Source organism: Pecten maximus, chromosome 16 (genome assembly GCF_902652985.1).
Source record: "Pecten maximus chromosome 16, xPecMax1.1, whole genome shotgun sequence".
Classification (NCBI taxonomy): Eukaryota; Metazoa; Mollusca; class Bivalvia; order Pectinida; family Pectinidae; genus Pecten; species Pecten maximus.
The window spans coordinates 6,908,643-6,980,731 of record NC_047030.1 but is presented as its reverse complement, the minus strand read 5'-3'; the positions used below and the strand labels follow the sequence as shown (position 1 = coordinate 6,980,731).

Here is a 72,089-nt window from a genome sequence, read left to right as displayed (position 1 = left end):
ATATAAAGGTTCGCTCTGATTGGTCAAAAATGAAAACCTATATTTTCACTGCGAAACTCATATTTTCACTGCGAAATCTTATATTTTCTCAAATCAACATGCTTACTTGATTAAGCGTTTTATGAAAGGTGTTTTTTGTAATAGACCTGCATTGCCCAAATATTCTACTACTTGGGATGTTTCCATTGTGCTTAGATATTTGAAACAGTTAGGTAATGATTTAACATTATTACAATTGTCTTGTAAAGTGGTCACACTACTGGCATTAGTAACAGGGCAACGTGGACAGTCTATTCACAATTTACATATTACAGACTTGAATTTCATGGCCGACAGATTAGACATTAAGTTTTCTTCTAGTTTGAAAACTACTAAGCCAGGATATCACCAGAGTGATATTCAGGTGAAGCGCTTTACAGAGCCAGGTTTGTGTATAGTTTACCAGCTAGATTATGCCTCATCAACCGGTATCTCGAGATACTATCTCAAGATGGATTAAAACTACATTAAAAGAGGCTGGGATAGACATTAATAGATTCTCAGCACACAGTACACGAGGAGCCATATGTAGTGCAGCTGCTAAAGCTGGGATTCCAATTAACACTATTCTTAAAACAGCCGGATGGAAGGCTGATTGCACTTTTCGCAGGTTTTATGATAAACCAGTGGAGACAAATGTCTCTTTTGCAGATATCATAGATTTGTGACATTAATTTTCTAAGTTTTACACATATAGGCATATATATATAACATTTTGGAACATAAGGACAAGTATCACATGATTTTTGTCATGAGCTCACATGAACTTTGTCACGAGCCTGTCAATTTCAGAGTTTGTCATATTTCTCTTGGAATATCATTATGATTATGCCTTATTGTTTGAATGATCAGTTTACAATAATTTTAAAGGCAGTCATTAATTAAGAGTATTATGTTTGATGTATATTAGTAAGACTATTGCACGTATTATATAGACGTGTGAGTATATAGCTGCTTGATATGTATGTCATTTGTTCTTGTTTGGATTGTTTTGATCATGAATTATAGTGTATATAAGTTTATGGTTGTTCACGTTGTTTGTGATTATATTATCTACATTGAATTGGTGTGTATATATGTTAAACAAATTCACCAACTCTAAAATCTCAAGAAATCCCTAAGCATGTTGATTTGAGAAAATTGAATATTAAACGAATTTATGAAGTTTGATAATAATTTTCTCAAATCAACATTATGCTTAGGGATTAATTGCCCTCCCTAGTTTCATATCCCACCCTGATATATTATTACACACTTGATGAATTTGCTCTAAAAACTGAACCACGTGACCTCTACGTCATCTCAATTAATCCCTAAGCATAATGTTGATTTGAGAAAATTATTATCAAACTTCATAAATTCGTTTAATATTCAATTTTCACTGCAAAATCTTATATTTTCACTGCTCATCGCTGCAGCGAAAATATAAGTTTTATTTGTTTGATAATTTTCTATATTTCACTGGCAAAATGCAATTAAATGTATTACTGTTTGTTTTAGTCAGATTTGTTTTCACTTCCTAGAAAACTGACCTAATTATTGAAACCCTGACCAGTGATATACCAGAAAAGAAACTATACATAGGTATTTGGCAATGACTAATTAAAATAGTGTTAATTGTTGTAGGTATCACTACTTGTCGTCATGGCCGGATGACCAACATATCTATCGACAGCTTTAAATATCTTTTTGTGGTGAACCACTGTTGTGTGTTATGTTACCTGTCGTTCCGGACTGTCCGTCTTCTACTTTGTTTATTAGTCTCGACGTCAGGTAGACGTTTGTAAGTAATATACACCTAGGAGGTTTAGAAGCGTTCTAAACATCCTGATTTTATAATAGGTGGCGCTAGTTTCCCTTTCGCGAGAGTATAAAAAGCGGCGGTCGAAACTAGATATTGTTCACTTCTTCGTCTAACACGAACGAGATAAGGCCGGACAAAAAGGTATTAGTTAAGATATAGACGTGCCTGAACAAGGCTTCCCTATATCAAAGTACTTATTGTGTATGTAATAACTTACGGTAGAGTACGGAGGCAGATGTGCCTGAGTAAGGCTTCCCTTCTCCGTGGGGACTCTAGTACGATCTAGTTAGTCTATGTGATCGGTACATCACATACGTTGTAAGTGTATTAATATCAATAGCCTTGGGTCTGCTCGTGGTTTATAAGAAAGTGTCTGAGAGCCCCGAGTGTTGTACTGTACGTACATGCCTAACGTTAAATATATGCTAGGGAGTGCTCAGTAAGAAGTGAGTACTCAGTGAGTGCTCGGTAGAAGTGAGTGCTCGTTAGCAGTGAGTGCTCGGTAGCAGTGAGTACTCAGTGAAGTGAGCGCTCGGTAAAAGTGAGCACTCAGCCAAAGTGAGTGCTCACTCGGTCAATGAGTGTTGAAACTCTCTTACCCTCATATATATAGTAATCATAGTTGTATAATGTGATATTGCCCTGAATAAACCCCAGATAGGGAAGACTCATTTTGGTCAGGGAACACTCATTATTTCATGTAGAATATCATTCTGTTCTGTTAATATAAATAGCTCTCTGTTTAGGTATATTTGTATTTATACTGTAGGATTACTCAGAGGAACTGAACAATCATTGTGTTATATTTCAACTGTATAGCTAGTTGGTACTTGATGTATATTACATAAACACAGCCAGGTCAGCTGTATATTTCTGTATATTTTTGCACTGAGGACTCGAGTAAAACTAATTATATGTTAGACAATATGGATCATCAGTAGTGACTGATACGGACCCTGTAAACGTCACATAATTTGGTGGCAGCGGTGGTGATCCTGTTGTCTATATTTTTGGTGTGCTCGAATACTCAGGTTTAAATAAAATTTGATATCAGAATTAAACTGTTATTTTTGTATTGATGAAAATGGCCAATGGAACTCCTCGCATTGATTTGATGGACTCTGAAAAGCGGTTTGGTGAGCGAAGTGACCAAAGTTATCATTCAACACCAAAACAGCCTATGTCAAAAGGGAGCAGTCATTATAGAGACTCTGGATGTATGTCTATGCATGCAGCTGATAAAACTCGTGCAGAAAAGAGGGACTTGTCTGTGCTCTATAGCAGTATGATGGACAATCACAAAGATCTTTCATCTCCAGATGAGATAGATAAGGAGATTGAACAAATGCAGGAGCAGTTACGCCGGCTTGATATTGAAAATCAGAGCCTGCGAGAGACTTCGAGTAGACATGGACTGAAGGATTCATCGACATATAAAGGGAATCATTGTGTCCGAAGTAAAACAGAGAGCAGTCCTAAAGTAAGGTTCTCTGACAGCACATATTCGCCTCATTTTAATGAAAGGAATAAGGAGGACAATATTACATGTCGTGACAGCAATCAGAGGAGGTCAGCTCGATTAAAGGAGAAGGAACATATATCAAGTTATGACTCTGCTCGGGTGAAGAGAATGAATCCAAGGACAATGTTGGATATGGATGATAGTGATTACGAGGATCAATCTCCAGTAAGAAAACACAAAACAAAATTTGTGTCTGTTAAAGCTTCTACTTATGATGGCACAACACCTTGGAGGGATTACCTGTCTCATTTTGAGGCATGCGCTCGAATCAATAGATGGACAGAGCAGGAGATGGGTCTGTACCTAGCTGTGAGTTTGAGGGGACAAGCTCAAGGTATACTTGGGGATTTGCCTGCCAGGAAACAGGAGCATTATTTCTCACTGATAACAGCTCTTGAACAACGGTTTGCCCCACCCAATCAAACGGAGCTTTATCGAGTACAATTGCTGGAGAGGAGGCAGAGAGCCAATGAGACACTTCCAGAACTTGGTCAAGCTATTCGAAGATTAGTCAACTTGACTTATCCCACTTTTGAAGTTGGAGTGAGAGAAACATTGGCCAAACAACAGTTTCTAGAATCCCTAGCTGACTCAGATATGCGAATTCGTATAAAACAAGCCAGACCTGATAATCTGACGGATGCGATTCATCTTGCAGTGGAGCTGGAAGCTTACAAGAAAGCAGAAAAACATGGAAATGAAGGTCGCTCATATCTCAGAACAGCAAGTACTGAGAGTACTGAATCGACACATTCAGCAAAATCTGAGAAATCTGCGATGGAATCTATGTTGAGTAGTATCCAGGAAAAGTTGGAGAAGATGCAAACTGATATTAGTCAGCTCCAAGCTGTAAGGAAAAAGCAGAACCGACCTGTCCAGCAAGGACAGGATGCAAAGAATAGCACTGATCGACGTTGTTACAAGTGTCAAGAAATAGGACATTTTCGCAGAGACTGCCCTCAGCTTAAGAAAGAGTCAAAGACAGCATCAACAGGAGTAGCTAATCCGGTAAGGACAAGGACGAGGAAGCGAAGTAGTAAACCATCCGCTGGGATTGGAGTTTCCTCGGCTGCTCAAGAGGCTGGACTATACATCAATGCTGAGGTACAGCATACAAAAGTGAAACTTTTGGTTGATACTGGAGCCACAGTGACCATTTTGTCACAGGAGTCATATGAGAAAATTCCAGAGGAGAGAAGACCCAAATTGAAAGAGGTTAAAAAGGATATCATGGCTGCTAATGGCAGTGAGTTGAAAGTCCTTGGTCAGGGAGGATTTATGATCAAGCCAGAAGGTTGCCGGGACGTGTACTTTGAGGCTGTGGTAGCCAAAATAAGCACAGAAGGAATTCTTGGTCTTGACTTCTTGAAATCAAGAAATGGCTTGATTGATTTAAAGCGAGGATCTTTAGTGTTGGACGACGTGCCAGTGGACACCAAGTATGAGGGTACACTGGGATGCTTTCGAGTTGTTGCCTCCGAAAAGATAACCATTCCTGGTAAGAGCGAGATGGTGATTGCTGGGGAAATACGTTCTCCATCAGGTGAACATATGAATAGCGAGTCACTTCTTATTGAAGGAGCTGACTCCTTCCTGAAAAATGACAAGGCTCTCCTTGCCCGATCATTGGTTTGTTATGAGACTACAGTTCCTGTGAGACTCCTGAATCTTCAGGAAGATCCGCAAACGGTCTACCCAGGTACATGTACAAATATTGCTCGTGCTAGTCCTGTAACAAGTGTCATTGAGACAACATCCTCGTCTAGTTGTGCACCCTCTGGAGAGCTCAGAGAGGATTTACACCAACTACTACAGAGGTCAAAAGAACACCTGACTCCGGAACAGAGCAATAAAGTCAAATCTTTGTTATTGGCATACAAGAATCTGTTCGCAGCCACTGACAGTGATCTTGGACGAACAACAGTGGTGAAACACAAAATAGAAACTGGTGATGCTCGACCCATCAAACAGCCACTAAGGAGAGTGCCAGCACATTTGAGCCCTGAGGTGGATAGACAAGTCAATGATATGCTGGACCGTGGAGTAATTCAGAAGTCTACCAGCCCCTGGTCATCTGGTATTGTTTTAGTACAAAAGAAAGACGGTAGTCTCCGATTCTGTGTTGACTATAGGCGTCTCAATGCTGTGAGCATTCATAATGCCTATCCATTGCCACGCATTGATGAGGCATTGGACCATCTTTCGGGGTGTACTTGGTTTTCTACACTCGACCTGAATGCAGGGTACTGGCAAGTTGAACTAGAGAGGGAGGATCGTCCTAAAACTGCCTTTTCAACTAGGACTGGATTATATGAATTCCAGGTGATGCCTTTTGGTTTGACTTCTGCTCCAGCCACATTTGAGCGGCTTATGGAGACGGTGTTAGCCGGACTTCGGTGGCAAATTTGTCTCATTTATTTAGATGATGTGATCGTGGTTGGAAAGGATTTTGAGGACATGTTACAAAATCTGCAAACTGTGTTTGAAAGACTCCTTACTGCAGGATTGAAACTTAAAACCAAGAAATGCCAACTGTTTGGAAAAGAGGTGATCTATCTCGGACATGTGATATCAGAGGAAGGAATAGCTACTGATAATGAAAAAGTGAAAGTTGTTGAACAGTGGCCTGTGCCGAAGAACATTAAAGAGGTGAGATCATTTCTTGGATTCTGTGGATATTACAGGAGGTTTGTAAGAAACTTTTCACAGATTGATAGCTGTCTGCACCGAGTGACTGAGAAAGACAGAATTTTTGAGTGGACCAATGCCTGCCAGGAGGCATTCACCACACTAAAGCATCAGCTAATCAATGCCCCTATACGGGCCCATCCAGATTTCACCCAACCGTTTATTCTGGACACTGATGCAAGTGACAAAGCTATTGGTGCAGTTCTTTCTCAAAACATTGATGGGAATGAGAGACCTATCGCATATGCAGGCCGGATGCTGACGAAATCTGAAGGGAGTCACTGTGTAACAAGGAAAGAGTTGTTAGCGGTTGTGCACTTTGTGAAACATTTCAAACACTACCTGTATGGTAGGAGGTTTACGGTGAGAACGGATCACAGTTCTCTACGCTGGCTACTTAACTTTAAGGCGCCAGAAGGTCAAATGGCCAGATGGTTGCAGGTTTTGAGTTCCTATAACATGGACATCAAACACAGACCAGGAAGTCAGCATCGCAATGCGGATGCCTTAAGTCGGATACCATGCCTACAATGTGGGTTCGATCCCATGTGGGAGAAACGTACTGAGACGGAGACTGAAAAAACTGTCATGGCATGCAGCCCCAAAACGAAGGAGGACTTGGAAGACCAAGAGTCAAAATTTGAGTCGTCAATACTTCAACAAAAGCAGGAAGATGATGCTGATATTGCAGTAGTGTTTAAATGGGTGAGGGAAGGAGAGAAACCTCCATACAAGGAAATTGGTGACCGGAGCATAATCGTGAAAACATTATGGGCCCAATTTGAATCCCTGGTGATACATGGTGACATGTTGTATCGGAAAAACCCCAATTCAGCAACAAGTCTACAAGCAATTGTTCCTGCAGCAGAAAGACGAACAGTGTTGACCCACAGTCATGACAATCGGAGTTCTGGACACTTGGGTATAAAGAAGACTTTGGCTAAAATTCGACAAAGTTTCTATTGGCCAGGAATTCAAAACGATGTGAAACAATATGTGATCGGATGTCCTCAGTGTAGCAAACGAAAGAGTTCAAGTAAAACCAAGCGAGCCCCTATGCAGATGGTTGAGTCGGGTTTTCCCATGGAGAGGATAGCCATAGATATTCTCTGTGAACTCCCAAGTACACAGCAGGGTAACCGACACATATTGGTAGTTTCGGACTACTATACCAAGTGGACAGAGAGTTTTGCCATGCCAAACATGGAAGCACAGACTGTGGCCAAGATTCTCGTAGAGGAGGTGATAGCTAGGTTTGGTGTACCGTACAGCCTCCATTCCGATCAGGGATCCCAATTTGAAAGCTCTCTCTTTCAAGAGATGTGCTTATTACTACAAATCAACAAAACACATACCACTCCCTATCATCCCAAATCAGATGGAATGGTAGAACGGTTCAACAAGACGCTTGTGACCATGCTGAGTGCCTTTGTAAATAACCATCAGACTGATTGGGACGAACACTTGCCGTATGTAATGATGGCGTACCGCTCTACAGAACACGAGACCACTGGGAATTCGCCTAATGCTATGATGCTAGGAAGGGAAACGAGTACTCCCCTGGACATTCAGTATGAAATGCTAAGGAATATCAAGACCATTCCTCAAAACCAATGGGCTTGGCAGTTAAAGGAGAAGATGGAAAATGCACACGAACTAGTTAGGAAACACTCAAAAGGTGCGATGCTCCGACAAAAGCGTTACCATGACCAGAAGTTGTCTTGGACCAAGTTTGAGCCAGGTGATTCTGTCTATGTCTTCTTCCCAAATATTCCGGCTGGGACCACCCACAAGTTAGCAAGTCGATGGCGGGGACCTTTTAAGATACTCACTAGATTGACAGAGGTGACCTATAGGGTTCCGTGTGGTTATAAGGGAAAGACTCAAGTGATCCATGCTGACCGCATGAGACCGAGACACCCCCAAATATTGCGTGGTGAAAGTAGAGCGGAAGCATTCGGACAAAAAGATGTGCAAGTTCAGGTGGATGAAACGTGTTTTGAGCAAAGTCAGAATGAGAGTGTAGAGAAAACTGAGAAAGACTTGGTGCTTGAGGAATTAGGTGAGAAATTCAGTAGTGAGAATGGGTGTGAACCTAATGGAGCAAACCCAAGACGTACGCGACGTAAACCTCAGTGACATTCTGATTATACTTCATGCTACTAGAATGGTCACTACTGTTTAGTAAACTACCTCTCTTTGTCATTGCAGACATCCCCATAATGGTTAAGACTAAGACAACTCCCGTCAAACAGTGCCCTATGTGTTCCTTCCGTGCCAACAACATGGATGACATGAGGAAGCATATCCTGGAGTGTGGCCTAGAGACAATGGAAAGGAAGACTCTCACGTGCCCTGATTGCAGCTACAAAACTTTCCGTGCTGCTAATATGAATCGGCACCGTAAACGTCATACTGACAACGAGTTTGGAGGAAGACCGGCCTTCAACGTCATCCCAAGCTCCCGCTGTACAAACTGATGTAGAGAGCTGGAAGGCGCAAGATCCTGGTGACCTCCTGGGGGAGATATCGGAATCTTCTGAGGGTAATGGCTTGTCTTCTGAAGATGAGGGAGACAGTCTTCTGGTCGGCCGTACTATCAGAAGACCAACGCGACCAGAACCAGTTCGAGCCCCAAAGAGGAAGTCAGAAACTGCAACTTCAGTCAAACCCCATCCGAAGGATCCTATCAACATGGTTCCAATGCCAGTGGTAAGCACTGCCCCTAGTGCAAAGAAAACATGCACCTACGTTAATGTTGCCACTCAGACAGAGCAAGAGCCGCCTGCTAGCCGAAGGACTGTAACGAAGACTTCCCGGTATTCAGAGGGAGGACGGGACATCCAGATAGTCGAGTTTTTCGAGTTCTTTGAGCAGGAGAACCTCAATCGCTTTTCCTAAATCGATTTTCATGTAACTTCTTGATTAAACCCTTGAGTGTTAGTTATTGTTTTAGCTTTACTTGTGTTAGAACGTGGGACACGTGTTGCTCGGAGGCGTGGGTAGTGTGGTGAACCACTGTTGTGTGTTATGTTACCTGTCGTTCCGGACTGTCCGTCTTCTACTTTGTTTATTAGTCTCGACGTCAGGTAGACGTTTGTAAGTAATATACACCTAGGAGGTTTAGAAGCGTTCTAAAGATCCTGATTTTATAATAGGTGGCGCTAGTTTCCCTTTCGCGAGAGTATAAAAGGCGGCGGTCGAAACTAGATATTGTTCACTTCTTCGTCTGACACGAACGAGATAAGGCCGGACAAAAAGGTATTAGTTAAGATATAGACGTGCCTGAACAAGGCTTCCCTATATCAAAGTACTTATTGTGTATGTAATAACTTACGGTAGAGTACGGAGGCAGATGTGCCTGAGTAAGGCTTCCCTTCTCCGTGGGGACTCTAGTTAGTCTATGTGATCGGTACATCACATACGTTGTAAGTGTATTAATATCAATAGCCTTGGGTCTGCTCGTGGTTTATAATAAAGTGTCTGAGAGCCCCGAGTGTTGTACTGTACGTACATGCCTAACGTTGAATATATGCTAGGGAGTGCTCAGTAAGAAGTGAGTACTCAGTGAGTGCTCGGTATAAGTGAGTGCTCGGTAGCAGTGAGTACTCAGTGAAGTGAGCGCTCGGTAAAAGTGAGCACTCAGTCAAAGTGAGTGCTCACTCGGTCAATGAGTGTTGAAACTCTCTTACCCTCATATATATAGTAATCATAGTTGTATAATGTGATATTGCCCTGAATAAACCCCAGATAGGGAAGACTCATTTTGGTCAGGGAGCACTCATTATTTCATGTTGAATATCATTCTGTTCTGTTAATATAAATAGCTCTCTGTTTAGGTATATTTGTATTTATACTGTAGGATTACTCAGAGGAACTGAGCAATCATTGTGTTATATTTCAACTGTATAGCTAGTTGGTACTTGATGTATATTACATAAACACAGCCAGGTCAGCTGTATATTTCTGTATATTTTTGCACTGAGGACTCGAGTAAAACTAATTATATGTTAGACAATATGGATCATCAGTAGTGACTGATACGGACCCTGTAAACGTCACATTTTTACATCTGCTGGCGTTTTTAATTATTTCCGTCCGGTATGTTTCTGAATGTGCAATGAATTTCCCCTTTAAGATCTTACTTCCGGTTCGGTCATGATCACACTGTGGATACTTAACTTTGTACCGCGTACTCCTCAATTAACTTAAACAGTTTAACATTTACTTGTCTTTTAAACCTCTATCAATTATTACGATGTGTCCGCTGATCACTTGTAGATTAGGATTTTCATTGTGTTATGCCCTATTACAGAAATGTCATTTAAGGGTGACATTGTGTTATGCCCTATTCCAGAAATGTCATTTAAGAATGACATTGTGTTATGCCCTATTACAGAAATGTCATTTAAGGGTGACATTGTGTTATGCCCTATTACAGAAATGTCATTTAAGGATGACATTGTGTTATGCCCTATTACAGAAATGTCATTTAAGGGTGACATTGTGTTATGCCCTATTCCAGAAATGTCATTTAAGGATGACATTGTGTTATGCCCTATTACAGAAATGTCATTTAATGGTGGTATTGTGTTATGCCCTATTCCAGAAATGTCATTTAAGGATGGTTTTGTGTTATGCCCTATTACAGAAATGTCATTTAATGGTGGTATTGTGTTATGCCCTATTCCAGAAATGTCATTTAAGGATGGTATTGTGTTATGCCCTATTCCAGAAATGTCATTTAAGGGTGACATTGTGTTATGCCCTATTCCAGAAATGTCATTTAAGGATGACATTGTGTTATGCCCTATTACAGAAATGTCATTTAATGGTGGTATTGTGTTATGCCCTATTCCAGAAATGTCATATAAGAGTGGTATTGTGTTATGCCCTTTTCCAAAAATGTCATTTAAGGATGACATTGTGTTATGCCCTATTACAGAAATGTCATTTAATGGTGGTATTTTGTTATGCCCTATTGCAGAAATGTCATTTAAGGGTGGTATTGTGTTATGCCCTATTGCAGAATTAAATGTCATTTAAGGATGACATTGTGTTATGCCCTATTGCAGAAATGTCATTTAAGGATGGTATTGTGTTATGCCCTATTGCAGAAATGTCATTTAAGGATGGTATTGTGTTATGCCCTATTGCAGAAATGTCATTTAAGGATGACATTGTGTTATGCCCTATTGCAGAAATGTCATTTAAGGGTGGTATTGTGTTATGCCCTATTGCAGAAATGTCATTTAAGGGTGGTATTGTGTTATGCCCTATTGCCATAATGTGTTATGCCATATCAGAGTAATTTCATATAAAAAATATAAATTTCCATTCGTTTTCACTTCCCATCATATCATTAAGGACTGCGTTTTGAAGTCAGAATTTAACTTGATTTTTTTTTTATCTAGGACATATTTTTTGTTGCTGGGCTCTAGAACATGACGAATTGTTAAAACATTTCCCTAAATTGTTTACAGGTTACACCTTCTACAGTACATCCGCTTTCTCTACAACATATAACAAATGTTTGCGGATGATTGCAGCGTTGTTCTTTACATTATATATACACATATATTTATCTCTTATACAAAGTACAATATGCAGTTTACACAACTCAATTTAGTTTTGATAGTCGTTTAATATTACAAAAATAGACAAATACAAAATCGTGTTAATGCTTAAATCCAATCAAAGTATTCCTCGAACTAAAGGTCTGTTGATATATTAGACTTAGACTAGACCCAGCTGTCATTTAAATAAACAAATAAAGGAATACAATCATACCTACCTGTACACTAAATGTACTCTGGCTAACAAACCAAATATCAAACAGTAGACATTACATGACGTGGAGAGATACTCTAAGCATGGTATCGATCTAGATAATGAACACATATATAGACTTACAGACATCATTTAGTGTATATTTACATTAAACACTTTGTCGATATACATGTTAATATCGATCTAGATAATGAACACATACTGTAGACTTACAGTAAACATTTCTATCTATAAAACATACACTTAGTCCTATGTATGTTATTTATCCTTAAATATCAACGTAAGACTTCAATCAACATATGTTTCAGTGGCGGAGTGATGGTTGACCTGATACCCTGACATCATCATAGTGATGGTTGACCTGATACCCCGACTTGAGCATAGTGACAAATCGTTTATTAGATGATATGAATACCTGGATGACAATGTATATGATGTACATATACTGTATGGAGGCGAATTGTGAAAAAATCATATAATATATGGAAATATAACCTTCGACAGCAAGTCGATGCTGACTAATACCCCCGCTCCACCTCCCTATTATTTGTAAAGTACAGTTTTATAGTATTTTGATTTTTTTTTTACAAATTCCGAATTCAATTTGGATGAATATAGAATTGGCCAAATGACTGAGGGTGTATAGCTCTTTATCGGTAAATCTGTTTATAATGACCTATTACCATAGCAACCATAGTTCCAAGAAAAAAGAAATGTTGCAGATATAGACATATACACATAACCCTTTATATTTGTGTGAAGTTTCATAGGAATCAGATCACCAGTTTAGGAGTTGTCCCGTTGATAATAATTTAACTGGCTACCATGGCAACCGAAATTTAAATCTAAACAGCTGCATGCATATTCCTAACACTCATGTGCAGTTTCTTGAAAACTGGCCAACGAGTTTAGAAGGAGTAGACCGGACAAGAAAAAATTACCATGGCAACCAAAATTTTGCGCATGCCCCTTAACATTCCTGTGAAGTTTTGTGAATATCGGTCAACCGGTTTAGGAGGAGAAGTCCGGACAAGAAAAGCGTACTGATGGTGACCATGCAGTAACAATGCGACATCAATTGTGGAATTTAAAACAGCTGCATGCACATTTACACGTGGTCCTCTATATTTGTTTGAAGTTTCATTGGAATATGCCGACCAGTTTAAGATGAGTGGTTCAGACGAAATAATCATCAGAAAACCTGTTCACATGCAGTGACCAGTTATCATCACAACCACAATTTTGAGAGAAAAAAGCGTGCACATCTACACATGGTAGTTTATATTTGTTTCAGTGGAATCGCCTCACCAGTTTAGGAGTTGTCCGGATTATGGGACGACAGACAGACAGGCCGATTCCAGTATACCCCCTAACTTCGTCGTGGGGGGATACTAACCTTTCATATCTATGTAAAAGGTCGATTAAACATAGATTTCGCCTTATTTTTACATGTGAGCTGATAATATTGGTATAGTTTTATATACTGTACATGTGATAGCTATGAAATATTACACTTAATCCCATTTTGATAACGTTAAACGCCTATTATACATAGTACACATTGCCCTATATCATTATGTACAACATGTAAATATAAAAAATATATATATATATATATGTATATATTTATAAAACATAGATAATGTATTACCAAATATTCCTGACCAGTATATACATAACATGAACACAAATGTACAAATCAATGTATATCTTACTCAAAATGACGTTTACTGTTTACATCTATCAGCTCTGAAGGATTGAGTTATTTTTATTTTTTTTAACAGTTACAAAATATCAGGTAATGATGACAAGAATATAGTATATTTAAATAAACAACTGATATACAGTATATTTAGATAGAGAACTGGTATACAGTATATTTAAATAGACAGCTGATATACAGTATATTTATATAGACAACTGGTATACAGTATATTTATATAGACAACTGGTATACAGTATATTTATATAGAGAAATGGTATACAGTATATTTATATAGAGAAATGGTATACAGTATATTTATATAGAGAAATGGTATACAGTATATTTATATAGAGAAATGGTATACAGTATATTTATGTAGAGAAATGGTATACAGTATATTTATATAGAGAACTGGTATACCGTATATTTATATAGAGAAATGGTATACAGTATATTAAGATAGAGAACTGATATACCGTATATTTAGATAGAGAAATGGTATACAGTATATTCGGGTTGATAAGTCTTAATGTAAATGACTGCTGACTCTCATCTCCATCAGACAGATGTGTCGTATGTTTTATCTGTTTGCCTGACAGACTGTAGTCACCGAAACAAAGCACAAAAACTCAACATACGAAAGTCTATTGAGATACATGATGTGACGATACAATAAACACGTCAACTACCAAATCTGGTACTCATTTCAGAAATAATTTACCAAAACCTTGATACCAAATACCGTTATATATTTTGAACTTCAATTATACCCTACAGACATACTTTACGGTATTCAGCTCTGGTGCTTACTTCATAAGCATTTAATCAGTTACTTTGAGATCTAAATAATTATATAAACCGCTATATATTTGGAAGAATACCATACAAACGTTAAGAACTACTATAGTATATAAAATCTTATGATACTATGTTTTCCAGAACAATAATACCCTATAGAATCTTATGCCTAGTTCAAAGAACCATAATGTGCTATAAATTATTATGCTTATTTTCCAGAACCACCAGACATTTTAAAACCTGGTGCTTATTTCCCAGAACCATTTTACACTCTAAAACAGCGTGCTTATTTCAGAGCTGTTTTATATACTACTAAATTGTGTTTGCTTTACATAACCCTTATACACTATGCACTATTATGCAAAACTTTCATACATGATACAATTTTTATGCTTATTTTATGCAAACTTCAAACACTTCATAATCTTATGCTTATTTGCCAGAAGCATTATATAATATAAAACAGTATGCTTATTTCACAGAGCCTTCATACACCATAGAATATTTAGCTTATTTCAGAGAACCATTATACACAATAAAATATTTCGCTTATTTCACAGAACCAGTCATTATACACAATGTACATCATAAAATGTTTCGTAAATGTTTTGTAAAATATTGTTTTTATTTCCCAGAATTATGTTACATATATTGTTGTTTACTATCACCCAGAATTAAATATTCATACATATAAACTCTTGCGCTTATTTTCCAAAACCGTTTTTACGTTTTTTAGAAACATATAGCCTGTGATTTCGAGACCTTAATAACTCAACCATTCACAAATGGATATGAAATACTAATTTCACTTCACTTGTTTTCTTTACAGTCTGAACGTCATCGTAAAAGCATGGCACTTTCACGTCCCCTGTACCTGTACGGTCATGTAAATTAGACAGGTACTTCAATATTCCCTGTACCTGTACTTATACATGTATGATCAAATTAAACATAATCTGGTTTTACAATAGTGACAACAAAACTGCCATTTAGGACAAACTTTTGAAAATTACAATTACTTCATCTTTAGGTTACTAAATCTAGTTTATTCGGAAATGTATTTAACCTGAGTTGACTCTTCGTCATGTTCGGTCGGTAAAGCTGGCCCGGATGTTAAATAGGACATGCTATTTTGAGGTGGACTAGAATAGGTGGTAGTCTTTTTGATTAACTGTGAAGTTGGAGATGACATGGTGGTGTCGCCAAATCGGGTCCAGTAGCCACTTTCTGAAACAAAAGATTCAAAATAGCATAAACAGAATGGTGAATACACATATATGACCTACATATAATGATGTGCTGAGTTATAATGTAATCACAGATTAAACATTCCCTTAACCTTACTTAACAAGATCGAGATTTATTTAAACATTTGCCAGGTTTAGTATCAGGGTTACATTTAAAGACCGTCTGGGCACTACGTCACTTCGTATCGTTACTATGGTTTACTCTTCGAGGGAAACACATTACTTGGAATTCAACCTAGGATCAAAAGACGCTTATGATTTAGTAACAGATGGTCTTATTAGCCTTGTACGTTTTCTAGAGCCTCCATGAAAATCTATATTTGTGGTAATATTTCCCCTAGTTTTATAGACTTTGAGATAGAATTACGGTTCCAGTATCGGTATTCTTTGTTAACTTGTGCCCAATCCCTTTGTACGTTTTGACAATAAAATATGTTTGATTCAAAATATCGTAATACATATTAGACAACTGATGGCAGTATTGCTGATTGTTCCCACGTCAGTTATACCGTGATAGTATTAACACTCTCCTAACACATACCTGTAGGTTCCTCTCCGATTGTAATTTTGTTCCCCGGTTTTTCAACCTGGTCTTCCTGTACGTTTCGTTGGTTTCCATTGTTTTCTGGACTGTTGGTTGTTGTTTCTGATTCACGTACAGCATTTGTGTTATTGTTCTTTATATTTAACAGCAGTGACTGTTCCTGGATTATTAAAACATCTAAAAGAAAAACGACAGAAAGTGAGAAGGTGCATGCCTAATTAAGTAAGTAAATTTAAGACTTTCCATGAATTTGATGTAAACTTTATTCCGTTTCTTTTGATAGAGTATATGACAACATTTTTGTAACAACAAGCAGAAACAGCATATGGAAACAAGCTTGAAAGCTTATACTAGTCCACTTCCTTTAGTATAAGCTGTATTTAATTTCCTAAAATTGAAGTTATAATATACAATGTATTTAATATTACAATGAAATAGGTTTTAAACTAATGTCAATTTGTTTCCAAAGCAAAAATTATAATGGATACTAAAATATAAATAAATACAATAAATAACTAAATAAAATGAATACATAAAAATCAAACGAGTTGCATTTTTAGTTATTGAAATACCTAATTATGTTGAAAATTTAAAATAGAACAAAGGAGGAAAATAGGAAGAGAAAAGTGTTACCGATATACTGCCAAATACATATATCACTACAATGTCACGAGTACATAGCGAATTAATTACAGTGGAAATGTTTAATGTTTTTACTTCTGAAAATTGCTGCAAGCCAAAGAATATGGAACGAGATGAGAACACACCAAATAACTCGATTCTCCCATGTTAATTATGTTCGAATATGTTAATGTTTTAAGATGAATATAGAAAATTAACACAAAATACCGGCTGTTTACATTTTATTGTTTAGCAGTGCTTAAACATATTTTAATGTCAAGTACTATATCAAGTACTAGTATGCAAGTACTAAAAATAGAACTGGACAACTTTTATTTCCAGGATGATCAAGGATATAAAATTGATCCTTACAATGATAAAATGGGAAAACACCGTCTTAGTTATTTTTAGAATTATAAAGGTCGTAGGGATTTGATATAGGAACATGTTACTACAAAATATTGGTGGAACAGGTTACTACAAAATATTGGTGGAACAGGTTACTACAAAATATTGGTGGAACAGGTTACTACAAAATATTGGTTGAACAAGTTACTACAAAATATTGGCGGAACAGGTAACTACAAAATATTGGTGGAACAGGTTACCACAAAATATAGGTGGAACAGGTTACTACAAAATATTGGTGGAACAAGTTACTACAAAATATAGGTGGAACAGGTTACTACAAAATATAGGTGGAACAGGTTACTACAAAATATTGGTGGAACAGGTTACTACAAAATATAGGTGGAACAGGTTACTACAAAATATAGGTGGAACAGGTTACTACATGTACAAAATATTGGTGGAACAAGTTACTACAAAATATTGGTGGAACAAGTTACTACAAAATATTGGTGGAACAAGTTACTACAAAATATTGGTGGAACAGGTTACTACAAAATATTGGCGGAACAGGTTACTACAAAATATTGGCGGAACAGGTTACTACAAAATATTGGCGGAACAGGTTACTACAAAATATTGGTGGAACAGGTAACTACAAAATATTGGTGGAACTGGTTACTACAAAATATTGGTGGAACAGGTTACTACAAAATATTGGTGGAACAGGTTACTACAAAATATTGGCGGAACAGGTTACTACAAAATATTGGCGGAACAGGTTACTACAAAATATTGGCGGAACAGGTAACTACAAAATATTGGTAGAACAGGTTACTACAAAATATTGGTGGAACAGGTAACTACAAAATATTGGTGGAACAGGTTACTACAACATATTGGTGGAACAAGTTACTACAAAATATTGGCGGAACAGGTTACTACAAAATATTGGTGGAACAAGTTACTACAAAATATAGGTGGAACTGGTTACTACAAAATATTGGTGGAACAAGTTACTACAAAATATAGGTGGAACAGGTTACTACAAAATATTGGTGGAACTGGTTACTACAAAATATTGGTGGAACAGGTTACTACAAAATATTGGCGGAACAGGTTACTACAAAATATTGGTGGAACAGGTTACTACAAAATATTGGCGGAACAGGTTACTACAAAATATTGGTGGAACAGGTTACTACAAAATATTGGCGGAACAAGTTACTACAAAATATTGGTGGAACAGGTTACTACAAAATATTGGTGGAACAAGTAACTACAAAATATTGGTGGAACAGGTTACTACAAAATATAGGTGGAACAGGTTACTACATGTACAAAATATTGGTGGAACAAGTTACTACAAAATATTGGCGGAACAGGTTACTACATGTACAAAATATTGGTGGAACAAGTTACTACAAAATATTGGCGGAACAGGTTTACTACAAAATATTGGCGGAACAGGTTACTACAAAATATTGGTGGAACAGGTTACTACAAAATATTGGTGGAACTGGTTACTACAAAATATTGGTGGAACAAGTTACTACAAAATATTGGTGGAACTGGTTACTACAAAATATTGGCGGAACAGGTTACTACAAAATATTGGTGGAACAAGTTACTACAAAATATTGGTGGAACAAGTTACTACAAAATATTGGCGGAACAGGTTACTACAAAATATTGGTGGAACAAGTTACTACAAAATATTGGTGGAACAAGTTACTACAAAATATAGGTGGAACAAGTTACTACAAAATATTGGTGGAACAGGTTACTACAAAATATTGGTGGAACAAGTTACTACAAAATATTGGTGGAACAGGTTACTACAAAATATTGGTTGAACAAGTTAATACAAAATATTGGTGGAACAAGTTACTACAAAATATTGGTGGAACAAGTTACTACAAACTATTGGTGGAACAGGTTACTACAAAATATTGGTGGAACAAGTTACTACAAAATATTGGCGGAACAGGTTACTACAAAATATTGGTGGAACAAGTTACTACAAACTATTGGTGGAACAGGTTACTACAAAATATTGGTGGAACAAGTTACTACAAAATATTGGCGGAACAGGTTACTACAAAATATTGGTGGAACAAGTTACTACAAAATATTGGTGGAACAAGTTACTACAAACTATTGGTGGAACAGGTTACTACAAAATATTGGTGGAACAAGTTACTACAAAATATTGGCGGAACAGGTTACTACAAAATATTGGTGGAACAAGTTACTACAAAATATTGGCGGAACAGGTTACTACAAAATATTGGTGGAACAAGTTACTACAAAATATTGGCGGAACAGGTTACTACAAAATATTGGCGGAACAGGTTACTACAAAATATTGGTGGAACAGGTTACTACAAAATATTGGTGGAACAGGTTACTACAAAATATTGGTGGAACAAGTTACTACAAAATATTGGTGGAACAGGTTACTACAAAATATTGGTGGAACAAGTTACTACAAAATATTGGTGGAACAGGTTACTACAAAATATTGGTGGAACAAGTTACTACAAAATATTGGTGGAACTGGTTACTACAAAATATTGGCGGAACAGGTTACTACAAAATATTGGTGGAACAAGTTACTACAAAATATTGGTGGAACAAGTTACTACAAAATATTGGCGGAACAGGTTACTACAAAATATTGGTGGAACAAGTTACTACAAAATATTGGTGGAACAAGTTACTACAAAATATTGGTGGAACAAGTTACTACAAAATATTGGTGGAACAAGTTACTACAAAATATTGGCGGAACAGGTTACTACAAAATATTGGTGGAACAAGTTACTACAAAATATTGGTGGAACAAGTTACTACAAATTATTGGTCCCTGTGGGAGTTGGTGTAAATTACAACACACACTCATAGGACCATGTTACTCCACCAATGTTAGAGGTTTTACACGGCGTGGTACTCCAACAATGTTAGAGGTTTTACACGGCGTGGTACTCCACCAATGTTAGAGGTTTTACACGGCGTGGTACTCCAACAATGTTAGAGGTTTTACACGGCGTGGTACTCCAACAATGTTAGAGGTTTTACACGGCGTGGTACTCCAACAATGTTGGAGGTTTTACACGGCGTGGTACTCCAACAATGTTAGAGGTTTTACACGGCGTGGTACTCCACCAATGTTAGAGGTTTTACACGGCGTGGTACTCCACCAATGTTAGAGGTTTTACACGGCGTGGTACTCCACCAATGTTAGAGGTTTTACACGGCGTGGTACTCCACCAATGTTAGAGGTTTTACACGGCGTGGTACTCTACCAATGTTAGAGGTTTTACACGGCGTGGTACTCCAACAATGTTAGAGGTTTTACACGGCGTGGTACTCCAACAATGTTAGAGGTTTTACACGGCGTGGTACTCCTACCAATGTTAGAGGTTTTACACGGCGTGGTACTCCTACCAATGTTAGAGGTTTTACACGGCGTGGTACTCCACCAATGTTAGAGGTTTTACACGGCGTGGTACTCCAACAATGTTAGAGGTTTTACACGGCGTGGTACTCCAACAATGTTAGAGGTTTTACACCGGCGTGGTACTCCAACAATGTTAGAGGTTTTACACGGCGTGGTACTCTACCAATGTTAGAGGTTTTACACGGCGTGGTACTCCAACAATGTTAGAGGTTTTACACGGCGTGGTACTCCACCAATGTTAGAGGTTTTACACGGCGTGGTACTCCAACAATGTTAGAGGTTTTACACGGCGTGGTACTCCACCAATGTTAGAGGTTTTACACGGCGTGGTACTCCAACAATGTTAGAGGTTTTACACGGCGTGGTACTCCAACAATGTTAGAGGTTTTACACGGCGTGGTACTCCACCAATGTTAGAGGTTTTACACGGCGTGGTACTCCAACAATGTTAGAGGTTTTACACGGCGTGGTACTCCAACAATGTTAGAGGTTTTACACGGCGTGGTACTCTACCAATGTTAGAGGTTTTACACGGCGTGGTACTCCAACAATGTTGGAGGTTTTACACGGCGTGGTACTCCAACAATGTTAGAGGTTTTACACGGCGTGGTACTCCAACAATGTTAGAGGTTTTACACGGCGTGGTACTCCAACAATGTTAGAGGTTTTACACGGCGTGGTACTCTACCAATGTTAGAGGTTTTACACGGCGTGGTACTCCAACAATGTTAGAGGTTTTACACGGCGTGGTACTCCAACAATGTTAGAGGTTTTACACGGCGTGGTACTCCAACAATGTTGGAGGTTTTACACGGCGTGGTACTCCAACAATGTTAGAGGTTTTACACGGCGTGGTACTCCAACAATGTTAGAGGTTTTACACGGCGTGGTACTCTACCAATGTTAGAGGTTTTACACGGCGTGGTACTCCACCAATGTTAGAGGTTTTACACGGCGTGGTACTCCACCAATGTTAGAGGTTTTACACGGCGTGGTACTCCAACAATGTTAGAGGTTTTACACGGCGTGGTACTCCAACAATGTTGGAGGTTTTACACGGCGTGGTACTCTACCAATGTTAGAGGTTTTACACGGCGTGGTACTCCAACAATGTTAGAGGTTTTACACGGCGTGGTACTCCAACAATGTTAGAGGTTTTACACGGCGTGGTACTCCAACAATGTTAGAGGTTTTACACGGCGTGGTACTCCAACAATGTTAGAGGTTTTACACGGCGTGGTACTCCACCAATGTTAGAGGTTTTACACGGCGTGGTACTCCACAATGTTAGAGGTTTTACACGGCGTGGTACTCCAACAATGTTAGAGGTTTTACACGGCGTGGTACTCCAACAATGTTAGAGGTTTTACACGGCGTGGTACTCCAACAATGTTAGAGGTTTTACACGGCGTGGTACTCCAACAATGTTAGAGGTTTTACACGGCGTGGTACTCCAACAATGTTAGAGGTTTTACACGGCGTGGTACTCCACCAATGTTAGAGGTTTTACACGGCGTGGTACTCCACCAATGTTAGAGGTTTTACACGGCGTGGTACTCCAACAATGTTAGAGGTTTTACACGGCGTGGTACTCCAACAATGTTAGAGGTTTTACACGGCGAGATACTTTTGACAGGCGCAGTGTAACAGTCGGCAAAATTATATCCGATAGAAAAAGAGCCGACCAGCGGCCTCTTATGTGATAGAAGTAAGTACCATGTCAGCATTGAGTCATGCATGTGTCTAATATTGACGATCTAATAGAACACACCTCCACCTTTTTCACATATTGATAGCTAAGCACCTGACTGTTATCACCTTGAGCGTTTTGCTTTGTTACAGTAATTTCAGTAGCACAATTATTGTTATTTAAAAAGTACAAAACTTATCAGTTATTATCCTTATGAGATATGAACCTATTAGTTTAAATAATCTTACCGGGTTTCTTCTCTTCAGGGCAGCTGTTGAAATGAGATGTCTTAGGGCGTCGGCAATATCTATATATCACAAACAGTACCAGGGGCTCAACTAAAAACACTAGACACATCAGGAATCCCAAAACGGAAAAACCAATGCTGAAATGATAATGAAATTAAATTAGACAGAAGCACCACTAAACACAAAAATATTAATTCATTCATTTTGTTATTCATTCATTCTTTCATTCATTCATTCATTCATTCATTCATTCATTCTTTCATTCATTCATTCATTCTTTCATTCATTCATTTTTTCATTCATTCATTCATTCATTCATTCGTGCGTTCGTTTGCAGTGAAAAATGTTCCATGAGGCCCGCTTTACTGAAACGATGTATTACAGATTCAGTGAAAATCCGGCCAATGATAAGTTTGTAGTCATTAAATCAAACTTAACAAAAAGTATTTGGGACACAAATAAATGATAACATGCAAAATGTATTATTATACAGCAGCAATACATTCACCGAGAACAAAAGTAAGGAAGAGAATGTAATATATCATGATTAACAAGGCAATACACAGGTAAAGTGGATGTTAATTACGTCTTGTCGATACAGATGTTATCTCCGAGCCCAATAGGCTGTTTCTTCATGACAGCATCATCCTGGTTATCATCATCTGTTAAAGATAGATATTTTATAAATAAATACTGGTTAAATATATAAATTCTTGTGAAATACGTAGATATTTGTTAAATATATATTTGTTGAATATTAGGAGGACACATTGTACAAGAGACACAAAGGTGACGTTTCAGCGGTAAACACATCCAGTTTGTATTACTTTAAAACAACAAGTGTTTCATATAAGTTTGAGATTATGGACTGGAACTTTCATATTCAGTCTAAGCATTCCTTTCTTGCATTATTGGACCTGAGTTTTCTTCAGTTGAGCGACTGTGGCGATGTTTTATAGCCGACAGTCAGAGACGTTTAAATAAGTTGTTTTATATCATAATTTCTACTGCATTTGTTCCGTTCTTATATTTTCTTCGTTGGAAAACATCAAAGAATACCGACATACAGTAATATCGCAAACATAACCTGAACTAAAAATCGAAAAAAACTGGGGAAAACGAAAATATACACTTGTATGGAGACTCGTGAACAACTACAAGGAGAATAACACGTTGTGCTCTGTTGAGCTTCATCGACAACAGCATGCAAATATAGGTTAACCCGGGATAAGTTACAATCCAAAATGAGAGAGTTTCGACAACATATCAATAAACATCCAACATGTCTGACTTGATATTACATAAGGTAATATATTAAATGAGATCAGGGTGTATTTGTAAAATTTCAATGGACTCTATTAACCTGAATGTCTCGGAACCTTTTGTTGTTCATTTCTCCGTTAGTAGCCGACAAGTGTCACGTAAATCGCGATAATGGCACCTAACCTATCGAATTTGAGGGAAGCAGGAATGTTACTATCTAGAAATGGAAAGTTAACAATTGGGAAATCAGACTTATACAGCTTAGTTGTGAGTAAAGTTCGAGGTAAGAGGTTGATATTGAAGTGTCCTTGATTTCAAGTTCTTAAGATAATGATAACCCCCCCCCCTTTTTCTGGTTGGTCTATGACAGACACCAGGCAAACGACATCGTGATTTAAGATAAAGGGGAATTAATTTAATTCCTGTTTTGCAATAAAAAGGAAAAATAATAAAAATGTTTTAATTTTTCACTAGTAAGGTAATGGTTCCGTAATCTAATAATCACCATAATCGATCGCAGCCAGAAAGGTTTAATCATTTCATTCTTGGGAAAATAGTTTGTTTTCTTTAATTTATTGGTAATACATGTATTATTGCCCTCTAAATGTAATTCTTACTTGATAGGTAAAGTTTCTCAACTAGAGTAGGATTTTCTCTGTAACCACTAAACATTTACTGACATTTGCAGCATAAATGAGCACGGAAAGGTATAGTATTTTTACAACAAAGCAAATGTTGGTGCAAAGATCACTCGTATCAGTTTCCATGACAATCGGTTCATCATTTCCTGATCGCCCATATCCCCTTATAAAGTCTCACCTGAAATGTGACTTCCGGCATCACCCGATATAGGACCTTTGGTTGGCTGTGGAGTCTCCAGTGTTGTGTTCTGGTTAGGCGTACTCTCACTGTCGTTGTAATTATGATTAAAACACAAATACATTATTAACATCCTGATATATACTGTGTAATCAAATGTAATATATAGATAATGATAACCAAACTGTATATGACTACATATCTACGTTATAGTGGAATACAAACAAAATGTCATATAAATTGGTAACCAATGTTATATATACATTATAATGGTAACCAACGTGATATATATAATGGTAACCAACGTGATCTATATAATGGTAACTAACGTGATTATATATAATGGTAACCAACGTGATTATATATAATGGTAACCAACGTGATATATATAATGGTAACTAACGTGATATATATAATGGTAACCAATGTGATATATATAATGGTAACCAACGTGATATATATATAATGGTAAAATCATACAACAAAGGAAGCGCGATGACAAATCATAAAACAAAGAGTTATGTTGACAAATGATCAAACAAAGGAATCGTGATGACAAATGATAAATGATATTCTAATTATGGTTCCTATGACTACTATAACACGTCCCTACTGTTTGAACTAACTCAGATCATGTACTTTTTGTACGTTTGATTTCTTTTTATGTTACATACCTTGTCGTGACTATCCCTGGACGGTAAAAGTAAAAGGACCGGAAAGAAAAAAAAAAAATATTATACATGCCATGTATAAAGTCTCTGTATGTACGACCATTCGTCTTATATGATAAACACATTAATAACATTGAATATATTTAAAGACAAATGAGTTATATCGACGCTTAGTGATATAATCCTCTTAAAACAAGCGTTTGGCATGCCTTCCTAGTTTTAAAGGCACATACATGTATGTATGGTCTGATTTGTGTTATCTTACCGGTCGATATCAAGTCAACACTAATGATACTAAGCTAAAACAAAGATGATTAACATTATAAACTGCAGATTAAAACCTATAAACTGAGTTTTTCCCAATGGTTCTTAATCAGCCCTACAACGTAAAAATGGTTGTTATATAATAAATGACAGTTTTCGTGGTGATAGAATGTTCATTAATTTACGTTTCTCAAGGCAGGTACCGAATATCCATGCCCTAAAATACAGTGATATCTTTAATAATTCCACGATTCACAATACATCTTCACTGTAGATAATTGATATTTAAATTCATGAAATAGAAAAAGACTAAAACCAAAAACAATAAACAAAAAAACCTAAGCTTTACAATAGATATTGCTGTTAATTTCAAGGTTTTTTGGGTTTTTTTTTTTTGCATTTTGTGGTTTCGAAGATTGAATAAAAACGTGCAAAATAGTGAAAATAAAATTGATGGACCAAATTTTGCTGTTTTATAATTTCCATAAAAAACATGACTTTTTGCTTAAATATTAATGTAAACCCGCGAAAATTAACTAACAGTATTTTGCAATATTTGAAATTGGTGAAAAGCAAAGTTAAATGTAGATATACCAAATGTACAGGTTTGCCGTGTATTACCTAGTATAGGTGATTTGGACAACAGGTTTAACGTGCATTACCTAATATAGGTGGTTTGGACAACAGGTTTAACGTGCATTACCTAATATAGGTGATTCGGACAACTGTTCTGGAAGAGCCACGCCCGGAGTATCTGTACTCTTACTGCTGGTAAAAAAAAATATTGAGAGTATTAATTCTACCAATATCGAAATACAGTAAGATTACTAACATATGTTGGTGTCCTACAATGAGCCTGTCTCTAGCATTGTGTTGATTTGTAAAATCTCAGAATTACTCTAGTTGATATTTTCTTTTTCGAGCATGCTTCATTTTGCTTAATTAAGTATTATCTGATATGCAATTATTGAAAATGTTGGCTATTTTGAATTAACAGTAACTCAGTAAGCTCTATGTTTGTTGTTTTTTGTTTTTTTTGTTTTTTTGTAGCGGTAAACTTATTTTAGCGCTATTCTTATTTTCGTGGTTATCTTAATTTAGTGGTTATCTTATTTTCGTGGTTATCTTATTTTAGTGGTTATCTTATTTTAGTGGTAATCTTATTTTAGTGGTAATCTTATTTTACTCGTAATCCTTCTAGCGGTAATCTTCTTTCAGTGGTAAAATTACTTTAATGATAGCCTTATTTTAGTGGTAATCTTATTTAGTGGTAATCTTATTTTAGTGGTAATCTTATTTTACTCGTAATCCTTCTAGCGGTAATCTTCTTTCAGTGGTAAAATTACTTTAATGATAGCCTTATTTTAGTGGTAATCTTATTTTACTCGTAATCCTTTTAGCGGTAATCTTATTACAGTGGTAATATTACTTTAAGGATAGCCTTATTTTAATGGTAATCTTATTTTAGCGAGATCTTATTTCAGCGCTTTTCCCGCTCATTCCGCTAAATTATAACTGTGCTTATTGCAGATTCTTTGTAGTGTTTTCTACAGCAAATATTAGTGGTAGCTATTTCATCATTGCGATAATATATCTGGATGTTGTTAATTACACGCTAAAATTTGAGTACAATACAATAAATGTATATATAATATACCATGTAGGTTAAATCAATTAGGACAGTGGACATACATACGTGTACTTATACTGACAGGGGTAACAGCCTGGATCCTTCTTCTCTTTATCTGGAGGACAAGGTTCACATGCTAAAATAAAAACAAATCCACGTCTATACTGGTACAAACACAACAACTACACCTCTATACTGGTACAAACACAACAACTACACCTCTATACTGGTACAGACACAACAACTATACCCCTATACTGGTACAGACACAACAACTACACCTCTATACTGGTACAAACACAACAACTACACCCCTATACTGGTACAGACACAACAACTACACCCCTATACTGGTACAAATAACAACTACACCTCTATACTGGTACAGACACAACAACTACACCTCTATACTGGTACAGACACACAACAACTACACCTCTATACTGGTACAGACACAACAACTACACCTCTATACTGGTACAAACACAACAACTACACCCCTATACTGGTACAAATACAACAACTATACCTCTATACTGGTACAAATACAACAACTACACCTCTATACTGGTACAAATACAACAACTACACCTCTATACTGGTACAGACACAACAACTACACCTCTATACTGGTACAGACACAACAACTACACCTCTATACTGGTACGAACACAACAACTACACCTCTATACTGGTACAAACACAACAACTACACCTCTATACTGGTACGAACAACAACTACACCCCTATACTGGTACAAATACAACAACTACACCTCTATACTGGTACAAATACAACAACTATACCCCTATACTGGTACAAACACAACAACTACACCCCTATACTGGTACAGACACAACAACTACACTTCTATACTGGTACAAATACAACAACTACACCTCTATACTGGTACAAATACAACAACTATACCCCTATACTGGTACAAACACAACAACTACACCTCTATACTGGTACAAACACAACAATTACACCTCTATACTGGTACAGACACAACAACTACACCTCTATACTGGTACAAACACAACTACACCCCTATACTGGTACAAACACAACAACTACACCCCTATACTGGTACAAACACAACAACTACACCCCTATACTGGTACAGACACAACAACTACACCTCTATACTGGTACAAATACAACAACTACACCCCTATACTGGTACAAACACAACAACTACACCCCTATACTGGTACAGACACAACAACTACACCTCTATACTGGTACAGACACAACAACTACACCTCTATACTGGTACAAACACAACAACTACACCTCTATACTGGTACAGACACAACAACTACACCCCTATACTGGTACAGACACAACAACTACACCCCTATACTGGTACAGACACAACAACTACACCTCTATACTGGTACAGACACAACAACTACACCCCTATACTGGTACAGACACAACAACTACACCCCTATACTGGTACAGACACAACAACTACACCCCTATACTGGTACAGACACAACAACTACACCTCTGTACTGGTACAAACACAACAACTACACCTCTATACTGGTACAAACACAACAACTACACCCCTATACTGGTACGAACAACAACTACACCTCTATACTGGTACAGACACAACAACTACACCCCTATACTGGTACAGACACAACAACTACACCTCTATACTGGTACAAACACAACAACTACACCTCTATACTGGTACAAACACAACAACTACACCTCTATACTGGTACAGACACAACAACTACACCCCTATACTGGTACAAATACAACAACTACACCTCTATACTGGTACAAACACAACAACTACACCTCTATACTGGTACACACACAACAACTACACCTCTATACTGGTACAAACACAACTACACCTCTATACTGGTACAGACACAACAACTATACCTCTATACTGGTACAAACACAACTACACCTCCATACTGGTACAGACACAACAACTATACCTCTATACTGGTACAAACACAACAACTACACCTCCATACTGGTACAGACACAACAACTACACCTCTATACTGGTACACACACAACAACTATACCTCTATACTGGTACAGACACAACAACTACACCCCTATACTGGTACAAACACAACAACTACACCTCTATACTGGTACAAACACAACTACACCTCTATACTGGTACAAACACAACAACTACACCCCTATACTGGTACAAACACAACAACTACACCTCTATACTGGTACAGACACAACAACTACACCTCTATACTGGTACAAACACAACAACTACACCTCTATACTGGTACAAACACAACAACTACACCCCTATACTGGTACAAATACAACAACTACACCTCTATACTGGTACAAACACAACAACTATACCTCTATACTGGTACAAACACAACTACACCTCTATACTGGTACAGACACAACAACTACACCTCTATACTGGTACAAACACAACTACACCTCTATACTGGTACAAACACAACAACTACACCCCTATACTGGTACAAACACAACAACTACACCTCTATACTGGTACAGACACAACAACTACACCCCTATACTGGTACAGACACAACAACTACACCTCTATACTGGTACAAACACAACAACTATACCTCTATACTGGTACACACACAACAACTACACCTCTATACTGGTACAGACACAACAACTATACCTCTATACTGGTACAGACACAACAACTACACCTCTATACTGGTACAAACACAACAACTACACCTCTATACTGGTACAAACAACAACTACACCTCTATACTGGTACAAACAACAACTACACCTCTATACTGGTACAAACACAACAACTACACCTCTATACTGGTACAGACACAACAACTACACCTCTATACTGGTACAAACACAACAACTATACCTCTATACTGGTACACACACAACAACTACACCTCTATACTGGTACAGACACAACAACTATACCTCTATACTGGTACAGACACAACAACTACACCTCTATACTGGTACAAACACAACAACTACACCTCTATACTGGTACAAACAACAACTACACCTCTATACTGGTACAAACACAACAACTACACCTCTATACTGGTACAAATACAACAACTACACCTCTATACTGGTACAAATACAACAACTACACCTCTATACTGGTACAAATACAACAACTACACCTCTATGTAGTAAACTTATTAGTTGTGTGAGACCTGTGACACAGCAGTCTACAATAGGATATAAAGATGGCTGAAGTACGCGAACTTTTCACTGAAATATCTTACTGTGAAATGTGTTATTTCAAAGATTTCCATTATTGAAGTTTTAAAATCAAATGACACCAGTCATACCCCCAGTCTCAATGTTCATCTGCTCGTCTACGCCACACGGTTCATACTTCTTACAGACACAAGCCGTCTTCCCAGCATAGCAGTTGGCTACGTCACACTCACATGGCTTGTCACAACCATCAACCCTCCAACGACTGTTGATCAGACCTGTGACATAAAACACAGGGTCTCAATTCACATCATTTAAAAACAAGAAATATCTTTAACATGATATGTCTTTAAAAAAGATAAATGGCATAGTTTTAATGCTGGTGGTTATAATGTAAAACTGCTGGTGAAATGAATTAACGATCTAATGCGTTTTAGCACGGTTAACAAAATTATATCAGTTTGAATGTCATTTGAAAAGATTCATTCACTTATACAGCTTGCATTCAATCTTAACTGTGTTCCTTTTTTAACTGCATATCTGCATTTTGCATTTACCGCTACATTGATCATGACCAATCACATACTTCATCTTGACCAGTAACGCCACCTGTCGCGTCATATCCGGGGCAAAAAGAAAATTACACAGCTATGCCGAAAAATGCGTTTATCAGGTCTATTTATTCTTATTTTTATTTACTTATTCAGAGAAGACGTCAGGAAGAAGGCTTGATCCCGCTAGCAGGGGATGTGATGTTGAATGAGGACTTCCAATTAACAATACTGTAAAATACAAGTGTTCGACTTTCAAGAGATGACGTTGGACACTCACCTATTCCACACACAGAGTCATCGCCAGGGACGCCGAAACAACGATGAAATATTACATCATCTTTTGAGGACACGTTAAGGGGCTGAACCTTGTAATCTTCACAGGGTTCACATTCGTATGACTCCCCGTCCCTGTCACATTCCTTAATCTGTTCACCTGAAAAAGAAACAACATTGTGTGTGAGTGTGTATCAATCGATTTTCAATAGAAATGAAATCACAGGAAATAGTGGATAAACCAGGTGCCGACAACAGAAAATAGCACCATAAAACAATATAAAACTTAACATCGATAAAACAATACAAAAATATAAAACTTAACAACGATAAAACAATATAAAAATATAAAACTTAACATCGATAAAACAATATAAAAATATAAAACTTAACATCGATAAAACAATACAAAAATATAAAACTTAACATCGATAAAACAATATAAAAATATAAAACTTAACATCGATAAAACAAGGACAATATTATCGTATTTGCGTGGGGACCTATACAACCCTATGTAACTCTTTGTTACCCCTAGGCAACCCTATGTAACCCAGTGTAACCTTTTGTTAACCTATGTAACCTTTTGTTAACCTATGTAACCATTTGTTAACCTATGTAACCTTTTGTTAACCTATGTAACCCTTTGTTAACCTATGTAACTATTTGTTTCCCTAGGCAACCCTATGTAACCCTTTGGTACCCTAGGTAACCATTTGTTACCCTAGGTAACCATTTGTTACCCTATGTAACCCTTTGGTACCCTAGGTAACCTTTTGTTAACCTATGTAACCTTTTGTTAACCTATGTAACCATTTGTTACCCTATGTTACCCTTTGTTACCCTATGTAACCTCATGTAACCCTTTTAACCCTAGGTAGCCCTATGTACCCTTTGTTACCCTATGTAACCCTATGTACCCCTTTGTTACCCTATGTAACCCTATGTACCCCTTTGTTACCCTATGTAACCCTATGTTACCCTTTGTTACCCTATGTTACCCTATGTAACCCTTTGTTACCCTATGTAACCCTATGTACCCCTTTGTTACCCTATGTTACCCTTTGTTACCCTATGTAACCCTATGTAACCCTTTGTTACCCTATGTAACCCTATGTAACCCTATGTAACCCTATATAACCCTAGGTAACCCTATGTAACCCTTTGTTACCCTATGTAGCCCTATGTAATCCTTTGTTACCCTATGTAACCTCATGTAACCCTTTTAACCCTACGTAACCCTATGTAATCCTTTGTTACCCTATGTAACCTTATGTAACCCTTTTAACCCTAGGTAACCCTATGTAACCCTTTGTTACCCTATGTAGCCCTATGTAATCCTTTGTAAAGAAAAACAAAGAAGAATGACAGGAAGAAAGACAGATCTAGAGATCTTAGAGTAAAATGAATAATGCTATATAAGGACATACGTCAAACTAAGGTTAATAAACTGAAGCTTACAGTACATGTATAGTACAAAGTTACATTGTGAGGTCATAGTGGTACATACAGTACATGTATATGTACAATGTAAGGTTATAGTGGTATATACAGTACATGTATATGTACAATGTAAGGTTATAGTGGTATATACAGTACATGTACATGTATATGTACAATGTAAGGTTATAGTGATATATACAGTACATGTATATGTGCAATGTAAGGTTATAGTGGTATATACAGTACATGTATATGTACAATGTAAGGTTATAGTGGTATATACAGTACATGTATATGTACAATGTTAGGTTATAGTGGTGTATACAGTACATGTATATGTATAATGTAAGGTTATAGTGGTGTATACAGTACATGTATATGTACAATGTAAGGTTATAGTGGTATATACAGTACATGTATATGTACAATGTAAGGTTATAGTGGTATATACAGTACATGTATATGTACAATGTAAGGTTATAGTGATATATTCAGTACATGTATATGTACAATGTAAGGTTATAGTGGTATATACAGTACATGTACAATGTTACAATGTTAGGTTATAGTGGTATATACAGTACATGTATATGTACAATGTAAGGTTATAGTGGTACATACAGTACATGTATATGTACAATGTAAGGTTATAGTGGTATATACAGTACATGTACAATGTTACAATGTTAGGTTATAGTGGTATATACAGTACATGTATATGTACAATGTAAGGTTATAGTGGTATATACAGTACATGTATATGTACAATGTTACATGGTAAGGTTATGTACAAAGTTACATTGTGAAGTCATAGTGGTACATACAGTACATGTATATGTACAATGTAAGGTTATAGTGGTATATACAATACATGTATATGTACAATGTAAGGTTAAATTGGTATATACAGTACATGTATATGTACAATGTAAGGTTATAGTGGTATATACAGTACATGTATATGTACAATGTAAGGTTATAGTGGTACATACAGTACATGTATATGTACAATGTAAGGTTATAGTGGTGTATACAGTACATGTATATGTACAATGTAAGGTTATAGTGGTATATACAGTACGTGTATATGTACAATGTAAGGTTATAGTGGTATATACAGTACATGTATATGTACAATGTTACAATGTAAGGTTATAGTCGTACATACAGTACATGTATATGTACAATGTAAGGTTATAGTGGTATATACAGTACATAAATATGTACAATGTAAGGTTATAGTGGTATATACAGTACATGTATATGTAAATTGTAAGGTTATAGTGGTATATACAGTACATGTATAATGTTACAATGTAAGGTTATAGTGGTACATACAGTACATGTATATGTACAATGTAAGGTTATAGTGGTATATACAGTACATGTATATGTACAATGTAAGGTTATAGTGGTATATACAGTACATGTATAATGTTACAATGTAAGGTTATAGTGGTACATACAGTACATGTATATGTACAATGTAAGGTTATAGTGGTATATACAGTACATGTATATGTACAATGTAAGGTTATAGTGGTATATACAGTACATGTACAATGTTACAATGTTAGGTTATAGTGGTATATACAGTACATGTATATGTACAATGTAAGGTTATAGTGGTATATACAGTACATGTATATGTACAATGTTACATGGTAAGGTTATAGTGGTACATACAGTACATGTATATGTACAATGTAAGGTTATAGTGGTATATACAGTACATATATATGTACAATGTAAGGTTATAGTGGCATATACAGTACATGTATATGTACATTGTAAGGTTATAGTGGTATATACAGTACATGTATATGTACAATGTAAGGTTATAGTGGTGTATACAGTACATATATATGTACAATGTAAGGTTATAGTGGCATATACAGTACATGTATATGTACATTGTAAGGTTATAGTGGTATATACAGTACACGTATATGTACAATGTTACAATGTAAGGTTATAGTGGTATATACAGTACATGTACAATGTTACAATGTTAGGTTATAGTGGTATATACAGTACATGTATATGTACAATGTAAGGTTATAGTGGTATATACAGTACATGTATATGTACATTGTAAGGTTATAGTGGTATATACAGTACATGTATATGTACAATGTTACATGGTAAGGTTATAGTGGTACATACAGTACATGTATATGTACAATGTAAGGTTATAGTGGTATATACAGTACATATATATGTACAATGTAAGGTTATAGTGGCATATACAGTACATGTATATGTACATTGTAAGGTTATAGTGGTATATACAGTACATGTATATGTACAATGTAAGGTTATAGTGGTATATACAGTACATATATATGTACAATGTAAGGTTATAGTGGTATATACAGTACATGTATATGTACATTGTAAGGTTATAGTGGTATATACAGTACATGTATATGTACAATGTAAGGTTATAGTGGTGTATACAGTACATGTATATGTACAATGTAAGGTTATAGTGGTATATACAGTACATGTATATGTACAATGTAAGGTTAAAGTGGTATATACAGTACATGCATATGTACAATGTAAGGTTATAGTGGTATATACAGTACATGTATATGTACAATGTAAGGTTATAGTGGTACATACAGTACATGTATATGTACAATGTAAGGTTATAGTGGTGTATACAGTACATGTATATGTACAATGTAAGGTTATAGTGGTATATACAGTACATGTATATGTACAATGTAAGGTTATAGTGGTATATACAGTACATGTATATGTACAATGTAAGGTTATAGTGGTATATACAGTACATGTATATGTACAATGTAAGGTTATAGTGGTATATACAGTACATGTATATGTACAATGTAAGGTTATAGTGGTATATACAGTACATGTATATGTACAATGTAAGGTTATAGTGGTATATACAGTACATGTATATGTACAATGTAAGGTTATAGTGGTATATACAGTACATGTATATGTACAATGTAAGGTTATAGTGGTACATACAGTACATGTATATGTACAATGTAAGGTTATAGTGGTACATACAGTACATGTATATGTACAATGTAAGGTTATAGTGGTATATACAGTACATGTATATGTACAATGTAAGGTTATAGTGGTATATACAGTACATGTATATGTACAATGTAAGGTTATAGTGGTATATACAGTACATGTATATGTACAATGTAAGGTTATAGTGGTATATACAGTACATGTATATGTGCAATGTAAGGTTATAGTGGTATATACAGTACATGTATATGTACAATGTAAGGTTATAGTGGTATATACAGTACATGTATATGTACAATGTAAGGTTATAGTGGTATATACAGTACATGTATATGTACAATGTAAGGTTATAGTGGTGTATATAATACATATACATGTATATGTACAATGTTACAATGTAAGGAAGGTAATTACTTACCTGGAGGACACGTGATATGACGACACGGTTTACCTAATGTCCCAATGATCAAGGTACATATCTGTAACCAAGACATACACAGTGTTGTTACTCATTTTCATAATGTTTCAAACAAATTACGTAATTATAAAATCCATATTCTCCTAAAGGAAGAACTCATTATATATGATTGCTACGTTTTATTGACATGATTTTATCTGTAATGTATAGGTCCATACCTACATGTTAGTGTTTGTATCAGAGGACCAACACGGAAATATCATCAATACAATATTGCTATATTACCTGTATCTACAATTCTTACCTGTATCTACAATTCTTACCTGTATCTACAATTCTTACATGTATCTACAATTCTTACATGTATCTACAGTTTTACCTACAGTTTTTATCTGTATTTAAAAATGTTACCTGTACCAACAGTTTTTACCTGTATCTACAATTTTTACCTGTATCAACAGTTTTAACATGTATCTACAGTTTTTACCTGTATCTACAGTTTTTACCTGTATCAACAGTTTTTACCTGTATCTACAGTTTTTACCTGTATCAACAGTTTTTACCTGTATCTAAAAATGTAACCTGTATCTACAATTTCTTACATGTATCAACAATTTTACCTATATCTACAATCCTTACCCACATCTACAATTCTTGCCTGCAATGTACATCCACAATTCTAACCAGTATCCATAATTCTTACGTGTACCCACAATTCTTAGCATATTCACAATATCTACCGGTTTCCAAAATTCTTACCTGTATTAATAATTTTACCTGTATCGACATCCTCACCTGTATTAATAAGTTTACCTGTATTGACATCCTTACCTGTCTTAATAATTTTACCTGTAGTGTATTGACATCCTTACCTGTATTAATAGTTTTACCTGTAGTGTATTGACATCCTTACCTGTATTAATAATTTTACCTGTAGTGTATTGACATCCTTACCTGTATTAATAATTTTACCTGTAGTGCATTGACATCCTTACCTGTATTAATAATTTTACCTGTATTGACACCCTTTCCTGTATTGATAGTTTTACCTGTATTGACATCCTTACCTGTCTTAATTATTTTACCTGTAGTGTATTGACATCCTTACCTGTATTAATAGTTTTACCTGTAGTGTATTGACATCTTTACCTGTATTAATAGATTTACCTGTAGTGTATTGACATCCTTACAATGTACCTGTATTAATAGTTTTACCTGTAGTGTATTGACATCCTTACCTGTAGTAATAGATTTACATGTAGTGTATTGACATCTTTACCTGTAGTAATAGATTTACCTGTAGTGTATTGACATCCTTACCTGTATTAATAATTTTACCTGTATCGACATCCTCACCTGTATTAATAATTTTACCTGTATTGACATCCTTACTTGTATTAATAATTTTACCTGTATTGACACCCTTACCTGTATTAATAATTTTACCTGTATTGACATCCTTACCTGTATTAATTATTTTACCTGTAGTGTATTGACATCCTTACCTGTATTAGTTTTACCTGTAGTGTATTGACATCCTTACCTGTATTAATAGTTTTACCTGTAGTGTATTGACATCCTTACCTGTAGTAATAGATTTACATGTAGTGTATTGACATCCTTACCTGTAGTAATAGTTTTACCTGTAGTGTATTGACATCCTTACCTGTAGTAATAGATTTACCTGTAGTGTATTGACATCCTTACCTGTATTAATAATTTTACCTGTATCGACATCCTCACCTGTATTAATAATTTTACCTGTATTGACATCCTTACTTGTATTAATAATTTTACCTGTATTGACACCCTTACCTGTATTAATAATTTTACCTGTATTGACATCCTTACCTGTATTAATATTTTTTCCGGTAGTGTATTGACATCCTTACCTGTAGTAATAGATTTACCTGTAGTGTATTGACATCCTTACCTGTATTAATAATTTTACCTGTATCGACATCCTCACCTGTATTAATAATTTTACCTGTATTGACATCCTCACCTGTATTAATAATTTTACCTGTATTGACATCCTTACCTGTATTAATAATTTACCTGTATTGACATCCTTACCTGTATTAATATTTTTTCCGGTAGTGTATTGACATCCTTACCTGTATTAATAATTTTACCTGTATTGACATCCTTACCTGTGTCAAGCATAAGATGTTTGTTATATCCATTACACTTTAATTAAACACCATGGCCATACCACTGGTAAAATGATACTAGGTCGATTGTGGAAATGTTTTAGATATAAACCAATTTAATGAACTACGTGAGATCGTGTCGTGAACTTCCTGGTCCAAATAAGTGTCGGATATCCTTTCCATGTTTTTTCGTGGATTTCATTCAAATTTCCATTCATTACGTTCTTTTTGATAAAAATTTCCGTTTGTAAATAAACATGTTTTTTTCAGTGAGAGTATTGAGTAATATAATTGCGATGTAAAATTCGTCCTAAATATATGAGTAATATGATACATGCATGTACTCAGGGACCTTTGAATTTGTTACAGTCAAGGTTCAATCACACGTTACATATTTTGTATATACATGTATGTTGTATATTTGGACCTTTTATATCGCTTGTGTGGATAGGGATTTCAGGGAGTCATTTTAGGGAGAGAGAATTGACCGTCAGGGTTGTTAATATAACTGAATTCTAATCGCGCCACTAACGGTCCAATATAGCCTTTGCACACGAGGAAATGTCCAAATACACAAAGACAATACCAAATTCTCAGGTCCCTGTGATATGTAGACAATAAGGCTGTAAATATCTTAGTATACACGACTTGCTGCGGATAATGATTTTAACATGGTTTAATATTTATTAACAATGTTACTTTTGTTTGGGGGGGGGGGGGGGGGGGGGGGGGGGGGGGGGGGGGGTAATGCGTGACCGTGATTCGATTCCCCGATCAGACACGTAAAAGCATGTGATATACCTGCCCGACAACGTGGGTTTTCTCCGGGTACCTATGGCCGGGTACCTATGGCCGGGTACCTATGGCCGGGTACCTATGGCCGGTGGTGTCCCCAATAGTCAAAACCCTCGTGCTCTTCTAACCATGCATCAAAAATAAATGATACAATCCCTGTGTTGTCAATATAAAATTGTAACAAAAACGAATGGTTCAAAACAGCACCCTGCTGGACACAGTGGTATTCCTAATTAATGTGTTTTGTTTACACACCTGTGCACTACCTACTATGAATATTCCACGAAAAGGTCAACGCGACAGGTCATTCTGGTTTGAATTATAACAGTGATTAAAGTCAGCTGGTGCCTTTTTTTGCAAATGTTGTTAAATAAATAAATTTAAAAGTTTGAAATCGTGATTTTGCTGGGAATATGATTATATATTAATATATTAATCACCACTTGAATACAGTTGTTATATTAAGAGTTGAAGGCGCCTTGTGGTAGCTGTGTGGAGACATCCGCCATTGTGCATGATTACACAGTCTATAAATAAGGTTAATAAGTTGTGGTTTTGTGTGAAAGTTTTAGGAGGAACAACAGGATGTATTTTAAATAAAACAATATGAATTTCTGGGAATGCCTAAAAAAGCGGAGAATATATAATTTTCATTAGATAGGCGATAAGTGACTTTTGTTGTGCTATTTTGTATGTCAGTGGTCTGGTTTATGCGAATATGTTCTGTAGCATAATAAACATGTGTATTTATTCATTATCAATAAAGAAATCTGGACATTGAGAAGTCAAAATAGTGATACAACTGCCTAGCTTCAGCTATCAACAGGGCCCCAAGAGGGGTAAGATTCTGCTTAAGCATTTGGTTTCATTCATTTTGTTTACAATCCTATTAAAAGCGTGTCATTTAAGGACATGCCAGGATTTTGAAGTGGAGGAAATCCGGAGTCCCCCGGAGAAAAGTACCGGCCTTAGGGTAGTACCAGGCAACTGCCCCACGTGGGTGTCGAACTCGCGCCCCAGAGGTGGATGGCTGGTTATATTTACATTCTGGTAGGAATACGGAATGGTAACGTTATCGATTGATTTAGGTAGTTACAAAACATGGTCGCGGACACTTTGAATTTTCGTAATCAACCCCAGGTCTTAGTTTTGTGATTTGCGACTGGTAATATTTGCCAACAGCGATTTATTTATGATGTACCTTCTCTACATTATAACAAGCAGAAACGGGTGGGTTTTTTTTTTTTTTTTTTAGTCTTTTATAGTCAATTCCAATGTTGTGCATAAATAGACAAGAAATGATGTTACAAATTAGAATTAGACAATCTGATTACTTATAACTTTAGTACCTGTGGTTAATTCTACATAATTTCCGCGTTTTACAAGGAGAAACATATAGTGCTTCCTTCCAAACACACACTCTCACCAACACTCCCTACTCACACAAAAAACATTCATTGAATCCCCGGGGAGGCCGTCCTTGTAAGATCATACCTCCTGAAATGAAGTCAAACAATACATCTCAATACCAAGATCAAACATGTACTAAAGGACGAATTAACAGACAATACAAGACTAGATACTTACCGTAAATAGGAAAGTTAGGGTGGCCCAACGACCATACTGAAGTCTTGAGCTAACCATGCTGCAATTCGTCATCCAGCTTCTGTAAATAAAAACTTACATGTAAACAAAAACTTACTTGTAACAAAAACTTACATGTAAACAAAAACTTACATGTAAACAAAAACTTACTTGTAGCAAAACTTACATGTAAACAAAACTTACACAAAAACTGACATGTAAACAAAAACTTATATGTAAACAAAAACTTACATGTAAACAAAAACTGATATGTAAACAAAAACTTACATGTAAACAAAAACTTACTTGTAGCAAAAACTTACATGTAAACAAAAACTTACTTGTAGCAAAAACTTACATGTAAACAAAAAACGTACATGTAAACAAAAACTTACACAAAAACTTACATGTAGCAAAAACTGACATGTAAACAAAAACTTACATGTAAAGTGTGTAGTTACGGTGTAGATGTACTGTTGACAGGTCAAGTGGATGTCACGTTATATTTGACTAGATAGTTACGTAATCGTGTTGAATCATGAAGAGAGAGGAAGAGCGATACTTCTGGGGAAGAGGGCTTGGTAGCTCCACTAAGCAAGTGACGTTTGTACCATAGTGTTTGTAAGGTTACGTGTCAAAGATTTTTCGGGGGAAAAGTGATTGAGCATTTGGGGAAATTTAAAAGCAATGATTACACACAGGGACTTGACAGAAATATCAAATCCTCCGATCTACATAATATAATTTAATGTATCATGGATCGTGGGCTCGGGTATTCGAAGCTACGTCCATTAGTGATTGCAATTATTATACTTGAACCATGGACATCAGAATGGTATTGACATATTGGTGACCACGGGGCAATCCGAATCACACGGTTAATATGTACGGGCTATATGTATATTATACATAAAAAAAAGCATGCACTAAATTAAAAAGTGGCACTATGGCCCTTTTACGTTCTGGGGCATATCAATGCGCATTAAACCCTTTAACTATTGCTAAAATTGTAACAAATAAAGTATACCCATCTGCACTCTACGGATGTGAACTGTGGGTACTTTGAAATACTGAATTAATGACATTTATATTCAATGGCCCTCCTCTTCCTGTCAAGATATCCAAACTATCTAAAAATAGACCTGGAATCTTCGAATATGTGGGCAAAAACTTGTATCATAGCTTTAAATCCTCACAAAACTGATGTTCTTTTTATTTTCAATAGAATTAATAGAATAAGAATTTAATGGTAACAATTCTAGATTTTACAGGCCATCATTAGCATTTTTGGTGTTATTTTCAGCTCCACTGTTAAAAAGAGGGGAGGGGGGATCATGTGCAAGCAGTTTATTTCATACATCACTTTGTCTACCTAGCCTATATATATGTGGACGGTGGATGGGGACTTCGTGTCAAGTACATGTGTGGTAATCCATATATGGATTGAATAGATTTTTTTTATTATTTATAGCCGCAATGAAAATTTTAAAAATCTATTCAATTCATATATTTACATAACCTTGATTTAAAAAATTTATATCGAGAAAACGAGAAATTTTATTAAAAAGACAAATTTGTCATGTATACGACGAAACGTTTTTAATGTCGTTCCGCATTTTCCGGACTTTTTTGTTTAATTTTGTATAAAACAAAAAGAAAGAAGTATTAAAGTAAAAATAATATTAAATACAATCATTCAATATTTTTAACACTTATCTCGTACCAACGTTATCGATCCAAGGGAAGCTACTCTTCCTGTCTTACTGTCGATGGCGTATTAATATGACCCGATTAATCAGGTGATTTGCACGAGAGACAATGTTTTCATACGGTTTTCATAGTGTATTTATGGTCATATGTTTGTTGTTTTCACTTGGTATGTTCATATTAGCAAACCGCATTAGGAATGTAAATATAACTTGTTCAATTCTCGGTCATTTTCCTCGTATGAACCTCATAGGACAGATGTGTAGGAAGGTGATTCTAAATTCACGTGTCCGGTTATCCCATTACTACCCATGAAACTTGTGAAATCGTGTCAAGTTCCTGTGGACTGATACTTTAATATCTCGCACATGTTGGTTGTCATTATTATTTCATTTTCATTTATTTATTCATTTTATTTATTTTTTTTTTTTTCAATTCATTTTTTTATTTATTTACATTATGTATTTATTTATTTATTTTGGCGGACTCTGTCAATATTTTCTTTCAAGCACATTTTCATTCGGCCATTTTTGTTTACATCAGAACATCGACTTTCGCACTGCATTAGAGGACTGGGGAGCATTATAATTGAGCCTCATTTGTATATTATCTCGTCGTCTTATGTGTATTTTGAGTCATCAATTAGGAAAGTTTCCATCAAATAGGATCCTGACCTCATGCATCCTCACATGTATTCTAGTTATTTTTGAATGGAGGGGATGCACAAGGAAGTCCAAAAATAGGGGGGGGGGGGGGGGGGGGGGGATCACATATCGCATAATCTTAGAATTATATGCAATATTTTATAGGTGACTAAAAAATCTTAGTTTTAAAGCAAAATAATTGCAAAAGGATTGGACACAAGTTATTTCAATTTGTGTAATCGCCCTTTCTATAAGTCTGTACATTTGCAATTTTTCAATAATACATGGGTCTGAAACTATCTATCAATCACGTTATATATCCTTGGTACTGATTTTGACAATCCTACATATACTGGATAACGATGAGTTATTTTTAATTATGTCGTAACCGTCCCTTCTTCGGCGAAAAATGATAAATTTATATATCGAAAATGTCTCTTGTGAGTTTCAGTTGTGTAAATGCTACCTTTATTCTTTAATCTAATAATCGTATTTGAAAACAAGCAAATAAATTTAAGGTTGATTTATTTATTTATTTATTTATTTATTTATTTATTTATTTATTTATGTTTATGCTGTAGAAAGATGTATGACATTAATTATGAGTATTCAGCGTTTTGTGGATTTCATTTACAAAGCGACCAAGCCATGCCGTTATATATATCTATACAGGCGGGTTATTTGTCACGATTACAAGTTCCTGTAGTAATATGAAATCATATACAGACATGTAGGTTAATCCAATATCTGGTAGATTCTGACACTCACATTCCTAATGGATTAATATCAAATATACATAAATGTTATCTATAAATATAATATAATATATATATATATATACCTAATTCGTGTAGCTGTTCTATGTTCTATGTCATATATGTGATCGTTTGTAATTTACCTTTGTCTTGATAAAGGGGCAGATTGCCTCGAAAATTTAACTTGTCTGTTACTGCAGTCATACAAACTTGTCAATATATACTATATTCCCCAGCCCCCGGCCCCCCCCCCCAAAGCCCCCCCCCCCCAAAAATTCCCCCCCCCCCCCCCCCAACCCCCCCCGCCACGAAGGGGGAAAATTTTAACCTTCCCCTTTTACCCAAAAAGGGGGGTTTTTCCCCCTTAATGGAAAATTTTTAGAAATTTAAAAAAAGGGTTCTTTTCCCCTTGTTTATATACTTCCCCCCGGGGGCCCCGGGCCTAATTTTTTGGGGGAATTTCCCCCCCCCTTTCCCCCAAAAACACTTTAGGGAAATGGATTTTGTCCCAAGTCCCCCCCCGGGGATTTTGTAAACTTTTTCCCCCCCCGTAACCAAATCCCCCAAATTAGGGGTTTTTGGGGTTAAAAACCCTGTTTTCTAAACGGGTTCCCCCCCAGAAAGGGTTTTTCCCGAAAATTCATTCTGGTTTTCCCCCCCCTTTTCCCCTTGGGTTATTTCCCCCCATAATGCCCGGTTTTTAAGGGGTTTAGAAAAACCCAATTTCCCCATCCTTCCCCCCCCCTTTTTTCCCCCCCCTTCCTTTTCCTTCCCCCCTTTTTTCCCCCCCCCCCCCCCCCCCCCCTTTTTTTTTTAAACTTTTTTTCTGTTTAAAAACCCAAAAAAAATTTTTAATTTTTTAAGTTTTTCTTTAAAATTCAATTTTTCCTTTTTTTTTGAAATCCCCCTCCCTTAAAAATTTGAAAAAGAAAACATTTTTTTTTTTAAATAATGGGGAGATTGAAAAATTTTTGGCGGTTTTTTTTTAATTTAATTTTTCCAAAAAAAAAAAAGAGGGGTTAATTTAAAAAAACTAATTTGATTGACATGTGATCTTTAAACTATCCATAGATATAATGCAATAAATAGCCGCCATGATTAGGCATATACTCCAAATTGTACACTGGTTGTATAAACACAAATGTACGTGCGAGTTTAAAGTTCACGGAGAGGACGTACCTGATACCAAATCATTTTTTGCAAATTCAAATAATTCATATCCGATTTCCAAGAAAGAGCGATCGGGAGCGTCTACCACACGAACATGATAATATGTTACAGTCTGTGTTATTTCGGACCTTCCCTAGTGTTTATCACAGGGACCTGATAATTCGTTACAGTCTATGAGCATTTCGACCTTCCCTAGTGTTTATCACAAGGACATGGTAATTTGTTACAATCTGTGTGTATTCGGACCTACCCTAGTGTGTATCACAGGGACCTGATAATTCGTTACAATCTATGAGCATTTGGACCTTCCCTAGTGTTTATCACAGGGACCTGATAGTTTGCTACAATCTATGTGTATTCGGACCTACCCTAGTGTGTGTATATCATTAAGAAGTAGGAGAAGGGACTAGATTAGCATTCAATAAAAATGACATCCCTCGAATCTCGAATGTTAGTACACGAATAGTCTACAGCTCTTGGAAATGTGCTATATACACTAGGTTAGGTCCAAATACACACAGACTATAGCAAATTGTCAGGTCCCTGTGATACATTCAATGTTAGGTCCAAATAACTCAGATTATAACAGATTCTCGGTAATAGGCCTTTCCATAAGTCTGTACATGTGCAATTTTCCCAATAATACATGACTCTGAAAGTATCTATCAATCACGTTATATATCCTTGGTACTGTTTTTGAAAATCCTGCATATACTGGATAAAGAATAGTTATTTTCAATACTATCGTAACCGTCCCTTCTTAGGATAAATTTATATATCTAAAATTTCTCTTGTGAGTTTCAGTTGAGTTAATGCGTACCTTTATTCTTTAATCTAATAATCGTGTTAGATAACAAACAAATGAATTTAAGGTGGATCAATATTTGATGAACATTTTTATTTATTTATTTATTTATTTATTTATTTATTTACTTATTTATTTATTTATTTATTTATTTACTTACTTATTTATTTATCTATTTACTTATTTATTTATTTATTTATTTACTTACTTATTTATTTATTTACTTATTTATTTATTTATTTATTTACTTACTTATTTATTTATTTATTTATTTTTATGCTGTAGAAAGATGTATGACATTAATTATGAGTATTCAGCGTTTTGTGGGTTTCATTTACAAAACGACCAAGCCATGCCGTTATATATATATATATACAGGCGGGTTATTTGTCACGATTACAAGTTCCTGTAGTAATATGAAATCATTTACAGACATGTAGGTTAATCCAATATCTGGTAGATTCTGACACTCACATTCCTAATGGATTAATATCAAATATACAGAAATATTATCTATAAATATAATATAATATATATATATATATATACCTAATTCGTGTAGCTGTTCTATGTTCTATGTCTATATGTGATCGTTTGTAATTTACCTGTGTCTTGATAAAGGGGCAGATTGCCTCGGAAATTTAACTTGTCTGTACTGCCGTCATTACAACTTGTCAATATATATATATGCCCCCCCCCCCCCCCCCCCCCCCCCCCCCCCCCCCCCCCCCTTGCGTTTGTTACGAACGAAATATTTATTATATTTATTATCACAAACTGAATTTATATCATTATATGGAAATAATATTCTAGAAATTTAAAGAACAATTCGCTTTCTTGTCTTGATAAAAGATATACATATATTGTCGTCCGCACTAATTTGATTGACATGTACATACTTACATTTATCAAAACACTTTGAGTGAACAGTGATTTTGTTACCCAAGTCTCCGGATGAGGTAATATTTATGTTGTCACAACGTAACATCCCCATTTTAATATAGATCTTGGTCTCAAAAACTCTTGTATACTAATTCAGTATCACTTCATAAAGTTTTCAGAAAATTTCATTCTGTCTTCCTCTTCCCCCTCTCCTTCCTATTTCACATAATGCCGGTTATTGATTTAGTACAACATTCCATCTCTCTGTCCCCCTCTTTCTTCTCTCCCCTCCCTAGTTTTACTGTCTGTACAGATTTATATAAGTATTCTAATCATTCTTCCTGAATCCTTACATTTGCAATACATGTATATATAAATGTATATTGAAATGTTTGGCTTTGAATATGAAATAAGATATTATTTAAACTAATTTGATTGACATGTGATCTTTAAACTATCCATAGATATAATGCAATAAATAGCCGCCATGATTAGGCATATACTCCAAATTGTACACAGGTTGTATAAACACAAATGTACGTGCGAGTTTAAAGTTCACGGAGAGGACGTACCTGATACCAAATCATTTTTTGCAAATTCAAATAATTCATATCCGATTTCCAAGAAAGAGCGATCGGGAGCGTCTACCACACGGACATGATAATATGTTACAGTCTATGTGTATTCGGACCTTCCCTAGTGTTTATCACAGGGACCTGATAATTCGTTACAGTCTATGAGCATTTCGACCTTCCCTAGTGTTTATCACAAGGACATGGTAATTTGTTACAATCTGTGTGTATTCGGACCTACCCTAGTGTGTATCACAGGGACCTGATAATTCGTTACAGTCTATGAGCATTTTGACCTTCCCTAGTGTTTATCACAGGGACCTGATAGTTTGCTACAATCTATGTGTATTCGGACCTACCCTAGTGTGCGTATAGCATATAAGAAGTAGGAGAAGGGACTAGATTAGCATTCAATACAAATGACATCCCTCGAATCTCGAATGTTAGTACACGAATAGTCTACAGCTCTTGGAAATGTGCTATATACACTAGGTTAGGTCCAAATACACACAGACTATAGCAAATTGTCAGGTCCCTGTGATACATTCAATGTTAGGTTCAAATAACTCAGATTATAACAGATTCTCGGTAATAGGCCTTTCCATAAGTCTGTACATGTGCAATTTTCCCAATAATACATGACTCTGAAAGTATCTATCAATCACGTTATATATCCTTGGTACTGTTTTTGAAAATCCTGCATATACTGGATAAAGATGAGTTATTTTCAATACTATCGTAACCGTCCCTTCTTAGGATAAATTTATATATCTAAAATTTCTCTTGTGAGTTTCAGTTGAGTTAATGCGTACCTTTATTCTTTAATCTAATAATCGTGTTAGATAACAAACAAATGAATTTAAGGTGGATCAATATTTGATGAACATTTTTATTTATTTATTTATTTATCTATCTATTTATTCACTTATTTATTTATTTATTTATTTATTTACTTACTTATTTATTTATTCACTTATTTATTTATTTATTTATTTACTTACTTATTTATTTATTCACTTATTTATTTATTTATTTATTTATTTACTTACTTATTTACTTCTTTATTTATTTTTATGCTGTAGAAAGATGTATGACATTAATTATGAGTATTCAGCGTTTTGTGGGTTTCATTTACAAAACGACCAAGCCATGCCGTTATATATATATATACAGGCGGGTTATTTGTCACGATTACAAGTTCCTGTAGTAATATGAAATCATTTACAGACATATAGGTTAATCCAATATCTGGTAGATTCTGACACTCACATTCCTAATGGATTAATATCAAATATACAGAAATGTTATCTATAAATATAATATATATATATATATATATACCTAATTCGTGTAGCTGTTCTATGTTCTATGTCTATATGTGATCGTTTGTAATTTTCCTGTGTCTTGATAAAGGGGCAGATTGCCTCGAAAATTTAACTTGTCTGTACTGCCGTCATTACAACTTGTCAATATATATATATGGCCCCCCCCCCCCCCCCCCCCCCCCCCCCCCCCCCCCTTGCGTTTGTTACGAACGAAATATTTATTATATTTATTATCACAAACTGAATTTATATCATTATATGGAAATAATATTCTAGAAATTTAAAGAACAATTCGCTTTCTTGTCTTGATAAAAGATATAAATATATTGTCGTCCGCACTAATTTGATTGACATGTACATACTTACATTTATCAAAACACTTTGAGTGAACAGTGATTTTGTTACCCAAGTCTCCGGATGAGGTAATATTTATGTTGTCACAACGTAACATCCCCATTTTAATATAGATCTTGGTCTCAAAAACTCTTGTATACTAATTCAGTATCACTTCATAAAGTTTTCAGAAAATTTCATTCTGTCTTCCTCTTTCCCCCCCTCTCCTTCCTATTTCACATAATGCCGGTTATTGATTTAGTACAACATTCCATCTCTCTGTCCCCCTCTTTCTTCTCTCCCCTCCCTAGTTTTACTGTCTGTACAGATTTATATAAGTATTCTAATCATTCTTCCAGAATCCTTACATTTGCAATACATGTATATATAAATGTATATTGAAATGTATGGCTTTGAATATGAAATAAGATATTATTTAAACTAATTTGATTGACATGTGATCTTTAAACTATCCATAGATATAATGCAATAAATAGCCGCCATGATTAGGCCTATGCTCCAAATTGTACACAGATTGTATAAACACAAATGTACGTGCGAGTTTAAAGGCTACGGAGAGGACGTATCTGATACCAAATCATTTTTTGCAAATTCAAATAATTCATATCCGACTTCCAGGAAAGAGCAAGCGGGGGCGTCTACCACACGGACATGATAATATGTTACAGTCTATGAGTATTCGAACCTTCCCTAGTGTGTATCACAGGGACCTGATAATTCGTTACAGTCTATGAGTATTCGAACCTTCCCTAGTGTGTATCACAGGGACCTGATAATTCGTTACAGTCTATGAGTATTCGGACCTTCCCTAGTGTTTATCACAGGGACATGATAATATGTTACAGTCTATGTGTATTCGGACCTTCCCTAGTGTTTATCACAGGGACATGATAATATGTTACAGTCTATGTGTATTTGGACCTTCCCTAGTGTTTATCACAGGGACATGATAATATGTTACAGTCTATGTGTATTCGGACCTTCCCTAGTGTTTATCACAGGGACATGATAATATGTTACAGTCTATGAGTATTCGGACCTTCCCTAGTGTTTATCACAGGGACATGATAAAATGTTACAGTCTATGAGTATTCGGACCTTCCCTAGTGTTTATCACAGGGACATGAGAATTTGTTACAGTCTTTGTGTATTCGGACCTCTCCTAGTGTGTATATAGCATATAAGAAGAAGGAGAAGGGTCTAGATTAGCATTCAATAAAAATGACACCCCTCGAATCTTGAATGTTAGTACACGAATAGTCTACAGCTCTAGGAAAATGTGCTATATGCACGAGTTTAGGTCCAAATACACAAAGACTATAGCAAATTATCAGGTCCCTGTGATACACACTAGGGTAGGTCCAAATAAACATAGACTTACAAACTTTAAGGTTCCTGTGATACATACAAGGATAGGTCCAAGTATTGGTTACACAATAGGGTCCTCGTTCTTCGATCAGGTACAACCCACAAACCCACAGGATCCTGTGGTATCTACAATGTGTATTACTAATTTAAAAGAGGTCAAGTGGTACAGGTCGATATTTAAACCACATTATTACACACACTTTAAACTTACTATAACTGTAATTTTGTCTGTGACACATCGTTTAAATATATAGTTATCATTACTTATTATATTTTCCAAATTTTGATTGATTGATTGGTTGGTTGATTGATTGATTAATCGATTGATTGATTGATTGATTGATCGATTTATTTATTTATTTATTTATTTATTTATTGTAACCGGGAGTATTTACACGGTAGGTAATTTCAGAAGTTTAATACCAGTGAACCTTTTTCCTAAGTAAAACGAACCCATGCCAATGACAAGTAGACATGGAGATCAGATTCGATCAATGCTTATCTTCAGTGTAGGTCAAATGTCAAAATGTAGGCCTATTTTTCGGCATAGCCGTATAATATTCTTTTTGGCCCGGATATGACGCGACAGGTGGCGTTACTGGTCAAAATGAAGTATGTGATTGATCAATGTAGCGGTAAATGCAGAATGCAGATATACAGTTAAAAACGAAACAAAGTAAAGATTGAATAAAAGCTGAATAAGTAGATGTATCTTTTCAAATGACACATTAATAGAATTATATTCCAGATTCAAATGCAGTCTTATTATCACCAAAAATTATTCAAACTGATATAATTTTGTTAACCGTACTGAAACGCATTAGTTTTTTAATTTATTTCACCAGCAGTTTTACATTATAACCACCGGCATTAAAACTATGCCGTTTACCTTTTTAAAGACATTTCTTCGCCTCATCTAGGTGAACCCATGGCACAAGCATGGATTTCCAGTGACTAGAAGTGAAAGGATATAGAGACAGACGATATCTTATGTAGGTCAAATATCAAAATGTGTAGGTCAGAGTGACCTACTTTTGGTACATGACACATCACCTCACCAAGGCGAACCCATGCTCCAAGTACGAAATACCAGTAAATAAGTCGTAGCGGATATAACAAACAGATGTATTCCTAATAAGTAATAAAGGAGATTTAACTCGGACAGGATATGAGAACGAACAATGGTGTCCCCAAAGTGGACGTCGGCATCTAATAGCTTATGCTTATCAAACCGGAAACTAATACATTTATAGACCGTGGCCTCAACAACGGCCTACTTGGGTATCAAGTTTCCAATACATATCCCAATACACAGTGTCACGAAATGTTGATAGTTAGTAATTATCATCACGCTCTTAATCTTAGAGGGTGATAAAAAGGAGTATACATAAATAATACACAAAATATTACCGCATTTCAATACACATTGAGAATTAGAGTATAAACAGCCCCATACAGCTGATATCAGGGGTCTGTTAATACCTAGGTGTAACAAGCGTGGCCCCTTACCTGTTCGATGTCTCCGAATTAAGGTAAAATATCGTCCTTCCTGTTCTATGTTTAGTATTTAACACAGAAGTCCCGTGTTTTCTGTGCTAATTGACCTTCCTCGTCGGATAATTATTTTTTCAACGGTTCAGTAGAGATTTGCGAGTTAACCTATTTTTAGTATAATATCTTTTGTTCAATGTGTAACTTCCTTCTTAAAATCTCACATAAACGTGTTTGCTACCGAGAATACAATTCTGTTTGAAGTGATCGGAGGACAGTTATCCAATACATATCAAGCTTACCCGTAACCGGTTCACGTCAGTTGCATATTGAATTATAAAACTTCCTCTAGTTGTATTTGCTGGGTGCTGGCTTATGGGTAGCCCGAGTTTCCTCTGGCCCTGACACAATGTCTGGTGTAGATATGGTGTCAGAGCCAGAGGAAACTCGGGACTAGCTTAATGGGTAATCTAAATATGTGATATTTTACAAGATTATAAATCACTACTAAAGTTCAATTTAAACAGAATTTACTTGATCAAATATTAGTATGTATCATAAACAGCCACGGACCCTGCTGTTGACACGTAATTCGTTAAGTTATTAGTATATTTTATTCGCATATATATAAACAATAGGAGCAGTGGTTTAACCGGGGCTGACTTTGTGTTTGGTTTATTTGGTTTATTTAAGGACATGCCAGGTTTTCGAGATGGAGGAAAAACGGAGTACCTGGAGAAACACCTACGAACTACGGCTATCCTACAAGGAACTGTTCCACGTAGGTTTCGAACCCGCAACCCAGAGGTGGAGGGCTAGTGATAAAGTGTCAGTGTAGAATATCTATAGTTTGATCTACACTGTATAACCTCTATAGTTTGATCTACACGGTATAACCTCTATAGTTTGATCTACACTGTATAACCTCTATAGTTTGATCTAGACTGTATAACCTCTATAGTTTGATCTACACTGTATAACCTCTTTAGTTTGATCTACACTGTATAACCTCTATAGTTTGATCTACACTGTATAACCTCTTTAGTTTGATCTACACTGTATAACCTCTATAGTTTGATCTACACTGTATAACCTCTATAGTTTGATCTACACTGTATAACCTCTATAGTTTGATCTACACTGTATAACCTCTATAGTTTGATATACACTGTATAACCTCTATAGTTTGATCTACACTGTATAACCTCTATAGTTTGACCTACACTGTATAACCTCTATAGTTTGATCTACACGGTATAACCTCTATAGTTTGATCTACACTGTATAACCTCTATAGTTTGATATACACTGTATAACCTCTATAGTTTGATCTACACTGTATAACCTCTATAGTTTGACCTACACTGTATAACCTCTATAGTTTGATCTACACTGTATAACCTCTATAGTTTGATATACACTGTATAGCCCCTATAGTTTGATATACACTGTATAACCTCTATAGTTTGATCTACACTGTGTTACCTCTATAGTTTGATATACACTGTATAACCTCTATAGTTTGATCTACACTGTATCACCTCTATAGTTTGATCTACACTGTATAACCTCTATAGTTTGATATACACTGTATAACCTCTATAGTTTGATATACACTGTATAACCTCTATAGTTTGATCTACACTGTATAACCTCTATAGTTTGATATACACTGTATAACCTCTATAGTTTGGTCTACACCGTATAACCTCTATAGTATGATCTACACTGTATAACCTCTATAGTTTGATCTACACTGTATAACCTCTATAGTTTGATATACACTGTATAACCTCTATAGTTTGATCTAGACTGTATAACCTCTATAGTTTTATCTACACTGTATAACCTCTATAGTTTGATCTACACTGTATAACCTCTATAGTTTGATCTACACTGTATAACCTCTATAGTTTGATCTACACTGTATAACCTCTATAGTTTGATCTACACTGTATAACCTCTATAGTTTGATCTACACTGTATAACCTATATAGTTTGATATACACTGTGTAACCTCTATAGTTTGATATACACTGTATAACCTCTATAGTTTGATATACACTGTATAACCTCTATAGTTTGATCTACACTGTATAACCTCTATAGTTTGATCTACACTGTATAACCTCTATAGTATGATCTAGACTGTATAACCTCTATAGTTTGATCTACACTGTGTTACCTCTATAGTTTGATCTACACTGTATAACCTCTATAGTTTGATATACACTGTATAACCTCTATAGTTTGATATACACTGTATAACCTCTATAGTTTGATATACACTGTATAACCTCTATAGTTTGATCTACACTGTATAACCTCTATAGTTTGATATACACTGTATAACCTCTATAGTTTGATATACACTGTATAACCTCTATAGTTTGATCTACATTGTATAACCTCTATAGTTTGATCTACACTGTATAACCTCTATAGTTTGATCTACACTGTATAACCTCTATAGTTTGGTCTACACTGTATAACCTCTATAGTTTGATATACACTGTATAACCTCTATAGTTTGATATACACTGTATAACCTCTATAGTATGATATACACTGTATAACCCCTATAGTATGATCTACACTGTATAACCTCTATAGTTTGATCTACACTGTATAACCTCTATAGTTTGATCTACACTGTATAACCTCTATAGTTTGGTCTACACTGTATAACCTCTATAGTTTGATCTACACTGTATAACCTCTATAGTTTGATCTACACTGTATAACCTCTATAGTTTGGTCTACACTGTATAACCTCTATAGTTTGATATACACTGTATAACCTCTATAGTATGATATACACTGTATAACCCCTATAGTATGATCTACACTGTATAACCTCTATAGTTTGATCTACACTGTATAACCTCTATAGTTTGATCTACACTGTGTTACCTCTATAGTTTGATCTACATTGTATAACCTCTATAGTTTGATCTACACTGTGTAACCTCTATAGTTTGATCTACACTGTATAACCTCTATAGTTTGATCTACACTGTATAACCTCTATAGTTTGATATACACTGTATAACCTCTATAGTTTGATATACACTGTATAACCTCTATAGTTTGATCTACACTGTGTAACCTCTATAGTTTGATCTACACTGTGTAACCTCTATAGTTTGATCTACACTGTATAACCTCTATAGTTTGATCTACACTGTATAACCTCTATAGTTTGATCTACACTGTATAACCTCTATAGTTTGATCTACACTGTATAACCTCTATAGTTTGGTGTACACTGTATAACCTCTATAGTTTGGTCTACACTGTATAACCCCTATAGTTTGATCTACACGGTATAACCTCTATAGTTTGATCTACAGTGTATAACCTCTATAGTTTGATCTACACTGTATAACCTCTATAGTTTGATCTACACTGTATAACCTCTATAGTATGATATACACTGTATAACCTCTATAGTTTGATCTACACTGTATAACCTCTATAGTTTGATCTACACTGTATAACCTCTATAGTTTGATCTACACTGTATAACCTCTATAGTATGATCTACACTGTATAACCTCTATAGTTTGATCTACACTGTATAACCTCTATAGTTTGATCTACACTGTATAACCTCTATAGTTTGATCTACACTGTATAACCTCTATAGTTTGATCTACACTGTATAACCTCTATAGTTTGATCTACACTGTATAACCTCTATAGTTTGATCTACACTGTATAACCATTATAGTTTTATCTACACTGTATAACCTCTATAGTATGATCTACACTGTATAACCTCTATAGTTTGATCTACACTGTATAACCTATATAGTTTGATATACACTGTGTAACCTCTATAGTTTGATCTACACTGTATAACCTCTATAGTTTGATATACACTGTATAACCTCTATAGTTTGATCTACACTGTATAACCTCTATAGTTTTATCTACACTGTATAACCTCTATAGTTTTATCTACACTGTATAACCTCTATAGTTTGATCTACACTGTATAACCTCTATAGTTTTATCTACACTGTATAACCTCTATAGTTTGATCTACACTGTATAACCTCTATAGTTTTATCTACACTGTATAACCTCTCTAGTTTGATCTACACGGTATAACCTCTATAGTTTGATATACACTGTATAACCTCTCTAGTTTGATCTACACTGTATAACCCCTATAGTATGATCTACACTGTATAACCTCTATAGTATGATCTACACTGTATAACCCCTATAGTTTGATCTACACTGTATAACCTCTATAGTTTGATATACACTGTATAACCTCTATAGTTTGATCTACACTGTATAACCTCTATAGTTTTATCTACACTGTATAGCCTCTATAGTTTGATCTACACTGTATAACCTCTATAGTTTGATCTACACTGTATAACCTCTCTAGTTTGATCTACACGGTATAACCTCTATAGTTTGATATACACTGTATAACCTCTCTAGTTTGATCTACACTGTATAACCCCTATAGTATGATCTACACTGTATAACCCCTATAGTTTGATATACACTGTATAACCTCTATAGTTTGATCTACACTGTATAACCTCTATAGTTTGATCTACACTGTATAACCTCTATAGTTTGATATACACGGTATAACCTCTATAGTTTGATCTACACTGTATAACCTCTATAGTTTGATCTACACTGTATAACCTCTATAGTTTGATCTACACTGTATAACCCCTATAGTATGATCTACACTGTACTATCTCTATAGTTTGATCTACACTGTACTATCTCTATAGTTTGATCTACACTGTATAACCTGTATAGTTTGATCTACACTGTATAACCTCTATAGTTTGATCTACACTGTATAACCTCTATAGTTTGATCTACACTGTATAACCTCTATAGTTTGATCTACACTGTATAACCTCTATAGTTTGATCTACACTGTATAACCTCTATAGTTTGATCTACACTGTATAACCTCTATAGTTTGATCTACACTGTATAACCTCTATAGTTTGATCTACACTGTATAACCTCTATAGTTTGATCTACACTGTATAACCTCTATAGTTTGATCTACACTGTATAACCTCTATAGTTTGATCTACACTGTATAACCTCTATAGTTTGATCTACACTGTATAACCTCTATAGTATGATCTACACTGTACTATCTCTATAGTTTGATATACACTGTATAGCCTCTATAGTTTGATCTACACTGTATAACCTCTATAGTTTGATCTACACTGTATAACCTCTATAGTTTGATCTACACTGTATAACCTCTATAGTTTGATCTACACTGTATAACCTCTATAGTTGATCTACACTGTATAACCTCTATAGTTTGATCTACACTGTATAACCTCTATAGTTTGATCTACACTGTATAACCTCTATAGTTTGATCTACACTGTATAACCTCTATAGTATGATCTACACTGTATAACCTCTATAGTTTGATCTACACTGTATAACCATTATAGTTTGATCTACACTGTATAACCTCTATAGTATGATCTACACTGTATAACCTCTATAGTTTGATCTACACTGTATAACCTCTATAGTTTGATATACACTGTATAACCTCTATAGTTTGATCTACACTGTATAACCTCTATAGTATGATCTACACTGTATAACCTCTATAGTTTGATCTACACTGTATAACCTCTATAGTTTGATATACACTGTATAACCTCTATAGTTTGATCTACACTGTATAACCTCTATAGTATGATCTACACTGTATAACCTCTATAGTTTGATCTACACTGTATAACCTCTATAGTTTGATCTACACTGTATAACCTCTATAGTTTGATCTACACTGTATAACCTCTATAGTTTGATCTATACTGTATAACCTCTATAGTTTGATCTACACTGTATAACCTCTCTATTTTGATCTACATTGTATAACCTCTATAGTTTGATCTACACTGTATATCCTCTATAGTTTGATCTACACTGTATAACCTCTATAGTTTGATCTACACTGTATAACCTCTATAGTTTGATCTACACTGTATAACCTCTATAGTTTGATCTACACTGTATAACCTCTATAGTTTGACCTACATTGTATAACCTCTATAGTTTGATCTACACTGTATAACCTCTATAGTTTGATGTACACTGTATAACCTCTATAGTTTGATATACACTGTATAACCTCTATAGTTTGGTCTACACTGTATAACCTCTATAGTTTGATCTACACTGTATAACCTCTATAGTTTGATCTACACTGTATAACCTCTATAGTTTGGTCTACACTGTATAACCTCTATAGTTTGATCTACACTATATAACCCCTATAGCAGATCCTGTTGATTATCTTCATCACTAGAATCTCTATCGGTTTGGTGTTATCAACCATCTCTACCATTTTGATGTTCCATATTTGTCGTCTCTGAATTAATGGTGTTGGTCGCTAATATTAGCATATAGACTACTGAATTTGTGAACTTCTTTTCAAGGAATCGAACTTGACTAGTCGATTATGACTTTTGAATACCATCATTTTTTTCATTTTTGTAATCTGTTCAATTACATTCAGTTTCAAATCCAGCTTGCCCACTAACGTGACAATTTCTGTAAGTTAAAAAAATATGTCTACACTGTTTTAACATGTCTAAAGAGTGAACGAGAGTTTAGATGAAGTCTGTCAGTTTTCCAAATTTTTTTAAAAATTTTATTTTTTTTTTCAATCTTGGTGTGACCTACATATAAGTACTTTTTATGTCGTAAATTTTTGGACACAAAACGAATATCGGAAGACGATGGCGATTTTTACATTGCTGTGGCAAACGGAAATAAACACTCGCTCCAGATATAAACATATAACCGAATTTGAAAAGAAAAAAGGATAATAATGATAATAAAAATAATGAAGATTCCTGTTCAAGAAAAGTATCTTTGTGACAAAAAAAGACGTGTCATTGTCATAAATGTCACTGATCTGTCTGAATGAAAAAAATAAACATACCTGAACTTTGCCAATTTTCAGGCTGTAATACAAGTTTATCCAGACCACAAACTGTGGACCTGTGGGATAGTGTCTCTCAATACTTCCCGTCAGGCCGGAAAAGATGTAGGACACACCACACTCAAAGTTATAAACATTTATACAACGTACCAATCAACAGGACAAAAACAGGATTTCCCAGTCATAGTATGATATACAGAAAATAATATTCACCCCGCTCAAATAAACAATACATTGTTTCAGAGTGACGGCATGATTTACAGAAAATAATATTCACCCCGCTCAAATTAAAACACATTATTTCAGAGTGACGGCATTATTTACAACAACAAAAAATATTCACCCCGCTCAAATTAACAATACATTATTTCAGAGTGACGGCATGATTTACAGAAAATAAAATTCACTCCGCTCAAATTAACAAAATAATATTTACCCGCTCAAATTAACAAAATAATATTCACTCCGCTCAAATTAACAATACATTTTTTAACAATCCTTACATGATGTACACCAAATAATATTAATATGAATATCAAATTAACATTGTCCTGCATGCTGTACACACATAGCGATACACTGTACAATAAAAACTGTTACGATACTGTAAACAGACCGTTAATGAAAATCGGTACTTTACTGAAGAGTTGTCTTTCTTGTCACATATTTTCACCGCTCCATGGCTAAAAATTGGCTTTTTAACATTCGTTTTGACTTCTCAGCGGAGTCTATCGGTGCTGTTTCCAACCACTCTTCAGAAATGTTTATAGTATCAAGAGAGAATTTGCATAATATACAAATGTATTCATCTTCACACGATGAGAAATTATTTGTTTTTGCAAAAGTAATGATACTATTTATGCATGTTAATAGCCACAGGATCTTGGCATGATAACATGTCTATTATTCATGAACCATGGGTTGGGGACCACGGGTTGGGAACTATGGGTTGGAGACCGTGGGTTGGGGACCGTGTGTTATGGACTGTGGGTTGGAGACCGTGGGTTGGGGACCGTGTGTTATGGACTGTGGGTTGGAGACCGTGGGTTGGAGACCGTGGGTTGGGGACCATGGGTTGGACCGTGGGTTGGAGACCGTGGGTTGGGGACCATGGGTTGGACCGTGGGTTAGGGACCATGGGTTTGAGACCGTGGGTTGGGGACCATGTGTTATGGACTGTGGGTTGGAGACCGTGGGTTGGAGACCGTGGGTTGGGGACCATGGGTTGGACCGTGGGTTAGGGACCATGGGTTGGAGACCGTGGGTTGGGGACCCTGTGTTATGGACTGTGGGTTGGAGACCGTGGGTTGGAGACCGTGTGTTTGGAGACCGTGGGTTGGGGACCGTGGGTTGGGGACCGTGGGTTGGAGACCGTGGGTTGGGGACCATGTGTTATGGACTGTGGGTTGGAGACCGTGGGTTTGGGACTATGGGTTTGGGGACCGTGGGTTGGAGACCGTGGGTTGGGGACCGTGGGTTGGAGACCGTGGGTTGGAGACCGTGGGTTGGGGACCATGTGTTATGGACTGTGGGTTGGAGACCGTGGGTTGGGGACTATGGGTTGGGGACCGTGGGTTGGGGACCGTGGGTTTGGGACCATGGGTTGGGGACCATGGGTTGGGGACCATGGGTTGGGGACCGTGGGTTGTGGACCATGTGTTATGGACTGTGGGTTGGAGACCGTGGGTTGGGGACTATGGGTTGGGGACCGTGGGTTGGACCGTGGGTTGGGGACCGTGGGTTGGAGACCGTGGGTTGGGGATCATGTGTTATGGACTGTGGGTTGGAGACCGTGGGTTGGGGACTATGGGTTGGGGACCGTGGGTTGGGAACCGTGGGTTGGGGATCGTGGGTTGGAGACCGTGGGTTGGAGACCGTGGGTTGGGGACCATGTGTTATGGACTGTGGGCTGGAGACCGTGGGTTGGGGACTATGGGTTGGGGACCGTGGGTTGGACCGTGGGTTGGGGACCGTGGGTTGGAGACCGTGGGTTGGGGATCATGTGTTATGGACTGTGGGTTGGAGACCGTGGGTTGGGGACTATGGGTTGGGGACCGTGGGTTGGGAACCGTGGGTTGGGGATCGTGGGTTGGACCGTGGGTAGGGGACCGTAGGCTCGGGACCGTGGGTTTGGGACCGTAGGTCGGGGACCATGGGTTGGAGACTGTGGGTTGGGGACCATGGGTTGGAGACCGTGGGTTGGGGACCATGTGTTATGGACTGTGGGTTGGAGACCGTGGGTTGGGGACTATGGGTTGGGGACCGTGGGTTGGGGACCGTGGGTTTGGGACCATGGGTTGGACCGTGGGTTGGGGACCGTGGGTTGGAGACCGTGGGTTGGGGATCATGTGTTATGGACTGTGGGTTGGAGACCGTGGGTTGGGGACTATGGGTTGGGGACCGTGGGTTGGGAACCGTGGGTTGGGGATCGTGGGTTGGACCGTGGGTAGGGGACCGTAGGCTCGGGACCGTGGGTTTGGGACCGTAGGTCGGGGACCATGGGTTGGAGACCGTGGGTTGGGGACCATGGGTTGGGGACCGTGGGATGGGGACCGTAGGTTGGGGACCGTGGGTTGGGGACCATGGGATGGGGAACATGAGTTCGGGACTATGGGTTGGGGACCGTGGGTTGGAGGACCGTGGGTTGGAGACCGTGGGTTGGAGTCCGTGGGTTGGGGACCGTGGGTTGGGGACCGTTGGTTTGCCCGTGGGTTGGGGACTGTGGGTTGGGGCCCGTTAGTTTGCCCATAGGTTTGGGACCGTAGGTTGGGGCCCATGGGTTGGACCGTGGGTTGGGGCCCATGGGTTGGACCATGGGTTTAGGACTATGGGTTTGTGACTGTAGGTTGGGGACCGTGTGTTTAGGATTGTGGGTTGGAGACCGTGTGTCGGGGACAGTGGGTAGGGGACCGCGGGTTGCGGACCATAGGTTGGGGACCATGGGTTGGGGACTATGGGTTGAGGACTGTGGGTTGGGGACCGTAGGTTGGGGACCGTGGGTTGGGGACCATGGGATGGGGAACATGAGTTCGGGACTATGGGTTGGGGACCATGGTTGAGAGACCGTGGGTTGAACCGTAGGTTTGGGACCATGGGTTGGTGACCGTTGGTTGGGGCCCATGGGTTGGACCATGGGTGTAGGACCATGGGTTTGTGACTGTGGGTTGGGGACCGTGTGTTTAGGATTGTGGGTTGGAGACCGTGGGTCGGGGACAGTGGGTAGGGGACTGTGGGTTGCGGACCATAGGTTGGGGACCGTAGGTTTGGGACCGTGGGTTGGAGACCATGGGATGGGGAACATGGGTTCGGGACTATGGGTTGGGGACCATCGGTGAGAGACCGTGGGTTGGACCGTAGGTTTTGGACCGTGAGTTTTGGACCGTGGGTTGGTGACCGTGGGATGGTGACCGTGGGTTGGAGATCGTGGGTCGTGGACCGTGGGTTGGGGACCGTGGGTTGGGGACCGTGGGTTGGAGATCGTGGGTCGGGGACCCTGGGTTGGGGACTGTAGGTTTGGGACCGTAGGTTGGAGACTGTAGGTTTTGGACCGTGGGTTGGGGACTATGGGTTGGGGACCGTGGGTTGGGGACCGTGGGTTTGGGACCATGGGTTGGACCGTGGGTTGGGGACCGTGGGTTGGAGACCGTGGGTTGGGGATCATGTGTTATGGACTGTGGGTTGGAGACCGTGGGTTGGGGACTATGGGTTGGGGACCGTGGGTTGGGAACCGTGGGTTGGGGATCGTGGGTTGGACCGTGGGTAGGGGACCGTAGGCTCGGGACCGTGGGTTTGGGACCGTAGGTCGGGGACCATGGGTTGGAGACCGTGGGTTGGGGACCATGGGTTGGGGACCGTGGGATGGGGACCGTAGGTTGGAGACCGTGGGTTGGGGACCATGGGATGGGGAACATGAGTTCGGGACTATGGGTTGGGGACCGTGGGTTGGGGACCGTGGGTTGGGGACCGTGGGTTGGAGACCGTGGGTTGGAGACCGTGGGTTGGAGTCCGTGGGTTGGGGACCGTGGGTTGGGGACCGTTGGTTTGCCCGTGGGTTGGGGACTGTGGGTTGGGGCCCGTTAGTTTGCCCATAGGTTTGGGACCGTAGGTTGGGGCCCATGGGTTGGACCGTGGGTTGGGGCCCATGGGTTGGACCATGGGTTTAGGACTATGGGTTTGTGACTGTGGGTTGGGGACCGTGTGTTTAGGATTGTGGGTTGGAGACCGTGGGTCGGGGACAGTGGGTAGGGGACCGCGGGTTGCGGACCATAGGTTGGGGACCATGGGTTGGGGACTATGGGTTGAGGACTGTGGGTTGGGGACCGTAGGTTGGGGACCGTGGGTTGGGGACCATGGGATGGGGAACATGAGTTCGGGACTATGGGTTGGGGACCATGGTTGAGAGACCGTGGGTTGAACCGTAGGTTTGGGACCATGGGTTGGTGACCGTTGGTTGGGGCCCATGGGTTGGACCATGGGTGTAGGACCATGGGTTTGTGACTGTGGGTTGGGGACCGTGTGTTTAGGATTGTGGGTTGGAGACCGTGGGTCGGGGACAGTGGGTAGGGGACTGTGGGTTGCGGACCATAGGTTGGGGACCGTAGGTTTGGGGCCGTGGGTTGGAGACCATGGGATGGGGAACATGGGTTCGGGACTATGGGTTGGGGACCATCGGTGAGAGACCGTGGGTTGGACCGTAGGTTTTGGACCGTGAGTTTTGGACCGTGGGTTGGTGACCGTGGGATGGTGACCGTGGGTTGGAGATCGTGGGTCGTGGACCGTGGGTTGGGGACCGTGGGTTGGGGACCGTGGGTTGGAGATCGTGGGTCGGGGACCCTGGGTTGGGGACTGTAGGTTTGGGACCGTAGGTTGGAGACTGTAGGTTTTGGACCGTGGGTTGGGGACCGTGGGTTGCGGACCATAGGCTGAGGACATAGGTTGGGGACCATGGGTTGGGGACTATGGGTTGAGGACTTTGGGTTTGGGACCGTAGGTTTGGGACCGTGGGTTGGGGACCATGGGTTGAGGACTGTGGGTTGGGGACCGTGGGCTGGGGACCATGGGATGGGGACCATGGGTTGGGGACCGTGGGTTTGGGGCTATGGGTTTGGGACTGTGGGTCGGGGACTGTGGTTCTGGGACCGTCGGTTTGGAACCGTTGGTTGGGGACTGTGGGTTGGGGCCCGTTAGTTTGCCAGTGGGTTTGGGACCGTAGGTTGGGGCCCATGGGTTGGACCGTGGGTTGGGGCCATTGGGTTGGACCATGGGTTTGTGACCGTGGGTTGGGGATCGTGTGTTGAGGATTGTGGGTTGGAGACCGTGGGTCGGGGACAGTGGGTAGGGGACCGCGGGTTGCGGACCATAGGTTGGGGACCATGGGTTGGGGACTATGGGTTGAGGACTGTGGGTTGGGGACCGTAGGTTGGGGACCGTGGGTTGGGGACCGTGGGTTGGGGACTGTTTGTTGGAAAGAATGGGTTGGGGAACCTGGGTTGGGGACCGTTGATTAGGGGCAATATGTTGGGGACCATGGGTTGGGGACCGTGGGTTGGGAACCGTGGATTGGGAACCGTGGGTTGGGGACAGTGGGTTGGGAACCGTGGATTGGGAACCGTGGGTTGGGGACAGTGGGTTGGGGACCGTGGGTTCGGGACCGTTGATTGGGGGCAATAGGTTGGGGACCATGGGTTGGGGACCGTGGGTTGGGAATCGTAGGTTGGGTACCATTGTTGGGGAACTGTTGGTTGGGGACTGTAGGTTTTGGACCGTGGGCGGGGGACTGTGGGTTGGAGACCATTGGTTGGGGACCGTAGGTTCGGAACACAATCACTGACAAGGCAAACTCTTCCTAAAACCTTCTGTGGTGCAATTTTAGACGCCACTGTCCAGCGACCCAAAAGCCTGCATACGAATGTTTATTTGCTGGGTTTATCGCCCCTTGAATACCAAGGGTCATTTTGAGGCGGGGCTTCCTCGTAGTAGTTGATGACTAACTCACTGAACAACATAGATGAGGCCCGTTGCATGCCATCCAAAGCAATTAGGGAAAGGTGCCTTGCCCAAGGACACAATCGCGACAGCACAGACCTTTCTATGTATAAGTGGGAGGGGATCCAATAGATGGGCGTCATTTAGACGCTTTATAGACGTCATTCAGACGCTTTATATTACGATTGATCGTGACATCCTGTTCTCAAGTACCTGTAATCACAGATGACTAAACAATCGTACAGGTACTGCTTAAAGTCATACTTCAATCAGCACTGCTCTTCTGTTTCTGATTTACAACTATTTACATTAAATAACCATATACTGATGTACTGTAAGGCCTAAAGTTAAATAAAAAAAATTGAAATTGAATTGAATCACGTTTTAGCCGGATATGGAATAACATGTTTAAAATTTAGATATGTCATTGTCGTTAGAACAGATGTAAGTTCTCAATAGCTCTAATCTCCTGACACAGGTAGGTCCTCATCTCATTCTCCTAGCTAGGTGTCCTCATCTCATTCTCCTAGCTAGGTGTCCTCATCTCATTCTCCTAGCTAGGTGTCCTCATCTCATTCTCCTAGCTAGGTGTCCTCATCTCATTCTCCTAGCTAGGTGTCCTCATCTCATTCTCCTAGCTAGGTGTCCTCATCTCATTCTCCTAGCTAGGTGTCCTCATCTCATTCTCCTAGCTAGGTGTCCTCATCTCATTCTCCTAGCTAGGTGTCCTCATCTCATTCTCCTAGCTAGGTGTCCTCATCTCATTCTCCTAGCTAGGTGTCCTCATCTCATTCTCCTAGCTAGGTCTGTACACCAGTTTAATAATGCTAGCGTCTGTTGTGTGCAGTATGTGACTATGTATATAAAATCATTTACGTTTACAGGGCTGGTGTGTTTGGAGGGGTGGAGGTTATTTAGACAAGTAGAATACTTCGGATGGTAGGAAAACTATCACACGTTTGATGGTCTCGATTTTTCCCTGGGGGATTTCTGCATTTAATAACGAAAACATTTATTTCACACTAAAACACGAGACGGATACCGGTTATCTCCCGGATACAACAAGACGGAAATACAGCTGTAGATAGATCATTTTCCGGCACTCATTGTGTCTTCCTTTGACCATTACATGATCACAATACTAGATGATGATGACAAACATTTCCCCCTGTCGGGACAAAATTTATTCAGAGCGAAGTTTTCCTAGCCGCTGCAAAACGAAAACCTGGTGCCCTCACACGGAAACCCCAGTAGGGGAGTTGTCCACATTGTTTACGGGAGACGCACAGCATTGACCTGCAAGATAATGGAGAATACTCTTGATTGACAGAATCCCTAATAGTGAATGCTTTGATTGACAGAAGCCCAAATAACGTAGTGGACGAATTAACAAATACTCAGTCGAGTGTAAGTTCGGCACCACGTCTTGTGGTGGGGAAATACCGCCATGTTGCATCGTAATCCACTCAATTAGGTGATGTCACTTAAGTGAATTAATAATGTCACTGTAAGGTATTTATGATGTCATTATAAAGAATTGATAATGTCACTGTAATGAATTTAAGATGTCGCTATAACAAATTGATGATTTCACTATAACGAGTTGGTGATGTCACTTAAACAAATTGTGAATGTTACTTTGAGGCATTGGTGATGTTATTATAACGAATTGATGATGTCACTTCAGGGGCCGCGGTGGCCGAGTTGTTAAGGTGTCCCGACACTTTATCACTAGCCCTCCACCTCTGTGTTGCGAGTTCGAAACCTACGTGGGGCAATTGCCAGGTACTGACCGTAGGCCAGTGGTTTTTCTCCGGGTACTCCAGCTTTCCTCCACCTCCAAAACCTTGCACGTGCGAAAATGACCCTGGCTGTTAATAGGACGCTAAACAAAATTATCAAACCAAATGACGTCACTATAACGAGTTGGTGATGTCACTATAAGGAATTGGTGATGTCACTATTACGGATTTGAAATGTTACTGTATCGAGTGGATCCCAGTACTATGAATTGGTGATGTCACTTTAACTGATAGCTGATATACATTGTATAAGGATGTCACTATAATTATTTGGGTATGTCATTATAACGAATTGGTAATGTCACTAAAACGAGTTGGTAAAGTTGCTTAAAGGAATTGGTGATGTCACTATTACAGATTTGAAATGTCACTATATCAAGTTGATCCCAGTACTATGAATTGATGATATCACTATAACGAGTTCACGATGTCACTATAACTGATAGCTGATATATAAGGATTTCACTATCATTATTTGGGTATGTCGTTATAACGAATTGACGATGTCACTGTAACGAATTGACGATGTCACTATAACGAATTGACGATGTCACTATTACGAATTGATGTTGTCACTATTACGAATTGACGATGTCACTATAAAGAACTGGCGATGTCACTATAACGAATTGACATAATCACTGTAAACGAATTGACGATGTCACTATAACGAATTGGCGATGTCGCCTAAACGAATTGGCGATGTCACTATAACGAATTGACATAATCACTGTAACGAATTGACGATGTCACTATAACGAATTGGCGATGTCGCCTAAACGAATTGGCGATGTCACTACAACGAATTGATGTCACTATTACGAATTGACGATGTCACTATAACGAATTTGCGATGTCGCCTAAACGAATTGACGATGTCACTGTAACGAATTCGCGATGTCACTATAACGAATTGGCGATGTCACTATAACGAATTGACGATGTCACTATTACGAATTGACGATGTCACTATTAGGAATTGGCGATGTCGCCTAAACGAATTGGCGATGTCACTATAACGAACTAGTGATTTATTTTATATGCACTTACAACATCGAATCGAAGCTAAAGAGATGCCTCATAAAGATCAACATTTTATCACGAAATGAAAGAGATGGACGAAAATCAAAAGTCACTTACCATTTTCGAAAATCAGATTGTGAATGGAACAAGTCATAATAACTTCTGAATTTCTCAGAACATTTCAATCAATAAATTCCATTTTCATGTTTCAACAAGTTTACAGAACCCGGTAGCGTTATTGGAGTTTTCTGTTTCAACCTGGTTCACGGCGATACAATTAACGGCTTAAGAGCTTTGTAGAATCGTCGTTATAGCGTAGAAAACTCTGTTCAAATGGTAGGACCCTTCGTTATCCAGAGGCGATAGATACAACACTGGGGCTCCTTTCTCCTGAACTGTCATTAACTTGTCTATCGGTGAACAATTTCTCTAAAACGTCAAGCTTTAATAGCCAATGTCGCTTGGCGTATACGGTATAGTCACACCCCAGAGCATGTTATCAGATACAGAACCTCGTTTTGAGTCAGACTATTCATCAAAATTAATGAAACAAAAACAAAAATTACAGTTTTAGGAATATTTCCTTAAAGGTATATTGTATAAACAGCTTTTTAGAAACCCCATAACATTGTTTTACTCGGGTAATAATAATTGTGATATTTCGTGATCAAATGATATCAGATATTTTACAGTTATTTACAATAAGTATTCCAAACTTCAATCTTTACAGAGACATGAAATGAAAGATACAATATTTCTGTGTTATACCAAGAATTATTTTTCCATTGCTTGTATACAGAAAGCAGTTTTCTGCGTGGTTGTGGTTTTCTTTTTATACATCGTTTAAATAAAGTAAATGGCGCGAAAAACTTGACGTCACAATACGATCATTGACGTTGCGTATTGATTTGTTCAAAATAATCCCTTAATACATAAGTAAAATTGTACATAAAATGTGTTTTAAATTTGAAATATTTTCATAAATTGATTATAAGCATTGATGCCAATATTTTTTTAGGTTCGTAGGGGTATGAAAAAGTGTTTGCAGACTTATATAAGAATTTGCTGGGATTCTGCAATTTGCAAACAATTTTTTTTTAAACAAAACATTGACATCCATGCTTAATTGAAACTGCTAATGGCTCTATGTTAAAGACAATTTTTGAAATAGTAAAGAGCGACAAAATAAGATCTCATGTTTCATTTCTACACCTTTTTTTTAACGAAAAAGTACTTTGAAAAGTCTACCATTTGATGACTAGATGCTAGAACTTGTGCACGTCTACATACAATATACTAGTAGTTCGTCATTGAACAGTCATTTTCAAAGAAATTGATGAAAATAAATCTTACTTTACTGACAGGGTTTATTAATGGATACATACGGTATTCTACTAAACTAAACTGGCGGGGTTTATCTGTGAATACAAACGGTATCCTACTAAACTTTATTGGCGGAGTTTATTTGTGAATGCATACGGTATGCAACTTAAATTTACTGACGGGGTTTACCTGTGAATACATACGGTATCCTCACTAAATTTACTGACGGGGTTTACCTGTGAATACATACGGTACCTCACTAACTTTACTGACGGGGTTTATCTGTGAATACATACGGTATCCTCACTAACTTACTGACGGGGATTATCTGTGAATACATAGGTATCCTCACTAACTTACTGACGGAGTTTATCTGTGTATACATACGGTATCCCCACTAACTTACTGACGGGGTTTATCTGTGAATACATACGGTATCCTCAATAACGTTACTGACGGAGTTTACCTGTGAATACATACGGTATCCTCACTAACTTACTGACGGGGTTTATCTGTGAATGCATACGGTATCCTCTCTAACTTACTGACGGGGTTTATCTGTGAATACCTACGGTATCCTCCCTAACTTACTGACGGGGTTTATCTGTGAATACATACGGTATCCTCCCTAACTTACTGACGGGGTTTATCTGTGAATACATACGGTATCCTCTCTAACTTACTGACGGGGTTTATCTGTGAATACATACGGTATCCTCTCTAACTTTACTGACGGGGTTTATCTGTGAATACATACGGTATTCTCCGTAACTTTACATACTCCCAAAGTTACGTTACATACTTTACACTATTACCAAACTCCCAAAGTTACATACTTTACACTATTACTACACTCCCAAAGTTACATACTTTACACTATTACCAAGCTCCCAAAGTTACATACTTTACACTGCTACCAACCTCAAAAAGTTATATACTTTACACTATTACCAAACTCCCAAAGTTACATACCTAACACTATTACTACACTCCAAAAGTTATATACTTTACACTGTTACCAAACTCCCAAAGTTACATACTTTACACTGTTACCAAACTCCCAAAGTTACATACTTTACACTATTACCACACTCCCAAAGTTACATACTTTACACTATTACCACACTCCCAAAGTTACATACTTTACACTATTACCACACTCCCAAAGTTACATACTTTACACTGCTACCAAACTCCCAAAGTTACATACTTTACACTGTTACCGCACTCCCAAAGTTACATTCTTTACACTAAAACCAAACTCCCAAAGTTACATACTTTACACTATTACTACACTCCCAAAGTTACATACTTTACACTATTACCACACTCCCAAAGTTACATACTTTACACTGTTACCAAACTCCCAAAGTTACATACTTTACACTATTACCACACTCCCAAAGTTACATACTTTACACTATTACCAAACTCCCAAAGTTACATACTTTACACTGTTACCAAACTCCCAAAGTTACATACTTTACACTGTTACCAAACTCCCAAAGTTACATACTTTACACTATTACCAAACTCCCAAAGTTACATACTTTACACTATTACCAAACTCCCAAAGTTACATACTTTACACTGTTACCAAACTCCCAAAGTTACATACTTTACACCATTACATATACCACCCCAGACGTTTGAGCTTACATGTACATGTAGCTCCACCTTTATATTTGGTACGTGATCATATGTGATCATTTTGATGAAGCTGTCATGATTTATTTTCTAATATTTATATTTCCACTCAATTCAGACTCAATGAACCTACCACAGTTAACTCGAGTCATTTTTCAATATTTACCATTGTATGGCACTGCCACTATATAACCCTACCAATTCAGTTGCGAGTTCACCAGCCTATGAACTGCCAACAGGAAGTGATCTCTGCTACTGGTAAGCGCGGGAAATTTGAATTAGAAAATTTCAAAACAAAAATCGCATGACAAATAAAAACTCGCAGATGGTAAATATAAGAATTGAACGGCTTTCAGTTGGCATTCATAGTCAATATGAATACCAACTGGACAGAGGCAAATTCAACATGAAGCGCTAGCGCGCTTCATGGAATTTGCCTCTGTCCAGTTGGCATTCATATTGACTATGAATGCCAACTGAAAGCCATTCAATGCTTAAATGAACTATATCAAGTCCGGCGTAGGAATACATTTGTCGAGCTTGGACTATATTTTGTTTAATTCCTTTTCAAAAGTGATCATATTTATATGAAATAAATTCCTTTAAAACTAATATTTGTTTTAATTCGCTATTAAGTTTGTTCACGAAAGAAATCCTGAAAGTATTAACCATATGTAGACGAAGAGTGATGACGTACATTTCGGTAAGTTCTGTGGTAGACTTGCACAAGTCCCTATTTGTCAAAGACAAAATATTGTACAAAATATCAAAAATATATAAATATAAGGATTGAATAAAGTTATGTTGAGGTGTATGGGGGTATAAACCTCAATAGGTCTTGAGACAAATTTATTATGAACTGCTTCGCAACATAACATTATTCAATCCTTAAATATTTACATTTACACTGCAGCCCCACTATAGGTTACGAGTCCATAACTTCCAAATCTTTATTATGACGTCATTATTATAGTGACGTCATAATTGTAACGTCGGCGATAACGAAAGATGGCTGTTGAAAAGGCTGTTCCGGCTTTGACGATAATAATTTGTTTATTCATCGTATAACCAAAATTCCTGGATATAGTCTTCAAAAATCGTTGTCAAATGTAAATTTAAGCATTGAACTGCTTTCATTTGGAAGATATGGGCTGATGAATGCCAACTGGACAAAGGCAAATTCAACATGAAGCGCGCTTCATTAAATTTGCCTTTGTCCAGTTGGCATTCATCAGCCCATAACTTCCAAATGAAAGCAGTTCATTGCTTAACTGTCGGTGTAAATTAAATTTTTATACCGTTGTTGTCATGAATTTTTGTGACAAATAGTGTAGCCCCTGTCGGCGGTGTAGCGTCGATGTTGTTTTAAAAAAACACTCAAATAAGTTAAATATTTTGGAAATCATTTCAATATTCCAGTTCCATGAACATTGCATGCAGCTGATTGAATCTATAATTCAATTGGTAGGACGATAATTTGACAATAAACTACATTTGTACATGGAGTGGCATGGAATCGATTTTAATCTCTAAATCTAGTTTATCAAAGATGTGGTACACAAAACGACTAACAACAACAATATTTCCAATTTATAAAATATCAGAAAGCAGGGCATTCGACACTGTCACTACCAATCCATTTGTTTGACACATAGATT

The 72,089-nt window shown here is 37.4% G+C and overlaps 5 protein-coding genes across 8 annotated transcripts; all 5 read right to left on the bottom strand.

Annotated features, from left to right (window-relative positions):
* Positions 1-13,923: 13,923 nt before the first annotated feature.
* Positions 13,924-41,118, bottom strand: LOC117314659. Of its 4 annotated transcripts, none has more exons than XM_033868737.1 (13): positions 41,045-41,118; positions 40,606-40,684; positions 36,071-36,131; positions 31,193-31,348; positions 30,493-30,639; positions 27,221-27,290; positions 26,228-26,292; positions 25,264-25,279; positions 24,590-24,678; positions 23,094-23,169; positions 22,508-22,644; positions 16,135-16,314; positions 13,924-15,573 (listed from the first exon to the last, which is right to left on the bottom strand). In XM_033868737.1, the coding sequence occupies exons 2-13, from the start codon at positions 40,675-40,677 to the stop codon at positions 15,392-15,394; spliced, it is 1,251 nt and encodes a 416-aa protein (XP_033724628.1). In that variant the 5' UTR covers positions 40,678-40,684; positions 41,045-41,118; the 3' UTR covers positions 13,924-15,391. The 4 variants fall into 4 exon arrangements, with proteins under 4 accessions (XP_033724628.1, XP_033724631.1, XP_033724629.1 ...); XM_033868740.1 differs by having other exon boundaries at positions 24,614-24,678; XM_033868738.1 differs by having other exon boundaries at positions 26,228-26,289; positions 41,045-41,117.
* A 19,573-nt stretch (positions 41,119-60,691) lies between these two features.
* On the bottom strand, positions 60,692-61,249 carry LOC117314585 (extensin-like). Its single transcript, XM_033868651.1, has one exon. It carries the CDS (start codon positions 61,247-61,249, stop codon positions 60,692-60,694), a length of 558 nt encoding a protein of 185 aa, XP_033724542.1.
* Positions 61,250-61,259: 10 nt separating this feature from the next.
* LOC117314584 (extensin-like) lies at positions 61,260-62,312 on the bottom strand. Its single transcript, XM_033868650.1, has one exon. The coding sequence runs from the start codon at positions 62,310-62,312 to the stop codon at positions 61,260-61,262; it is 1,053 nt and encodes a 350-aa protein (XP_033724541.1).
* Positions 62,313-62,572: 260 nt separating this feature from the next.
* LOC117314583 (extensin-like) lies at positions 62,573-63,583 on the bottom strand. The gene has a single exon (XM_033868649.1). The coding sequence runs from the start codon at positions 63,581-63,583 to the stop codon at positions 62,573-62,575; it is 1,011 nt and encodes a 336-aa protein (XP_033724540.1).
* Positions 63,584-63,607: 24 nt separating this feature from the next.
* LOC117314582 (extensin-like) lies at positions 63,608-64,375 on the bottom strand. Its single transcript, XM_033868648.1, has one exon. The coding sequence runs from the start codon at positions 64,373-64,375 to the stop codon at positions 63,608-63,610; it is 768 nt and encodes a 255-aa protein (XP_033724539.1).
* Positions 64,376-72,089: the final 7,714 nt, after the last annotated feature.

What these genes read in the sequence shown, in the direction of transcription:
- LOC117314659 (XM_033868737.1), bottom strand. Translation starts at nt 40,677, where the DNA reads ATGACGAATTGCAGCATGGTTAGCTCAAGACTTCAGTATGGTCGTTGG. An exon ending in TCATATCACGTGTCCTCCAG is followed by an intron (nt 31,349 to 36,070) that starts GTAAGTAATTAC and finishes TTTCTTTTTCAG; the next exon opens with GTGAACAGATTAAGGAATGT. An exon ending in AACATCTGTATCGACAAGAC is followed by an intron (nt 22,645 to 23,093) that starts GTAATTAACATC and finishes TTATCATTTCAG; the next exon opens with CATTGGTTTTTCCGTTTTGG.
- LOC117314585 (XM_033868651.1), bottom strand. Translation starts at nt 61,249, where the DNA reads ATGTTCCCCATCCCATGGTCCCCAACCCACGGTCCCCAACCTACGGTC.
- LOC117314584 (XM_033868650.1), bottom strand. Translation starts at nt 62,312, where the DNA reads ATGATCCCCAACCCACGGTCTCCAACCCACGGTCCCCAACCCACGGTC.
- LOC117314583 (XM_033868649.1), bottom strand. Translation starts at nt 63,583, where the DNA reads ATGTCCTCAGCCTATGGTCCGCAACCCACGGTCCCCAACCCACGGTCC.
- LOC117314582 (XM_033868648.1), bottom strand. Translation starts at nt 64,375, where the DNA reads ATGGTACCCAACCTACGATTCCCAACCCACGGTCCCCAACCCATGGTC.